The sequence below is a fragment of the Mytilus galloprovincialis genome, chromosome 12 (assembly GCF_965363235.1).
Source record: "Mytilus galloprovincialis chromosome 12, xbMytGall1.hap1.1, whole genome shotgun sequence".
Classification (NCBI taxonomy): Eukaryota; Metazoa; Mollusca; class Bivalvia; order Mytilida; family Mytilidae; genus Mytilus; species Mytilus galloprovincialis.
Window position 1 is genome coordinate 45,640,650 of NC_134849.1, and position 58,565 is coordinate 45,699,214.

Genomic DNA, 58,565 nt, shown 5'->3' on the forward strand with positions numbered 1-58,565 from the left:
CTTCCACTCTGACGAGGCATGGTAGCTGTTCGTATGCTGTTGCACATGACGCACGGAAACTTTCACATTTCCATCTTCTTTTCTGAAATATTTTTCCCAGCTCATACTTGACAGGATTGTTATCCTAGTAAAAGGTGTAACCAATGAATTGAACACAATTTAAACATTCCACAATACTATATAATTCATTTTATGTGTCAATTTGTTCGAAAAGAAGAGAGTTTTTTTAATGTCATGATTATCTGTCGCTTTCTAGATCTATGCTTAGCATTTATTTCAGATGACATGGACTCCTCACCCTGATGACCCTGCTGTCTTTCATAACTTTATCCGTATACATATATTATAGATAAACAAAAGGCTGCAACTGGTATTTTTGTATTTAAAATGATTCGTTGTAACGAGAATATTTGTGGTGAATGGAAACTGTGAGGGTCAAAATCTTAAAGTGCTTATAAATGTTGCTGGACCCAGTTTCGTTATCTGATCTGAATTTTCTGAAATGTGCAAGGATAGATAGACATTGGCCTTTTGGTTTTTTTTACTCGGTAAGTTTTGCCCTAATTGCATGAACTTTTGCAATATTAAAGCCGATTTCAATGAGTGTGTAGACAAAGGTAATATCTTTGGTTATCTTGCTTGCTGAACAGAAAAGTCATTGTTAGGTTATGTAAACTACCCTACTTTAAGAGTAGACTAGTCCGACAAATGACACATCTTTCTGTCTGTAGGACCAGGCTACTTCGAAAGGAGGGTAGTATACCTTACCTAACAATGACTTCACGGTTTAGCTAACAAGCAAGCTAACCAAAGATATTACTTTTGTCTGCATACTCAATGGAATCGGCTGTAACTTAAAACTCGAATACATTTTAACAGACAGTGGTCATGTTTGTTGATGAATATTGTTTTTCCTAGATTCACTTTTGAAAAATCATTTGGTAACATTTGGTCAAGTAATTTCAGAAAATATCTCTTTGTAATGGCGGACGCCAAGACAATACATGAACCTCACACGACCCCTCGACACAGGTGATTCGGGTTGATAACCAGTTGAAATTAAGCCAGTTTTTTGTGTGTGTAGATTTGTATTGTTTTAAACTGTTATGACCTTTTAAAGTTAAATGTAGGTGTTTAATCTAAGAATTTCTTTTTAAAACTTATATACTTGTTTTATACTCAATTGGTAGTATGAAGCTACGAGATATTTTATTTTTTTAAATTGAAGGCACAATTAACAAAGCAAACGGTAGTTTCAAATACTTTTAAATAGATCTTTAAGGATAATGTACCCTTGTGTTGATCCCATGCTAAACATAACAAAAATCTCTGTACAAAGGTTATCTCGTCTTCATTCTCTGACATATTCTAGTTTGCCCTTTCATAAAATAGTGCTTTTTTTAGTGTTCTATCGAACTTTCGAAAAAAATACCAGATAACCGTTCAGACAAAAACAATTATGTTGAAAAAATCTTACAGATACAGCAAGTGATTCTTAATAGCTATAAGATACATTTTTCTTTTAAAATACAACTTTTAAATCTTACGAGAAACTATTCCAAGCTTAAAACTTTCACTGTAACCTCGCTCTAACTTATCCATCATCCCCCCCCCCCCCAAAAAAAATCCAAACAAAAAGAAAGTCCTTTGTTCTATATTTTTGCTCTCCATTTTTATGCAAAACCTTTTACATTTTTTTTATGGGTTATTGTTGAAGGTCGTACTATGACGTATGGTTGTTAACACATACTTCCTTTGGTTTCTTATGGAAATTTGTCCATTGACAACAAAAATACCACATCATCTACTTTATATAAGTATTGTATAAATTACAACGTATTTTGGTGATCTTGCAAAATGTTCGTAATCCCGAAAATCGTAAATATATTTTCTTATCTTAAAAGTGGGCAAGAAGGGTTCCATTAACAGGCCAATAAATAAGATTACAGTTAATTTAAAAAAAAATAAAAAAGTAGGGGTATTTTTTCTCTCATAATAACAGTAAACAGATTCACAACAATGTCAATTTCAAGAAAGCAGATAACAGTTAATTAGTCAATAACAGTACAGCATCAATGATCTTGAATATATGTCACTTTTAACTAAAATATAAAGGCACAGAACCAGGACATAGGAGCACAGAACCAGGACCGTTTTTCTTATCACCAGCACAGCGTCAGGACAATTCCGTTTAACGAACTTGCACGACTTTTGCACTATAATATTGTTGTAATATCCTTTGCATGGTACTTATGACGCATCAGAGAAAAATTAAGCAACAAAACAGTCGTTTTATTGCCGTTCTGATACAATGTAAACAAACCCACCAGCACAGAATCAGGACCCACCAGCACCTGACAGGACCAAATCACCAGCACAGAACGTTCTCTCGCAGGACAACCATACCCACCGTGAAGTTTAAGAAGGAAAGATACAAGTTCTACATATTCGCAACGATTTATATTCGCGTTATTTTCTACTCGCGAAAGTCGCGAAAATTAATCGCTCGTGTAAATAAGTTGCTTTACAGTAATTACAGGAAATATAAGCCCGGGAATATCGTTTCATTTGAGAGATATATACTCATCAAGAGTCATCAAGATTAGATTGACTACAAAAGTGATAATTAGATAGTATTTGTTTTGTCTTCATTTATCAAATAATCGTCTAGCTATGAACAGTGGATATTGCACCAGTCACAAGAGTCACATTTCATGAAAAATTTAATAAAATTTTGATATTTACCACCAGGAAATTCAGATATAGTTTTGGTTGACAGTTTGAAAAAAAGAAGTTGTTTAGTTTAAACTAGTGTATTATATTGTTTCATAATTAATCCAAATTTTGTCTACTCTGGAGCAGAAGTAGTTTCTGTTATTGCCTGTTTTTGATACGATTTTATAACCGAATCTCTTTTTTTTATCAGCATTAAGTCAATCGTTATTTGTCTTTTCTGACATTAAAAATTCGGTTTGTCAACATGTAATAGATGGTGTGATACATGAGTCATATGTTTTATTGAGCTTCAAAACTTGATGTAATTTGCATGATTGAGTAAGTAAACCTGTTGCTTGTAAATAATGTCGTATTTGATTCCAAATCATGAAGGACATCAATTTATATTGTTAAACAGTTGAAAGTAGAGTACATTAAGTAAAATTTACACGGTATTTTTAATGGTTTGTGATTTATGACTATAGAACAACTGTTACTGTTGGCTTTATTGTTTTCTTGCTTGTGTATGGCTTGCTTTGAATTATGCCAGATGCAATCAATGATTTTTTATCAACGTGAGTTGTTTTTTAAGTCCTCTACTTTGCATGATTATCCGTACTGTGTTGATGACCACGACACATTTAATCCGCCATAGTTATCACCAAAACACACAAATTTTTTTTCTTCAACCGTTTAGTTATTACATGTTATTCGGAATTCAGTCCTTCAGTACCCCTTAACGATACGGGTTGTTGGATATTTACGTTATAATATTTCATTAATTTTGGTTGACCATATAATCTGGAGCATTAACAGAAGGCATTCTGTACATCTAGTGTCCATCCACGTGATCGAGATGACTCTTCCAAGCCATCGGATGTAGGTTTCAGCTACATCTAAGTTTAAACACACAAAGCATTTCATACGTAGCATTTGACATGTTTGACTGATGGCAATTCTCTATTGAATAATTGAGAATCATTAAAAAAAATGTCTTCCCTAATAATACAGTATATAAATGGAAAGCATTAAAATCAAAAGATTAAAAATAGAAATGATAGTTGGAAAAATCTGCTGTTTAACGTGATTTGTGATATAAGAAGAAGACAGGTTATTTCTTTTTTTTTAATTACAGATTAGAAAGAAATATGGGCACACCAAGCATAGACTGTTCTCTTCAGATTTACCAGTATGTATATACTATAATTGGATCAGAGGAAGTTGTGAAAACAAGGAGACAGATATTTTGGGCATTAGATAATATTTCCCAATATCCTGATAGTACAGTTATAAGTAGTGGTAGTAAAGCAGAAGGTTTAGACCTCGAGGGCAGTGATTATGACCAAATGTTCGTTTCGAAATATGTTCGTATTTACGAGAATATACATGCAGTTTCATCTTCCACAAACCAATTAACTGTAATCATGGACATGAGTGACACCACACTAGGTTTTACAAAACTTAAGTTGTACAACATATCACACAGATGCATTCCTCATATTAGCCTATGGGCGAGATTATTGAAGGAGAACAATTTATGTCGAGTAGACTTTTTCGGGAGTATTGTTTGCCAGACCATATGATAGTTCATGGACCTTGTCGATCGACCCCAGATGAAACATATGATTCTGCACATTGCTTCAGATGTACAGAATGGATACAACCTGCTTGCCATTGGATTGTCAGATCCAGATTGCCTTGGCCCGATCCCACATTAGTTACGGCTATTGTTCAGAACGGGGTTTTATTTGTTCCTATTGGATGTAAAGGGTCATTGAATGAAGATTTGGAATGGCGAATATCATTTTCCATTGCAGAAAAGCAATTAATTTTTTCCTTTTCCCATACCCAGTTATTGTGCTACGCATTAATGAAAATCATTTTGAAGGACATTATAAAGAAAAAACATGGTGATCTTATTTGCTCGTACTTTATTAAAACTATAATGTTCTGGTTATGTGAAGAATCAAAACCTTCACAATGGCATCCTCAGAATATGATTCCCTGTTTCAAGAGCTGCCTGTGGCGATTGATATACTGTGTAGAATATAAAATCTGTCTTCACTACTTTATTCCAGGAAATAACTTTTTCGAAGGTCGTTTTACTGATAGTCAACATAAATCTTTACTTGATACGTTGAATGAGATATACAATTCATTATTGACAAACGTTTTCTATACGGATACTTTTCGAAAGTTTAAGTCAGAACAAGGAGCTTCCCTTATACCTTGTCTTGCAGCCTCTGAATTGTCTTGCTTAACATACCCCAAAATTTTAATGATTCCTTTGAATTATAACAACATAAAACAAATAGTCACTAGTTTATTTAATATAAACGATGCAGAAATGTCTTCATACATGATGTCATTGATTTCCAACAACAGTCTACTATTATCAAGCCTTAACTATGAAGGAGGAAACAAATCGTTATACAAACAATACCAGACAAGTTTACATTGTTACAAAGTGGGAATGTACAACGATGTTACATCTGCTTGGTCATTATTGGCATCGTTATTTTATAAATACAAGAGATTCCAGGAATGTATAGAAATCTTAAACTATACTTTATCAAAATGTGCCCCGTACAAAATTATGTTAAGTTTTGACAATAGTTTGTTGGAACAGACATATTTCCAAAAAGTCAAAGACGCACTCGGGTTTACATTAGCTTGCAAACATTTAATCATTAATAGCGTATCGTTTTCAGAACCATATTATTTATTGCCAGAAGAATTAACCCCTTTAATTCCACATGATGTTTATGATAACACATGTTCAATTCCTCCGGTTGTTTATTTGAATATATTATCGTTTTTGTGTTTACATCATCTGGAGGATCAACGAGGCAAACTAATTGTGCTACGGGAATTAGAACTTACAATTAGAGAAAAGTATTTTATCTTCCCGATCGAGACGAATTTTCAAATCGCAAACAAATGTCTCGAAATTGCCAAAAGTATGATGTAATTCTTAAATCGATACATAGCTGTATGCATATGTTAGATTATCATTTGGTGTATACCAATTAAAAGGTCCAATTTTGTGTTCTACGCGTCAACCAAATCCCCGATTGCAAGTAAATAAGGCAGATGAATTACAATAGCAAAATTACTTGTGCCGTTTGCTCAACATACTGGGCAGTGGATGTATATATTGATGTGATATACATTTCAACAATCAATGTGTCTTCAGCATGATCAGTGATGCTCATATGTATCATAAACAGTACTTCTACTAGGTTGTACAATGACTGTAAGGTGTACTACTCAATGAAGGTTAAAATAACAGTAGTATGTATTGCATGTAAAACACTATAATACTAAGCAAAAATATAAAAACTAATTGTAATGATATATGGTTGGGTTTTTTTTTCATTAGTAGACATATGTTAAAATATAAAATAATTAAAACGAGGAAAACAAACGAGATGAATTGTGTATAAAACAACAAACCAAAACCAAAAGCATCTTCGATAAAAAAAAATATATATATATATTTATTTATGTTTATTTACGATTGTATTTTCACATTGCTGATAAATATTTCTTAATTGTATAGGACATTGAATGATTATCTGGCTTATTCAGAAAAGGCTGAGGCGAGACTTAAACCGTTAATGGTAACATTGCCGGAGATATTTACTTGTATAACCCATATAGACAAAAAAGAACAGTTCAATATTGATGCGATAAATTTTCGCTGTTGATCTATTCTGTCCAGAAGTCAGTACTGAAAAGGAAGTAACTTTAAATAAATTGTTCTTGGTCAAACTCAAACACATGTAAAACAATCCAAAATGTAAGATCACGAATGGTTAATCTTAACAAGGTACATGATGATAATCCCCTTTTTGATTATTACGTTGTTAACATTCTTAAGAGGGTCTTTATCAAATGTACAAGATATAAGGGCTGAAGCCCTACTAGCCTGTTTTCAAATTCTTTGTTACATTTAAAAGAATACATTTGATATGAAAAATAAAGATCCGAGATATACATCAATAAGATAGATACCACCAGAATGAAACAACCCATGAAAATCTAAAGGTCACCATGTAACACTTTTATAATACATGAAGTGTCGTTTACAAAATTTTCGGTCGATCTCCAATGCTCATTAACTTCGTATTTTCTTCGACCTTTTTTTCTTATTATTCATGCGTCACTGGGTGTGTTTTTTGAAAAAAGAAACGGGTTGCCGGAGTGCGAAAATTTTTAAAGAATACATTTTTAAAAAAAAACATTATGTCACCTCGCATATCAGATGTTAACAAATAACTTAAGTTTTTTTATTATTTTTTCAAAGCATCGGAGATCTTAAGAGATCATTAGCGTTCTTATTCATGACAAAAAATGCAATTCTTTTGGATAAAGCCAGTCTATTCCAACGTGTTACATACTCCAAACCCCATCATCGAATTTAGTGCGATGATTGACTTTCATTGTGGACAACCATTCATATTATACGCTAGCCTTTGATCATTAACACTTAGTCCAGTACATTGGTTTGCAGGTGTTTTAAGCTTTGAACCGTCTAGATTGCGGAGCAAAAAAAGGTTAAAAACAAAAAACATCGCTTCTCATTACGGTTCGGAGGTTTGTTTTTTTTTAATTTTTCAACACAAGAAGATATATTGATCCATAACAAAACTATTTGTTTTACGAAAAAAGAAACGTTTAACAATATTACCCTTTCAAACGCAGACCCTATTTGACTTGTTGTAACACACCATGCAGACAAAACCAAACTACACATGTGTACACTTTTAACAAAATTTAATGACAAAAGGGATGATTTCAGCTTTCCAATTGTGAATTTTCCATTTCTAAGTAGCAACATTCCAGCAGCACCTGCATACGGGATATATATCTCCCAATTGATACGATATTCCCGTGTCTGCATTTCCTATCATGATTTTCTTGATAGAGGGTTGCTACTAACAAGGAAGCTATTAAACCAAGAGTTCCAATTGGTGAAGTTGAAATCATCCCTTCGTAATAGTACGGACGCCATCACGAGTTGGTTGACCGTTATGAATTAACCGTTTCAGAAATTATATCGGATATGTTCCTTACGTCCTTACTACAATCCCCTTCCCTTTCATGAATGTGGCCTACCGAAATAGACCTTTTACCGGATTTGTTTTAACATAAGCAACACGACGGGTGCCACATGTATAGCAGGATCTGCTTACCCTTCCGGAGCACCTGAGATCACCCCTAGTTTTTAAATGGGGTTCGTGTTGCTTATTCTTTAGTTTTCTATGGTGTGTGTACTATTGTTTGTCTGTTTGTATTTTTTCATTTTTAGTCTTGGCGTTGTCGGTTTATTTTCGATTGATGAGTTTGACTGTCTCTTTGGTATCTTTCGTCCCTCTTTTATTTATATAAGATTGGCAAAATAGATACCAAAATCACAAGTGCAAGCGTAACAATAATAAATTATAACTCATCATGGATTGCTTAAATATCGGTTTCAGAAAACAAGTTCAAATTAGAATACCCGCTATAACACAATCATGTCGTTTTACACTCTTACATCAGTTAGTGTACATCAGAAGAGATTTCATACAGAAACAAAATACATGTATTTGGAAATACTGTCTTCTTCAAATTCCACAAAATCAGAATAAAAGAATGTACCAAATTTTAACGCATAAATATAAAAGAAATATTTCTATTTTCCTGTAAACCACAATTTCACAAATCAGTATTCAAAATTTTATGAGCTTTATTTTTTGCATTCATAAAACGAAAGATTAGCAATTCGCTTTTGAGAACTGATGTTCTTGTGTGTGATATACTGTCTATGTCTGATTTTTTAATTGATAATCAAATTCATTTCAATTCAATTCAAAGTTTTATTTATAGAAGATATCAATCAAAAGTCCTAAACACAAGCTATAGTGAGATTTAACAATCGAAAGAAAAGTACTGGATATAAATGCATCAAAAGACATGAAATATAAATAGGCATTGCATGGTAGTATACTGAATACTAGTAGTATATATAAATATTAGTGTTGTCAACGGTAAACCGGTTAACCGGTTAATCGGTCGAACGACCGAATACCGAATACCAAAAACGCTAACCGGTTAACCGGACTTTTTTTCAATTTTGATAGATTTTATATAAATTTGTATTGAAATTATTAAAAGGTTAGGTTTTACTTAAAAAATGTCGTCGTGGTAATTAATTTGACTGTAAATTGATTGCTATTGTTAATCCCATCAACATAAAATTAATTAAAATTTGTCTCTCAGCTCGGGAGAATTGTCTCATTGGCAATCATACCACATCTTCTTTTTTTATAATTAATCACTCAAAATGAAACACTCCATATCATTTTCGGAGACAGGAAGTGAAAAGGAAAGAATAATCATTTTCAAACATATTCAATTTCACGACATCAAGTAGTTTTTTTTATTTTATTTTTCAATCTGAAGTTGGTACAAACGCTATAGTTGATACGGTGTAGTTGCTTATTAAAAGTCAAACTTCGTAAGAATCCTCACAGACAAGCCTGAAAATGCCAGAGGTAAAACCTCAATTCTTAAAGCATTAATTTATGACTTGGTTAACAGGTTGTCAAATTGACACTCATACCACATCTTATATCCATGTGTAGGGTACTATTGATAAGGCTTGGAAGCACCAACTCAGACTACCGGTTAACCGGTTAATCGGTCGAACGATTATCCGAGTAACTGTTTAGGCAAAAGTGTACGATTTGACAACACTAATAAATATAAAAGCATAGTTTCAGTCATGTCTTTTACATATGAATGCCAAAACGTATATCTGAAATCATAATAGCCACAGGAAAGCTATAGATTAGAAAATACGTTGAACGACAAACGACAAACGACAAATTTAGTTTAATCGCGTAGTTACCATTTGTGGATTCTTAGAAATTCTAAGGAACTTCTGGACAATTTTAAATCTCAGTCTATTTCGGAAGTTAATTTTAACATACATTTGAATTTTTAACCCTGTATACCAACATTCTCCATGTGAAATTGTAAAATTGTTTTGTGTAAACATTGAACGACAAAATTTCTTCCTATGTGACGTATAAATTTTCTGACGTCAAACACGCGAAGCAATGAATGTATTTTTAATTTGATGTCCATTCGTTTTTTATGTGTTTTGTCATTTGATTTTGCGATGTAGTTGTGGACTTTCCGATTGAATTTTCCTCGAAGTTTAGTATTTTTGTGATTTTACTTTTTATACAAACAAAGTAGCCAAGCAAAATAAAATAAAAACACTAAAAGTCAATAATGTGTTATTACAATACAGAAATACCCTATTAAAATCTAGTTTTACGCTTGATAATGCCTCGTTATAACACTATAAGACATAGATTCTGGAAACACAATGATTTTCGTTAGTATATGAAGTCAAATGAACAGTTCTACAGCAATAATCTTGTAAATAGTCTGTGAGATGATCCAGTAACTGTATAAATATTGACGACTCAAAAGTAATGTTTATCTTAAATAATACAAAATCGTAAATGAAGAACACTGGGGGAAATATATACCTAAAATGAGTGCTTTATTAATATTTTTGCTAATTATTGATAGTTATCATGTGCATATATAACGGCATGTAAAAGAATGGCAACAAATGAATTTACACAACACTTTAAATTCCTTTTGTTAAAATAATTTTCCATCAAAGCAGATCGGTGAAAACATTGAGTGCATATTGAACTTCCATTAAAACTTCCTTAATCAGTCACCCCTTAATCAACACAAGTTTTTCTGTATTATTATGTTAATGTGCATTATAGATATATACAGATAAATATGAGGAAGGAAGTTTTAGAATTATATGGACTATCTATGTCATTCGAACTAATATAGTCCTGGTTCATTATTATTTCCTTGTTTTTAAGATTGATTTATATTTATTGAAAAATAATTATGATTAACCCATTCGGAATGTTTTGGATAGTTTTTCTTATGTTTCTAAATGCGACGACCATATGTAAAGGATCTAGTAACTTGACACAGCTGTATTTTCAGTGCGATGATTGGAAATACGAGTACCCAGAAGAAAATGGCGTCACAAATGTGTGTAACATGACAGTGAAGGACGGTTCGGAGTTCATGTTTCTCTTAAGAAAAAGTGAATTTAAAGGTAGATTAATTAGATTGAATGTAATATTTGAAGGAATTGAAACTTTCAAAACGAAATGTGTAGTTGAACCAAAACAATGGGTCTGGACCTTCCCAGGAGAAAAAGGAGCAACACATTTTCTAAAGTGGCCACAGGAATATCGTGTATGGTCTCTCGGGCTCTTAGATTCGCGTACATTTGGTCCAGTTGATATTCGTATAACAGTCCAAGGAAACTGTCCAGTTATTATTGGACAAAACGAGACCACACAAAGAATAGGACTTGCTTTGTTACAGATGGCAAACAAAGCATCGGATTTGCCTGAAGCTAACGTGGAATATGGATATGGCTATGTATGTTATCATGAAAGGGTGTACATTGATAGTCCATTTATGTATAGCTTATGTCTGCATATCATTTGTCCATTTGAAGCATTAGGATACAGATGCTGCAATACTATATATGAAATTGGAAATAATAAAACACGAGTAGTTTGTGACGGAGAAGTAATTCATTATGACGAAGCTTGGTGGATAGTTCCATTTATCATTGGCATTCTCATGTTTGCTAATGTGCCTCTTTTGCTCGTGAAACCGTTTCAGAAGCAGAGAAGATGCAACGGTTTTCACACAATCGATTTATTACAATCGGGAATTTACAATGAAGACTGGCTTATTGCTAATCCCTTGTCATTTTGCAGGATTATAAGATCTCCATTCATATATTTCGGTGAAAAATTCCCAAGAATGGCTGGCGTTATTTTAAGATTTTTAGTAACAATGTGCAGTGTATTGATTTTGATAATTCAAATTTTAGTACATTACAACTACGACTATAAATATACATTAGACCTCGTTAAAGCAGGTGTTCCATTGGCGTTCAGATCCATGGTCACTGGATATCATTACAGCAAGCATAATTTTATGCCTCGTCTTGGAGGACCCTACGTCGGTCTCGCATTTTATCTCATAACGACAGCTGTTCTCGTTTGTTTACCACGTGATTTAGAAACCTTCATTGACAAAGGTATACCAAATAACGTTCAATTATCCGTGTCCCCAATCACAATAGATCTCAAAACGAGAGGAAAACTCGGTGCAGTTTTTGATATAGAAAGGCAACATGGCTATCAAAAATTCTATAGTTTGATGAAAGCACACATTTTTATGCTAATAAACCCATCATTTTGGAAACTCGCGATACAAATGCAGCTTAGAAGAATTTTGGGATTACTAAACATTGCCACACAAAAGAAATCTTTGAAAGTTTCACTTTTGGTTGTGCTTTTTATACCATATTTCTTCATATTTTGCGTTGCAGAATTGCTACTTGCAGTGACCTATTATGGATTTCCTATCTTTTTATTCTTCCAGGTGACTGTTTGTGCGTACTGTAAAGAAATTAAGACGATAATCACACGTTTCGGGGTAATTGGGAATATTATCCGGTATTTATTAACACTCTCAGTAGTCGGCTTGCTCGTATTTAATATTTATATCTTAACTGTGGTTTTTGTTGACAGTTTTCATTTTATAACGAGAGTCATCATGTTTACCTTCACTGGATTAATTGCGTACCCCGGTACTACATACGGGTATTTTGTCTTTGCCATCACCATACTAATGTATGTTATGGAAGCGATACAGCATATACGAACCGGATATTCAAAACTATTCAACCTTGTCAGAAAATGTTGTATGAAGATTCACAACAATAATTCCTTTCCTAACATTTCCCTTATTAAACAGTGTAACGGCTTCAACGTGATTTCACGAGAACTATTCTTTTTTGTTGTTTCTCGTCACCGACCTATTCGAGTTGAAATATTTTTTTCATTCCTGAAACTTGTTTTTATCACATTTTTGATGTACCTTGCTATTCATACTATTGTTAAACTACAAGGACTTTGGGACATCAATCCGCTCACACAAGTAGTTACTGCACTTTTTATTTGTCTCATTCCAAAGCTATGGCATAAAATGATGACAAGAGACGAGTTTCTAGTTGATATGCGAGAAGCATTTGTAATTCAAAAACTAATTGCTGACTACTGCAGACAAAAACTGTATACCAGAGAACATAATATAAATGCTGACTTAGGTAATGGTGACCAAGAAAACCAAAATGAACACCAATCTTTACTCAGGGGCAATATTGACCGAGGTTATTACTCGATAGCCAGTAAAGACGCTGAGTCTGAAGACGATGAGATGCGGGCTGATCTTCTTTTAGACCTAGCAAATGAGCTGTGATCAAATCTTTTATTGTAAATGTCTATGGTTTTGATATTTTTCATAAATAAACCTTATTGATAGTTGGTATTTAACCTTGCTACTGCGCTGTACTTACGGTCCAAAGTAATACGTGACTGGACAACTTTTACGATAATATCATTTATAAAGCTAACAAATTATGACATTGTTATTTTACTTTTTTTTCTTTTTGAAGTTGCATCCATATTGATTATTACTGTAATTGTTCAATCGTTCCGTCATTTTGTCATTTGAATTTTATTTTTGAAGAGGGAGTTGAACGAAATACGATATGAGTCATAGCTTTATTAAAGCAAGACTATTGAATACATTCTTTGATATTCACATCATTGTGTCATTGATATTCTGTAAAAATTTCATTATCAGCATTTCCTGTTCTATATAAATAAGAAGATGGGGTATGATTGATAATGAGTCAAATCACAATGTATTAACAATTATATATAGGTCAGAGTACGGCCTTATATTTCCAATTGGTTTGTTTATACGAAATAATTAAGTTTGACATACTTGGGAAGGACTGCTACGAATGATTCAGACAACAAAGATAAAATTGAGAATGGAAATGGGGAATGTGTCAAAGAGACAACAACCCGACCATAGAACAGACAACAAAAGAAGGTCACCAACAGATCTTCAATGCAGCGAGAAATTTCCGCACCCGAAGGCGTCCTTTAGCTGGCCCCTAAACAAATATCTATACTATTTCAGTGATAATGAACACCATACTAAACACCAAATTGTACACAAGAAACTAAAAATAAAAAATAATACAAGATTAACAAAGGCCAGAGGCTCCTGACTTGGGAGAGACGCAAAAACAAAGGTATGCATGTTATACACCATTTGTATACAAAGTTTTAGTGGGGTGGACAACCGAGAAATCGAAATATAACGGACGTTCGCGACCGGATGGCATTTACAAAAATCAAAGCACTGTAAGCGCTGTACCCGGTTAACCAAAAACCAAGTCAAACATAATTATAAAAACTGTGGCAATGTTGTTTCGATATATTTTTTTTTTAATTTAAAAGAACAAACATTAAACATTCATATATTGTACATTTATGTTCATTTAATGAATTAATCATTAAGGCAAATAATTCATATTTTATCAAGGTTTTCAAAATCAACGCATATATCAAGTATATTTTTTTCATGGTCATGAGTCTGCAGTGGTACAAGTTCGCAATGATTGCAGTTCTTCTAGTTGATAGTTAACGTTGGTATTAGTTGACTGTAAGTAGTTCAAGTTGACTTTAGTACGAGCATGAAAAAGTAAAACTGAGTTTGTGTTCTACAGTACAAAAGTTATGAGACACAAATGAGACAAATGTTTACTGCTACAGGGATCAATGGTGAGGTCTGACTGACCTGCCCATAGTAAATGTAAATGAAATCACCTTCATCCCAAGTCCATGGTGTCTAAGTTTGGAATAAAATGACAGGTAATTATAAAACAGTTGGTCAAACATTCTTGGGCTTGAAAGACATGCTACTATTTTTTTCCATCAATAAAACTTTATAATGAACAAGAAAGAATTGTAACATAACGCTGTTACGAAGTCTCCCAAACAAAGCTCCCATATTTTTCATTCCCATGGTCGCCTGACATTGGGCAAAGTCTAGTACACATTGGTTAGGTCTAGCAAAGTGATATATGTATATGTGACGCCTTTGAGATTGACCTTGTATGTCATTCAATCTTTTTGAAATGACAAAGTGGAATGAATATGGTTTAGGAGTTGGTATCTCAATCTTTTACAAGTTCCCAAAACACTCACAAGAGGGGTGGGGTGACCCTAGGGACTACCCCTATATTTCATTTGATTTTTTTATATTGTCCCATACATGAATATATATGGCTTAGGGTTGGTGATCTCAACCGTTATCAAGTTTTCAAACAGGAGAGGGTGGGGTGACCCCACTGGCTTCCCCTATATTTCATTTGATTTGTTATATTGTCCAATACATGAATATATATGGTTGAGGGGTGGGAATCTCATCTGTTTCTAAGTTATCAAACAGGAGGGGTGGGGTGACCTTAAGGACTCTCCCTATATTGCATTTGTTTAGTTCTTTTGTCCCATACATGAATATATATGATTTAATTTAAAGGTGGGGAGCTTGACTGTTTCCAAGTTCTCAAACAGGAGGGGAGGGGTGACCACAGGGACTCCCCCTATATTTCATTTAATTTAGAGGTCGGGATCTCAACTGCTTCAAAGTTTTCAAACAGGAGGGATGGGGTGATGGTAGGGACACCCCTATATTTCATTTTGATTTTGTTATATAGTCTAATACATGAGTATATATGGTTAAGGAGTGAGGATCTCCACTGTTTCCAAGTTCTCAAACAGGAGGGTGTTCAGTATCCCTAGGGACTCCCCCTATAGTTCATTTGATTTTTTTATATTGTCCCATACATGAATATATATATAGGTCAAGGGTGGGGATCTCGACCGTTTTCAAATTCTCAAACAGGAAGGGGTACAGTGGACCCACGAACTCCACCTATATTTCATATGATTTGTTATATTGTCCCATACATGAATATATATGGTTTAGGGTGGGGATCTCGACCGTTTCAAAGTTCTTAAACAGGAAGGGTGGGATGACCCCCAGGGTCTCCCCTTATATTTCATTTGATTTATTATACTGTCCTATACATGAATATATATGGTTTAGGGGTGGGTATCTCGACTGTTTCAAAATTCCCAAACAGGAGGGGTGGGGTGACCCCAGGGACTCCCCTGTATTTCATTTGATTAGTTATATTGTCTCATACATGAATAAATATGGTTCAGGGGTGGGGATCTTGACTGTTTCCAATTTCTAAAACAGGAGGGGATGGGGTGACCCTAGGGACTTCCCCTTTATTTCATTTGATTAGTTATATAGTCCCATACATGAATGTATGTGGTTGAGGGGTGGGGATCTCATCCGTTTCAAAGTTTTCAAACAGGAGGGGGTAGAGTGGCCCAAAGGACTCCACCATTATATCATATGATTTGCTTACATTCAGGTATCATATAATCTAGTTGCATTATTTGTGAAAATAGAGTAAGAAACTTCCAGCTATTTTAACTGACCCATAAAAATTGAGAGAAAAAAAATACCTATTGAAATTTCAGTAATATGTTTACACTTTAAAAGCTTCTAACAAGCATTACCAACATTTATCACTGATAAAGAAAATCTTTACTGTCACCAGGAACATATATACTAGTATTGTTAGATATACTGTTCCCAGCTGTCACATTGTATTGGATTTTGACATTAAAATTTGTCAAAAAGTAATTTTGAGTTTCTGTACAAAATATTTTCTGCTTTTTCTTTCTTTTACATATGTATAGCTTTTGGTTTTCAATTCTAGTATTTATATTTATTTATCATGCATAGACGTATTTTGTCACCTGTCTGGAATTTTTTTAGTTGATCGTCAAAACCCGGAATTATCCTTACCCGCTTCCGGAATCGGATTCGATATTGTAATTGTTTTCTTACGGCATCCATTTTGTTTTTAATGTTGGTTTTGTCAAAAACGATTTTACTCGAATTTACACATTATTTGTCGGCGATTTACTGTATAAAACTAGCGGTTGAACAAAATGAACATCGCTGTCATGAATAATAATGATGAAAATATGTTTTCAGATCGTTTATTAGGAGACTTTGGTAAAAAGGTTTGCAAAGTTATTTTTTCTTTTCTTTTGGAAGGTCCGTCGGGCATTTCGGGCGTAGCTAGTAACCAAGTCGAAAGTCCGACTGCAAACGTGGAAGGTCGCAGACCTCAGACCACCGCTAATGTGAACCCCTGCCTCCAAATTGAAACGATACGAACATTATATACGATAAAACAGTATGAACAGTTGAACTTATTTTAATAGACTGCTGACGTAGTTAACTACGTATTGACGACACACAATATTCCTACGACCAGAGACATATAATACATTGTATTATATGTCTCTGCTACGACTGATGCCATTTGGCTAATCTAAACTACTTGTCTTAATAGATTTTGTTCTTTGACATCTTAGCCAAAATCTCGGGGTGTAATAAACTACATTAAGGTGCTCTACTTCCTATGTGCAACTTCAAATATTTTGGGTGATTCGACGATCGTTTAAGGTTTTTCTGGTTATTTTTTGTAATCCAGAATTAAAAGTATGAAAAAACTGTCCAATTCGTTATAAATAACATAATATCCAGCTAGATAATAACAATGGCACACATTTAAGCATTTATTGGGTAGGACACAAATCTAGGGTGCTCGCATAAGGCTGCTTAACTGCCTAAAAACGGAGTTAAGTACCCTGTGCTATACTATTGTATATAGGACAAAAAAGTGAAAAATGCCTTTGACTCGAACATATTAGGCAATGGCGTGATATAACAGTGCAACAACGTCACGTGTTCATGTCCATTCGGGCCAATTTATCAATGAAATGCACAACACTTCATTCATACAAACAAACAACTAGCCCAACGCTGTACGGTAGTTTTACACATCGTTGTCAATATAATGGAACTTTATGTGATTGGTATACAAGTGAGCGGTTTAGCTAGCTGTAAAACCAGGTTTAATCTACAATTTTCTACAAAAGAACATGACTGTACCATATCAGGAATATGATAGTTGTTATCCATTTGTTTGGTGGGTTTGAGCTTTCGAGTTTGCCATTTGATTACGGGCTTTCCGTTTTGAATTTTCCTGGGAGTTCTTTTTTTTTTTTTTTACTTTTTACTTACAAATTCTTTTTTATCTTGTATTCTCAACACAAAAAAAAACATATTGTCGATAAAAAGAATAATGGCATTTCATTTTTTTTTATACGGACTTCATCAGGTCAAATATCTGCTCGGCCTTCCGGTATCGTTTAATATCATAAGCTTGCTGATAAAGTCAGAATAAAAAACAAAATGCTATTATTCTTTATTACTCGTGTGCCTGTCCTAACAGCTGCTGTAAAAGAGGGACGAAAGATACCAGAGGGACAGTCAAACTCATAGATCGAAAATAAACTGACAACGTCATAGCTAAAATGAAAAGACAAACAGACAAATGACAGAACAGAAGACACAACATGGAAGACTAAAGACTAGAAGCAGCACGAATTTACAGAATTATGTACTACTGACTGATCTTGTGTGGTGTACTGTCAAAATTGACATGTAGTTTAAAATTCGTCCTATGATTTAATAAAGACAATATTGAAATATTTTCATTGTATTTTTTGTACCGTTTTTATACTTTTTTTAGTTCAAAATATATTAGAAAGTCAATAAGATATAAGATATATTCCGTAATGGGTCAATGAATGATAGGTCTTATAAATTCGAACAAACCAACGAAAACACAAATAAATAACAATGGTATCTGTATTGGTTTCATATTTATATACAAAAATATTTTCTTTAAAAAACGTCAGATACATTTCCCCGATCCTAATTAAATATATAAAATTAAGGATATGTTGTTTGATGTCATGAGACAACTATCTACCAAAGTTCAAATGAAGTGTCTGTGGATGTAAACAATTATAGGCAACCGTATGGTCTTTCTGAGTTCAATCGTCAAATAAAAGGTTGACTTGCAATTTCCCTAATGGCCTTTGCTTCCTTAATTCCTGTATTTCATTTTGAATGATAGCATTTTCTGTTTTCATATCTAAAACTGTTGATTCTTTCGAATGAACAGACAATTGTAATAGTCTTACTCGTTCATGCTGGTCCTGTAATTCCTTTCTAAGCTGGTATATCTTTTCTGCAAGATTTATTTCATCTAGTTCCTCGTGCAAAGATTGATTTTTCTTTTTTGGTGATTTTATTTCATTTATTTCTTCCTTTAATTGTCTTACTACTTCCTGTTGCTCTTTAATTTTTCTGTTTATTAAAACCGGAAGTGCTGTGTTCCTCGCCTCACTAGGTTTAACGTTAAGAATTCTCAAACACCTAAGTTGCAGCTGACGAATCAACTCGGAAAGTCTTGATACTGAAGAATGTGGACGCTTTGAACTAAAATCTTCTTCATTACTCTTACCTTTCCCATAAACAATAGGCAGAAGTTGCTCATTTATTATTTCGATTAAACTCTCGTTTACATCTCGTGAATTACTTGTTCGTTCTTTGAGTAGTTCCAGTTCCATTTTGTTCGCTATCATGGGATACTCCTCTTTCATTATTGTCACAATGTTTTGATAACAGTCCTGATTACCAAACGACACAGTTTGTAGTACGTTGGCCATCTTTTCTCTGTTTGATTTACATCTCTGAAATGTATAATGTTGATTGAATATAGTTATCAAAGGTACCAGGCTTATAGTTTAATACGCCAGACGCGTAAATTACCATACAATTGTTATTCATGTCAACATCTAAGTACTGACTACTGGGCTGGTGATACCCTCGGAGACGAAACGTCCACAAGCAGTGACATCGGGTCCAGTGGTGTAAATAGTTGTCAAATGTACCATGCTTATAATTTGATAGGCGAGAAAACGAGAAAACATGTGCAGACAATACGGACTACTCTGTTTTATTTGACGAACCGGCTTATTTGTCAATACATATGGAGTGAAATAAAAGGTTTTTTTTTTAATTTTTAACAAAAAAAAAGTCAAATATGTTTTGGATTATATAGTTGGTGTTGTTAACTTGCTGTCTTAATTGTGTTATTGATCTAATATTCCCACGTGTCTTTCACGCAAATGAACATAATTGTAACTATGCGCGAATTCCATATGCAGACAGAAGGAATGTTATAAATAGATAAACTCATTAGATACCAGGACTGAAATTTTATATTTACGCCAGACGAGCGTCTACAAAAGACTCATCAGTGACTCTCGAATAAAAAAAATGTTAAAAAGGCCAAATAAAGAAACAGCTTCCAGTTATTTAACATTTATGTAAGATGCATTTGAATTGATAGAAGATTTACTTGTTAGCAAATCGAATATGCAAGAGCTTGTCTTTTGTACATTCATTTGTTTATTAACATATACGGTCTACAATTTTTAATGGGTCGACAAACTTTCATAAAATATACTCCGTTCTCACATGGAGTTTAAATTGTATTCTTGGGAAAATTAAACAAGTGAAATACCACAAATGCTTGTCGAAATTGAAACCCTAATTAATCATATTAATATTGATATTTTTTTCTTTTCCATTTACCATTGACAGAGACAATACATGTCTCTGTCATTGGTAATGTCACTACTAAAGTGCATTAACCACTTTCAAGGATGTCAACATGTTTTCAATTAATCAAATTAAAAACATAAAGAATCAAAACATTTGCATGTTTATAAAGCTATTGAACGAATATTGTCTCTAGTAGAATAGTTTAGACTATCTGTTGTTGGTACTATCTTTTTAAAATGTAATTAAGAATCATACATAATTAACAATATTACCAATTAGTGGACTTGTTAATTATTTAAACAGACATTATAGAACAAAATTAGTTTGAATATTAAATCAAAATAGACACATCGTGCTAGTCTGTGTAGTTTAATATATACTGTATTTGCTTATGTAAAAGGTATGAGACACAAGTTAATCAACCGTATGCAGTCTTCTCCCAGTCTTTAGACCACCCTATTTTTGTCGTTGATAAATCAATTTAAAAAAAAGAAATTATCTTACTGAAAGAAACTTGCTTTTTAATGGAATTTGATGCGACTGTCATACAAGTGAGAGGTTATGCGCTATAAAACCAGGTTCAATCCACCATGTTCTACATTTGAAAATGCCTGTACCAAGTCAGGATTATGACAGTTGTTGTCCATTCGTTTGGTGTGTTTTATCATTTGATTTTGCCATGTGATTATGGACTTTCTGTTTTGAATTTTCCTCGGAGTTCGGTAATTTTGTGATTTTACTTTTTGTACTTACATATATTTCCTGTCTTTGACTTTCAGAAAGCACACCATGGTTATGTAGTTTTTGTACAAATTTGTCGCCATCTACATTGTCGTAAAATTCATGTCGGCAGTTGTATAGAGATTGTCGCTCAAATTCATCCATCATTCAGCCGTACCAATGAATTTTGGGACTATTTATGTACCATGTCACTGCAGCAAAAACAAGATCTCCATATGGCGGCTGAATATATTATTTGATAATTATATTACATTTATACTTCAATATAATACGTTGTTTTGATTGGCTAACAGCAATCTTGCTCCATTCTGAATCATTTACCTCCATTTCAAAATGAAATGTATAAAAGTAAAACTTTATAGAATTAAGTCATGTTTTCGTGATCCTAGCAAAAAAAATGTAATTATAAGTAATGAACGTGTCTTTCGGTAATTTTATAGGGTTTTTAAAAGGTTGACTGTGCGCTTTATACAAAATATACTTCGTTCAACGCTTTTGCACTGCAATCTACAAAAAAAAACCATCCAATTCATAATTAAACGAGAGACAATTAACCCCTAGGGATCATATAACATGTTGTCATGCTAAAACGTTTTTGAGAAGAAGAAAAAGTCATCCATGAATGAAAACCTTTTTAATGCAAACGTTTGGTGTCCTTCGTTTATTTAATTTTTAAAGTACTTTTGAAAAAGAAGATGTGGTATGAAATTTGCCAATGAGACAACTCTGACTCCACAAGAGACCAAATGACACAGAAATTAACAACTATAGGTTACCGTACGGTTTCGTTTCAAAGCACTCATACAAATCAATTTGAGTGACAAGTACCTCCCCGCCATTGAGTGATAGATTAAATGAAAATTATCAAATCAGTTATCATCATCGTCATAATTGTCATAAACATCCATGAAATATTTGTCACTGAGAGTAAAGCAGCCAACACTCAGTCCCCATTTTTTTCGTTTAAGCAATTATTCGATCAATCAAACAATCAATCATTATCATAAAAACGAATCGACTGTTGTATTTACGACTACTTTGTTGAATTCAAAAATTATGGACAGAGCATAGAAATATGCATATAAATCCAATCTAATTTCATTCATAGTTGCTGAAACGAGCTAAATCTCCTGTGGACAGCAATATAGTATATAAAAATAAGCGAGTGCGGAGTTTTGATTTTAATTAGATGGCCCTAGAGTTCTAAAAGGTGCTCTGAAGACTGTTTTTTCACTAGCACAAAAAAAATGAAATGTAAAATTAAACGAAACATATTTTTTGTAATATGAAAGATTTGATGGGCACCTCACTGCAGTGGTTATAATCGCTGTTGATTGTGACATATGATATTGTAAAACTTTTAAAAACTTTTGAAAACGTTTGTAATATTAACTGTACTTTTAGTAAAAATGATATTAAGAATATTGAAAGTAATGTTTTTGATATGTACAAGAGAAAATGGTGTAATGATTTAAACACAAATGATCGCAGTAAACTGCGTACCTATAGATTATTTAAGCAAGAATATTATAAAAAACATTATTTAAGTGTTCATATGCAAGGAAAATATAAAAGCGCCTTTGCTAAATTTCGATGTGGTGTGGCGCCGATTAGAATTGAAACAGGCAGATATGAAGGGGTTTTAAGTGAAAATAGATTTTGTTTTAATGATTCATGTATGCAACAGAAACTCATTGAAGATGAGAAACATGTTTTACTCAAATGCCCTTTATATTCACATGCAAGACAAGAGGTTTTTACTAGAGCAGTTTCTTTTAATTTTGGTTTTTTAGACTTAAATGATGATGAAAAATTTATATTTTTATTTACAAATGAAAATTTGTGCTTTTATTGTGCCAAAATCTGCCATGATATTTTAATTCAAAGGAAGAATGTTTTATATCGATAAAAATGTTTTGTATTTTTATCGAGCTGTCCTTTTTTTATGTAAAAGTCTCTCATAACTCTTTTGAGAGTGGCTCTCGAATGTTTTTAAGATTGCTTTGTACTTTTAATTAAAACATGTTGTATATATTGTATTCATGTTTGTATTGTACATGTAGAGAGGTGAGACTATAATAAAATATTTGATTTGATTTGATTTGATTTGTAATACATGGAGGTCATGGTACTTCTTAACTTATTAGAATAAAAAGTAATACTCAATAAAAAAAATGCTTTGAAAAATGTTTACGCGAATATGTTAATTGGTACCGACATAAATAATAAAACAATATTCCATCTTTCATCTTCGAAATTACCCATAACAATGTTAGTTGTTATTTGCTTTGAACTATAGCTGCCAGTAACTGAGAGTACTCTCAGTTCTGTTCTTAGTATCTTTTTGTTGTTGTGACGTCCAAGTATCCGGCCATGTCCACTCTGTGTTTTTGATAGATGTATTTCAATTTGTATCCATATGATTTGTATAGTTTGTTCTTACGTTTGTTCTGCCACACCATGCACTGTCCTAGGTTTGTGGAGGATTATACATCCGCTTTCATTTTCACCCCACCATATGATGCGTGTATGTACCTGTCCCAAGCTCGGTCCCAAGTCAGGAAGGAGCCTGTAATTCAGTCTCAAGTTGTCGTTTGTTGCTGTGATGAAATACATATATTTGTTTTTTGTTTATTATTTTGTACATACATTAGTCCGTTAGTTTCTCTTTTGAATTGTTTTACATTTGTTATTTCGGTGCCTTTTATAGCTGACTATGCGGTATGTTCTTTGCTCGTTGCTATAGACCGTGCGGTGACCTTAAATCGTTAATTTCCCTGTTCTCTTGAGAGGAGTCTCTCGATCATTGCAATCATCTTCACCGTGGGTAACCTTTTAAACGAGTTTGAATATATGTATAAACAAAAATTGTGTTCCTAGTCCCCCTAGTCCCCCCTCCGAAATAAAACGTGAATATTAATTTTAAATAGCTGGTCCGAGTACACAGTTATTTCGTAGTGCATTTCTTTTAGACAATAAATGAAAATTAAAAAAAACCCACCTGCGCTTTCTCAATAATATTTTTACAGTGTGTTGTACTACTTTTGGGACAAATTATATCAAAATTATAGAAAACTTCATCAGCTCTAACTCAAAATATGGACAATCTTATGTTAAGGGGGTCTTGAAATCTTTTGACAGCTTCCGAAGTGCTAATTTTTGACCTTTTTCAGCTGGACCTAATCACTACTTTACATTAATATTTATGACCCAACTTTTTTTACAGTGTCATTTCACCCCCCAACTTGCTATATGAGGCATAAAACATGGAGAAATAAATTTGGAAGGGGTATAACAAAAATTGGCAAGTAACACACTGTCCACACTAAGGACTATATTCGTGGACAACGAAAATCAAAGGACGATAACTGTGTACTCGGACCTAATAGGATAGAAAAAGTTGACCAATCTTAATAAAACTTGGCATGACTAAAGCTTAATATATTACAAGACTGCTTACAAAGTTTCATAGCAATAGGATATATATTATAGACAATATGATTAATTCTATATTCAACTTTGCGTGTTAAATTTAGACGTTAAAATTGAGAAATTTCAACTATCAACATTTGGGGCTTATAAAATTTAAATATTGCAAAAAAATACTTTTAAAATGCCTTAATATATAATATATCATGTATTTAAAGCAATAGAGTACTCATTTGTTATATCAGACTTAGCATAATTTTTCAAAAGTCAAATTTATATGAGCCTGTGCCTAAAAATGGAGGTTTTCCAATGAAGCGGGCCTTACATGAAGATGTAATATTTTCCAGCAATTTTAAGTTTGTGAAGCTTTTTGATTATAAATAATCCTTACATATGTACTTAATGTACTTTAAATGGAAAGAAAACTTACAAATAACATATCATATTAGTTTAAAAGGGTCTTAGGCCAAGTAAGACTAAAATTAATTTAGGGTCAATTTAGGCCGTAGCACATATTTACATTTAAAAATGCATATTGAAGTTATAGGAAATAAAAATTTGTGTCTTTTCTATCATTTCTATACTCAGGTGACATGATACAATAAATCTGAGCACAAAAAGGCTCTTACATTCAACTTTTTTAGTAGACAGTATGGTCTGATACAAAGATTTTTCACTTTTTAGTGAAAAACTTGCATGCAATTTTAGTCTCAACAGGCTTATATTTGAACCACATGCTATCCTACAGAGGTAAAGAAAGATATTATGTGAAATGAAACAGGTACAAAAGACATTGTTAAGTGCTTTTTATACAAATTTATTGAGGTATTTATTATGGACTTCAACTTTTATGTGCCATGCTCCTCACATTTAACTTGATCCAAACAGGGCGTTAGACGAGGGTCATTTATACAACACATTTTGCTCATATTTTCTGAGATAATCTTCTTTTCTGTAGATTCAGAGTTCACAAATGAGTAATAAAACTGGATTAAAGCATAGAAACACAAAAATTGACACATGAAAACATGTCAGATAGAAAGTCAGAATGCCACTTATGCATCAAAATTGAAAAAGCTATGAAATGCTTATTTTGACCATATAATGCCAAAATTGGTCATTTTTGCAGAAATTCTATCAAATAAAAGTTTAAATCCTTTAGTTTTATGCTATTTGACAAATTGGCACCATCAAATCATTCAGGGAAGTTGCCAAAGTACAGATTCTATATTTCCTGATTTCACCTCTTAGGTCCGAGTACACAGTTATTTCGTAGTGCATTTCTTTTAGACAATAAATGAAAATTAAAAAAAACCCACCTGCGCTTTCTCAATAATATTTTTACAGTGTGTTGTACTACTTTTGGGACAAATTATATCAAAATTATAGAAAACTTCATCAGCTCTAACTCAAAATATGGACAATCTTATGTTAAGGGGGTCTTGAAATCTTTTGACAGCTTCCGAAGTGCTAATTTTTGACCTTTTTCAGCTGGACCTAATCACTACTTTACATTAATATTTATGACCCAACTTTTTTTACAGTGTCATTTCACCCCCCAACTTGCTATATGAGGCATAAAACATGGAGAAATAAATTTGGAAGGGGTATAACAAAAATTGGCAAGTAACACACTGTCCACACTAAGGACTATATTCGTGGACAACGAAAATCAAAGGACGATAACTGTGTACTCGGACCTAATAGGATAGAAAAAGTTGACCAATCTTAATAAAACTTGGCATGACTAAAGCTTAATATATTACAAGACTGCTTACAAAGTTTCATAGCAATAGGATATATATTATAGACAATATGATTAATTCTATATTCAACTTTGCGTGTTAAATTTAGACGTTAAAATTGAGAAATTTCAACTATCAACATTTGGGGCTTATAAAATTTAAATATTGCAAAAAAATACTTTTAAAATGCCTTAATATATAATATATCATGTATTTAAAGCAATAGAGTACTCATTTGTTATATCAGACTTAGCATAATTTTTCAAAAGTCAAATTTATATGAGCCTGTGCCTAAAAATGGAGGTTTTCCAATGAAGCGGGCCTTACATGAAGATGTAATATTTTCCAGCAATTTTAAGTTTGTGAAGCTTTTTGATTATAAATAATCCTTACATATGTACTTAATGTACTTTAAATGGAAAGAAAACTTACAAATAACATATCATATTAGTTTAAAAGGGTCTTAGGCCAAGTAAGACTAAAATTAATTTAGGGTCAATTTAGGCCGTAGCACATATTTACATTTAAAAATGCATATTGAAGTTATAGGAAATAAAAATTTGTGTCTTTTCTATCATTTCTATACTCAGGTGACATGATACAATAAATCTGAGCACAAAAAGGCTCTTACATTCAACTTTTTTAGTAGACAGTATGGTCTGATACAAAGATTTTTCACTTTTTAGTGAAAAACTTGCATGCAATTTTAGTCTCAACAGGCTTATATTTGAACCACATGCTATCCTACAGAGGTAAAGAAAGATATTATGTGAAATGAAACAGGTACAAAAGACATTGTTAAGTGCTTTTTATACAAATTTATTGAGGTATTTATTATGGACTTCAACTTTTATGTGCCATGCTCCTCACATTTAACTTGATCCAAACAGGGCGTTAGACGAGGGTCATTTATACAACACATTTTGCTCATATTTTCTGAGATAATCTTCTTTTCTGTAGATTCAGAGTTCACAAATGAGTAATAAAACTGGATTAAAGCATAGAAACACAAAAATTGACACATGAAAACATGTCAGATAGAAAGTCAGAATGCCACTTATGCATCAAAATTGAAAAAGCTATGAAATGCTTATTTTGACCATATAATGCCAAAATTGGTCATTTTTGCAGAAATTCTATCAAATAAAAGTTTAAATCCTTTAGTTTTATGCTATTTGACAAATTGGCACCATCAAATCATTCAGGGAAGTTGCCAAAGTACAGATTCTATATTTCCTGATTTCACCTCTTAGGTCCGAGTACACAGTTATTTCGTAGTGCATTTCTTTTAGACAATAAATGAAAATTAAAAAAAACCCACCTGCGCTTTCTCAATAATATTTTTACAGTGTGTTGTACTACTTTTGGGACAAATTATATCAAAATTATAGAAAACTTCATCAGCTCTAACTCAAAATATGGACAATCTTATGTTAAGGGGGTCTTGAAATCTTTTGACAGCTTCCGAAGTGCTAATTTTTGACCTTTTTCAGCTGGACCTAATCACTACTTTACATTAATATTTATGACCCAACTTTTTTTACAGTGTCATTTCACCCCCCAACTTGCTATATGAGGCATAAAACATGGAGAAATAAATTTGGAAGGGGTATAACAAAAATTGGCAAGTAACACACTGTCCACACTAAGGACTATATTCGTGGACAACGAAAATCAAAGGACGATAACTGTGTACTCGGACCTAATAGGATAGAAAAAGTTGACCAATCTTAATAAAACTTGGCATGACTAAAGCTTAATATATTACAAGACTGCTTACAAAGTTTCATAGCAATAGGATATATATTATAGACAATATGATTAATTCTATATTCAACTTTGCGTGTTAAATTTAGACGTTAAAATTGAGAAATTTCAACTATCAACATTTGGGGCTTATAAAATTTAAATATTGCAAAAAAATACTTTTAAAATGCCTTAATATATAATATATCATGTATTTAAAGCAATAGAGTACTCATTTGTTATATCAGACTTAGCATAATTTTTCAAAAGTCAAATTTATATGAGCCTGTGCCTAAAAATGGAGGTTTTCCAATGAAGCGGGCCTTACATGAAGATGTAATATTTTCCAGCAATTTTAAGTTTGTGAAGCTTTTTGATTATAAATAATCCTTACATATGTACTTAATGTACTTTAAATGGAAAGAAAACTTACAAATAACATATCATATTAGTTTAAAAGGGTCTTAGGCCAAGTAAGACTAAAATTAATTTAGGGTCAATTTAGGCCGTAGCACATATTTACATTTAAAAATGCATATTGAAGTTATAGGAAATAAAAATTTGTGTCTTTTCTATCATTTCTATACTCAGGTGACATGATACAATAAATCTGAGCACAAAAAGGCTCTTACATTCAACTTTTTTAGTAGACAGTATGGTCTGATACAAAGATTTTTCACTTTTTAGTGAAAAACTTGCATGCAATTTTAGTCTCAACAGGCTTATATTTGAACCACATGCTATCCTACAGAGGTAAAGAAAGATATTATGTGAAATGAAACAGGTACAAAAGACATTGTTAAGTGCTTTTTATACAAATTTATTGAGGTATTTATTATGGACTTCAACTTTTATGTGCCATGCTCCTCACATTTAACTTGATCCAAACAGGGCGTTAGACGAGGGTCATTTATACAACACATTTTGCTCATATTTTCTGAGATAATCTTCTTTTCTGTAGATTCAGAGTTCACAAATGAGTAATAAAACTGGATTAAAGCATAGAAACACAAAAATTGACACATGAAAACATGTCAGATAGAAAGTCAGAATGCCACTTATGCATCAAAATTGAAAAAGCTATGAAATGCTTATTTTGACCATATAATGCCAAAATTGGTCATTTTTGCAGAAATTCTATCAAATAAAAGTTTAAATCCTTTAGTTTTATGCTATTTGACAAATTGGCACCATCAAATCATTCAGGGAAGTTGCCAAAGTACAGATTCTATATTTCCTGATTTCACCTCTTAGGTCCGAGTACACAGTTATTTCGTAGTGCATTTCTTTTAGACAATAAATGAAAATTAAAAAAAACCCACCTGCGCTTTCTCAATAATATTTTTACAGTGTGTTGTACTACTTTTGGGACAAATTATATCAAAATTATAGAAAACTTCATCAGCTCTAACTCAAAATATGGACAATCTTATGTTAAGGGGGTCTTGAAATCTTTTGACAGCTTCCGAAGTGCTAATTTTTGACCTTTTTCAGCTGGACCTAATCACTACTTTACATTAATATTTATGACCCAACTTTTTTTACAGTGTCATTTCACCCCCCAACTTGCTATATGAGGCATAAAACATGGAGAAATAAATTTGGAAGGGGTATAACAAAAATTGGCAAGTAACACACTGTCCACACTAAGGACTATATTCGTGGACAACGAAAATCAAAGGACGATAACTGTGTACTCGGACCTAATAGGATAGAAAAAGTTGACCAATCTTAATAAAACTTGGCATGACTAAAGCTTAATATATTACAAGACTGCTTACAAAGTTTCATAGCAATAGGATATATATTATAGACAATATGATTAATTCTATATTCAACTTTGCGTGTTAAATTTAGACGTTAAAATTGAGAAATTTCAACTATCAACATTTGGGGCTTATAAAATTTAAATATTGCAAAAAAATACTTTTAAAATGCCTTAATATATAATATATCATGTATTTAAAGCAATAGAGTACTCATTTGTTATATCAGACTTAGCATAATTTTTCAAAAGTCAAATTTATATGAGCCTGTGCCTAAAAATGGAGGTTTTCCAATGAAGCGGGCCTTACATGAAGATGTAATATTTTCCAGCAATTTTAAGTTTGTGAAGCTTTTTGATTATAAATAATCCTTACATATGTACTTAATGTACTTTAAATGGAAAGAAAACTTACAAATAACATATCATATTAGTTTAAAAGGGTCTTAGGCCAAGTAAGACTAAAATTAATTTAGGGTCAATTTAGGCCGTAGCACATATTTACATTTAAAAATGCATATTGAAGTTATAGGAAATAAAAATTTGTGTCTTTTCTATCATTTCTATACTCAGGTGACATGATACAATAAATCTGAGCACAAAAAGGCTCTTACATTCAACTTTTTTAGTAGACAGTATGGTCTGATACAAAGATTTTTCACTTTTTAGTGAAAAACTTGCATGCAATTTTAGTCTCAACAGGCTTATATTTGAACCACATGCTATCCTACAGAGGTAAAGAAAGATATTATGTGAAATGAAACAGGTACAAAAGACATTGTTAAGTGCTTTTTATACAAATTTATTGAGGTATTTATTATGGACTTCAACTTTTATGTGCCATGCTCCTCACATTTAACTTGATCCAAACAGGGCGTTAGACGAGGGTCATTTATACAACACATTTTGCTCATATTTTCTGAGATAATCTTCTTTTCTGTAGATTCAGAGTTCACAAATGAGTAATAAAACTGGATTAAAGCATAGAAACACAAAAATTGACACATGAAAACATGTCAGATAGAAAGTCAGAATGCCACTTATGCATCAAAATTGAAAAAGCTATGAAATGCTTATTTTGACCATATAATGCCAAAATTGGTCATTTTTGCAGAAATTCTATCAAATAAAAGTTTAAATCCTTTAGTTTTATGCTATTTGACAAATTGGCACCATCAAATCATTCAGGGAAGTTGCCAAAGTACAGATTCTATATTTCCTGATTTCACCTCTTAGGTCCGAGTACACAGTTATTTCGTAGTGCATTTCTTTTAGACAATAAATGAAAATTAAAAAAAACCCACCTGCGCTTTCTCAATAATATTTTTACAGTGTGTTGTACTACTTTTGGGACAAATTATATCAAAATTATAGAAAACTTCATCAGCTCTAACTCAAAATATGGACAATCTTATGTTAAGGGGGTCTTGAAATCTTTTGACAGCTTCCGAAGTGCTAATTTTTGACCTTTTTCAGCTGGACCTAATCACTACTTTACATTAATATTTATGACCCAACTTTTTTTACAGTGTCATTTCACCCCCCAACTTGCTATATGAGGCATAAAACATGGAGAAATAAATTTGGAAGGGGTATAACAAAAATTGGCAAGTAACACACTGTCCACACTAAGGACTATATTCGTGGACAACGAAAATCAAAGGACGATAACTGTGTACTCGGACCTAATAGGATAGAAAAAGTTGACCAATCTTAATAAAACTTGGCATGACTAAAGCTTAATATATTACAAGACTGCTTACAAAGTTTCATAGCAATAGGATATATATTATAGACAATATGATTAATTCTATATTCAACTTTGCGTGTTAAATTTAGACGTTAAAATTGAGAAATTTCAACTATCAACATTTGGGGCTTATAAAATTTAAATATTGCAAAAAAATACTTTTAAAATGCCTTAATATATAATATATCATGTATTTAAAGCAATAGAGTACTCATTTGTTATATCAGACTTAGCATAATTTTTCAAAAGTCAAATTTATATGAGCCTGTGCCTAAAAATGGAGGTTTTCCAATGAAGCGGGCCTTACATGAAGATGTAATATTTTCCAGCAATTTTAAGTTTGTGAAGCTTTTTGATTATAAATAATCCTTACATATGTACTTAATGTACTTTAAATGGAAAGAAAACTTACAAATAACATATCATATTAGTTTAAAAGGGTCTTAGGCCAAGTAAGACTAAAATTAATTTAGGGTCAATTTAGGCCGTAGCACATATTTACATTTAAAAATGCATATTGAAGTTATAGGAAATAAAAATTTGTGTCTTTTCTATCATTTCTATACTCAGGTGACATGATACAATAAATCTGAGCACAAAAAGGCTCTTACATTCAACTTTTTTAGTAGACAGTATGGTCTGATACAAAGATTTTTCACTTTTTAGTGAAAAACTTGCATGCAATTTTAGTCTCAACAGGCTTATATTTGAACCACATGCTATCCTACAGAGGTAAAGAAAGATATTATGTGAAATGAAACAGGTACAAAAGACATTGTTAAGTGCTTTTTATACAAATTTATTGAGGTATTTATTATGGACTTCAACTTTTATGTGCCATGCTCCTCACATTTAACTTGATCCAAACAGGGCGTTAGACGAGGGTCATTTATACAACACATTTTGCTCATATTTTCTGAGATAATCTTCTTTTCTGTAGATTCAGAGTTCACAAATGAGTAATAAAACTGGATTAAAGCATAGAAACACAAAAATTGACACATGAAAACATGTCAGATAGAAAGTCAGAATGCCACTTATGCATCAAAATTGAAAAAGCTATGAAATGCTTATTTTGACCATATAATGCCAAAATTGGTCATTTTTGCAGAAATTCTATCAAATAAAAGTTTAAATCCTTTAGTTTTATGCTATTTGACAAATTGGCACCATCAAATCATTCAGGGAAGTTGCCAAAGTACAGATTCTATATTTCCTGATTTCACCTCTTAGGTCCGAGTACACAGTTATTTCGTAGTGCATTTCTTTTAGACAATAAATGAAAATTAAAAAAAACCCACCTGCGCTTTCTCAATAATATTTTTACAGTGTGTTGTACTACTTTTGGGACAAATTATATCAAAATTATAGAAAACTTCATCAGCTCTAACTCAAAATATGGACAATCTTATGTTAAGGGGGTCTTGAAATCTTTTGACAGCTTCCGAAGTGCTAATTTTTGACCTTTTTCAGCTGGACCTAATCACTACTTTACATTAATATTTATGACCCAACTTTTTTTACAGTGTCATTTCACCCCCCAACTTGCTATATGAGGCATAAAACATGGAGAAATAAATTTGGAAGGGGTATAACAAAAATTGGCAAGTAACACACTGTCCACACTAAGGACTATATTCGTGGACAACGAAAATCAAAGGACGATAACTGTGTACTCGGACCTAATAGGATAGAAAAAGTTGACCAATCTTAATAAAACTTGGCATGACTAAAGCTTAATATATTACAAGACTGCTTACAAAGTTTCATAGCAATAGGATATATATTATAGACAATATGATTAATTCTATATTCAACTTTGCGTGTTAAATTTAGACGTTAAAATTGAGAAATTTCAACTATCAACATTTGGGGCTTATAAAATTTAAATATTGCAAAAAAATACTTTTAAAATGCCTTAATATATAATATATCATGTATTTAAAGCAATAGAGTACTCATTTGTTATATCAGACTTAGCATAATTTTTCAAAAGTCAAATTTATATGAGCCTGTGCCTAAAAATGGAGGTTTTCCAATGAAGCGGGCCTTACATGAAGATGTAATATTTTCCAGCAATTTTAAGTTTGTGAAGCTTTTTGATTATAAATAATCCTTACATATGTACTTAATGTACTTTAAATGGAAAGAAAACTTACAAATAACATATCATATTAGTTTAAAAGGGTCTTAGGCCAAGTAAGACTAAAATTAATTTAGGGTCAATTTAGGCCGTAGCACATATTTACATTTAAAAATGCATATTGAAGTTATAGGAAATAAAAATTTGTGTCTTTTCTATCATTTCTATACTCAGGTGACATGATACAATAAATCTGAGCACAAAAAGGCTCTTACATTCAACTTTTTTAGTAGACAGTATGGTCTGATACAAAGATTTTTCACTTTTTAGTGAAAAACTTGCATGCAATTTTAGTCTCAACAGGCTTATATTTGAACCACATGCTATCCTACAGAGGTAAAGAAAGATATTATGTGAAATGAAACAGGTACAAAAGACATTGTTAAGTGCTTTTTATACAAATTTATTGAGGTATTTATTATGGACTTCAACTTTTATGTGCCATGCTCCTCACATTTAACTTGATCCAAACAGGGCGTTAGACGAGGGTCATTTATACAACACATTTTGCTCATATTTTCTGAGATAATCTTCTTTTCTGTAGATTCAGAGTTCACAAATGAGTAATAAAACTGGATTAAAGCATAGAAACACAAAAATTGACACATGAAAACATGTCAGATAGAAAGTCAGAATGCCACTTATGCATCAAAATTGAAAAAGCTATGAAATGCTTATTTTGACCATATAATGCCAAAATTGGTCATTTTTGCAGAAATTCTATCAAATAAAAGTTTAAATCCTTTAGTTTTATGCTATTTGACAAATTGGCACCATCAAATCATTCAGGGAAGTTGCCAAAGTACAGATTCTATATTTCCTGATTTCACCTCTTAGGTCCGAGTACACAGTTATTTCGTAGTGCATTTCTTTTAGACAATAAATGAAAATTAAAAAAAACCCACCTGCGCTTTCTCAATAATATTTTTACAGTGTGTTGTACTACTTTTGGGACAAATTATATCAAAATTATAGAAAACTTCATCAGCTCTAACTCAAAATATGGACAATCTTATGTTAAGGGGGTCTTGAAATCTTTTGACAGCTTCCGAAGTGCTAATTTTTGACCTTTTTCAGCTGGACCTAATCACTACTTTACATTAATATTTATGACCCAACTTTTTTTACAGTGTCATTTCACCCCCCAACTTGCTATATGAGGCATAAAACATGGAGAAATAAATTTGGAAGGGGTATAACAAAAATTGGCAAGTAACACACTGTCCACACTAAGGACTATATTCGTGGACAACGAAAATCAAAGGACGATAACTGTGTACTCGGACCTAATAGGATAGAAAAAGTTGACCAATCTTAATAAAACTTGGCATGACTAAAGCTTAATATATTACAAGACTGCTTACAAAGTTTCATAGCAATAGGATATATATTATAGACAATATGATTAATTCTATATTCAACTTTGCGTGTTAAATTTAGACGTTAAAATTGAGAAATTTCAACTATCAACATTTGGGGCTTATAAAATTTAAATATTGCAAAAAAATACTTTTAAAATGCCTTAATATATAATATATCATGTATTTAAAGCAATAGAGTACTCATTTGTTATATCAGACTTAGCATAATTTTTCAAAAGTCAAATTTATATGAGCCTGTGCCTAAAAATGGAGGTTTTCCAATGAAGCGGGCCTTACATGAAGATGTAATATTTTCCAGCAATTTTAAGTTTGTGAAGCTTTTTGATTATAAATAATCCTTACATATGTACTTAATGTACTTTAAATGGAAAGAAAACTTACAAATAACATATCATATTAGTTTAAAAGGGTCTTAGGCCAAGTAAGACTAAAATTAATTTAGGGTCAATTTAGGCCGTAGCACATATTTACATTTAAAAATGCATATTGAAGTTATAGGAAATAAAAATTTGTGTCTTTTCTATCATTTCTATACTCAGGTGACATGATACAATAAATCTGAGCACAAAAAGGCTCTTACATTCAACTTTTTTAGTAGACAGTATGGTCTGATACAAAGATTTTTCACTTTTTAGTGAAAAACTTGCATGCAATTTTAGTCTCAACAGGCTTATATTTGAACCACATGCTATCCTACAGAGGTAAAGAAAGATATTATGTGAAATGAAACAGGTACAAAAGACATTGTTAAGTGCTTTTTATACAAATTTATTGAGGTATTTATTATGGACTTCAACTTTTATGTGCCATGCTCCTCACATTTAACTTGATCCAAACAGGGCGTTAGACGAGGGTCATTTATACAACACATTTTGCTCATATTTTCTGAGATAATCTTCTTTTCTGTAGATTCAGAGTTCACAAATGAGTAATAAAACTGGATTAAAGCATAGAAACACAAAAATTGACACATGAAAACATGTCAGATAGAAAGTCAGAATGCCACTTATGCATCAAAATTGAAAAAGCTATGAAATGCTTATTTTGACCATATAATGCCAAAATTGGTCATTTTTGCAGAAATTCTATCAAATAAAAGTTTAAATCCTTTAGTTTTATGCTATTTGACAAATTGGCACCATCAAATCATTCAGGGAAGTTGCCAAAGTACAGATTCTATATTTCCTGATTTCACCTCTTAGGTCCGAGTACACAGTTATTTCGTAGTGCATTTCTTTTAGACAATAAATGAAAATTAAAAAAAACCCACCTGCGCTTTCTCAATAATATTTTTACAGTGTGTTGTACTACTTTTGGGACAAATTATATCAAAATTATAGAAAACTTCATCAGCTCTAACTCAAAATATGGACAATCTTATGTTAAGGGGGTCTTGAAATCTTTTGACAGCTTCCGAAGTGCTAATTTTTGACCTTTTTCAGCTGGACCTAATCACTACTTTACATTAATATTTATGACCCAACTTTTTTTACAGTGTCATTTCACCCCCCAACTTGCTATATGAGGCATAAAACATGGAGAAATAAATTTGGAAGGGGTATAACAAAAATTGGCAAGTAACACACTGTCCACACTAAGGACTATATTCGTGGACAACGAAAATCAAAGGACGATAACTGTGTACTCGGACCTAATAGGATAGAAAAAGTTGACCAATCTTAATAAAACTTGGCATGACTAAAGCTTAATATATTACAAGACTGCTTACAAAGTTTCATAGCAATAGGATATATATTATAGACAATATGATTAATTCTATATTCAACTTTGCGTGTTAAATTTAGACGTTAAAATTGAGAAATTTCAACTATCAACATTTGGGGCTTATAAAATTTAAATATTGCAAAAAAATACTTTTAAAATGCCTTAATATATAATATATCATGTATTTAAAGCAATAGAGTACTCATTTGTTATATCAGACTTAGCATAATTTTTCAAAAGTCAAATTTATATGAGCCTGTGCCTAAAAATGGAGGTTTTCCAATGAAGCGGGCCTTACATGAAGATGTAATATTTTCCAGCAATTTTAAGTTTGTGAAGCTTTTTGATTATAAATAATCCTTACATATGTACTTAATGTACTTTAAATGGAAAGAAAACTTACAAATAACATATCATATTAGTTTAAAAGGGTCTTAGGCCAAGTAAGACTAAAATTAATTTAGGGTCAATTTAGGCCGTAGCACATATTTACATTTAAAAATGCATATTGAAGTTATAGGAAATAAAAATTTGTGTCTTTTCTATCATTTCTATACTCAGGTGACATGATACAATAAATCTGAGCACAAAAAGGCTCTTACATTCAACTTTTTTAGTAGACAGTATGGTCTGATACAAAGATTTTTCACTTTTTAGTGAAAAACTTGCATGCAATTTTAGTCTCAACAGGCTTATATTTGAACCACATGCTATCCTACAGAGGTAAAGAAAGATATTATGTGAAATGAAACAGGTACAAAAGACATTGTTAAGTGCTTTTTATACAAATTTATTGAGGTATTTATTATGGACTTCAACTTTTATGTGCCATGCTCCTCACATTTAACTTGATCCAAACAGGGCGTTAGACGAGGGTCATTTATACAACACATTTTGCTCATATTTTCTGAGATAATCTTCTTTTCTGTAGATTCAGAGTTCACAAATGAGTAATAAAACTGGATTAAAGCATAGAAACACAAAAATTGACACATGAAAACATGTCAGATAGAAAGTCAGAATGCCACTTATGCATCAAAATTGAAAAAGCTATGAAATGCTTATTTTGACCATATAATGCCAAAATTGGTCATTTTTGCAGAAATTCTATCAAATAAAAGTTTAAATCCTTTAGTTTTATGCTATTTGACAAATTGGCACCATCAAATCATTCAGGGAAGTTGCCAAAGTACAGATTCTATATTTCCTGATTTCACCTCTTAGGTCCGAGTACACAGTTATTTCGTAGTGCATTTCTTTTAGACAATAAATGAAAATTAAAAAAAACCCACCTGCGCTTTCTCAATAATATTTTTACAGTGTGTTGTACTACTTTTGGGACAAATTATATCAAAATTATAGAAAACTTCATCAGCTCTAACTCAAAATATGGACAATCTTATGTTAAGGGGGTCTTGAAATCTTTTGACAGCTTCCGAAGTGCTAATTTTTGACCTTTTTCAGCTGGACCTAATCACTACTTTACATTAATATTTATGACCCAACTTTTTTTACAGTGTCATTTCACCCCCCAACTTGCTATATGAGGCATAAAACATGGAGAAATAAATTTGGAAGGGGTATAACAAAAATTGGCAAGTAACACACTGTCCACACTAAGGACTATATTCGTGGACAACGAAAATCAAAGGACGATAACTGTGTACTCGGACCTAATAGGATAGAAAAAGTTGACCAATCTTAATAAAACTTGGCATGACTAAAGCTTAATATATTACAAGACTGCTTACAAAGTTTCATAGCAATAGGATATATATTATAGACAATATGATTAATTCTATATTCAACTTTGCGTGTTAAATTTAGACGTTAAAATTGAGAAATTTCAACTATCAACATTTGGGGCTTATAAAATTTAAATATTGCAAAAAAATACTTTTAAAATGCCTTAATATATAATATATCATGTATTTAAAGCAATAGAGTACTCATTTGTTATATCAGACTTAGCATAATTTTTCAAAAGTCAAATTTATATGAGCCTGTGCCTAAAAATGGAGGTTTTCCAATGAAGCGGGCCTTACATGAAGATGTAATATTTTCCAGCAATTTTAAGTTTGTGAAGCTTTTTGATTATAAATAATCCTTACATATGTACTTAATGTACTTTAAATGGAAAGAAAACTTACAAATAACATATCATATTAGTTTAAAAGGGTCTTAGGCCAAGTAAGACTAAAATTAATTTAGGGTCAATTTAGGCCGTAGCACATATTTACATTTAAAAATGCATATTGAAGTTATAGGAAATAAAAATTTGTGTCTTTTCTATCATTTCTATACTCAGGTGACATGATACAATAAATCTGAGCACAAAAAGGCTCTTACATTCAACTTTTTTAGTAGACAGTATGGTCTGATACAAAGATTTTTCACTTTTTAGTGAAAAACTTGCATGCAATTTTAGTCTCAACAGGCTTATATTTGAACCACATGCTATCCTACAGAGGTAAAGAAAGATATTATGTGAAATGAAACAGGTACAAAAGACATTGTTAAGTGCTTTTTATACAAATTTATTGAGGTATTTATTATGGACTTCAACTTTTATGTGCCATGCTCCTCACATTTAACTTGATCCAAACAGGGCGTTAGACGAGGGTCATTTATACAACACATTTTGCTCATATTTTCTGAGATAATCTTCTTTTCTGTAGATTCAGAGTTCACAAATGAGTAATAAAACTGGATTAAAGCATAGAAACACAAAAATTGACACATGAAAACATGTCAGATAGAAAGTCAGAATGCCACTTATGCATCAAAATTGAAAAAGCTATGAAATGCTTATTTTGACCATATAATGCCAAAATTGGTCATTTTTGCAGAAATTCTATCAAATAAAAGTTTAAATCCTTTAGTTTTATGCTATTTGACAAATTGGCACCATCAAATCATTCAGGGAAGTTGCCAAAGTACAGATTCTATATTTCCTGATTTCACCTCTTAGGTCCGAGTACACAGTTATTTCGTAGTGCATTTCTTTTAGACAATAAATGAAAATTAAAAAAAACCCACCTGCGCTTTCTCAATAATATTTTTACAGTGTGTTGTACTACTTTTGGGACAAATTATATCAAAATTATAGAAAACTTCATCAGCTCTAACTCAAAATATGGACAATCTTATGTTAAGGGGGTCTTGAAATCTTTTGACAGCTTCCGAAGTGCTAATTTTTTACCTTTTTCAGCTGGACCTAATCACTACTTTACATTAATATTTATGACCCAACTTTTTTTACAGTGTCATTTCACCCCCCAACTTGCTATATGAGGCATAAAACATGGAGAAATAAATTTGGAAGGGGTATAACAAAAATTGGCAAGTAACACACTGTCCACACTAAGGACTATATTCGTGGACAACGAAAATCAAAGGACGATAACTGTGTACTCGGACCTAATAGGATAGAAAAAGTTGACCAATCTTAATAAAACTTGGCATGACTAAAGCTTAATATATTACAAGACTGCTTACAAAGTTTCATAGCAATAGGATATATATTATAGACAATATGATTAATTCTATATTCAACTTTGCGTGTTAAATTTAGACGTTAAAATTGAGAAATTTCAACTATCAACATTTGGGGCTTATAAAATTTAAATATTGCAAAAAAATACTTTTAAAATGCCTTAATATATAATATATCATGTATTTAAAGCAATAGAGTACTCATTTGTTATATCAGACTTAGCATAATTTTTCAAAAGTCAAATTTATATGAGCCTGTGCCTAAAAATGGAGGTTTTCCAATGAAGCGGGCCTTACATGAAGATGTAATATTTTCCAGCAATTTTAAGTTTGTGAAGCTTTTTGATTATAAATAATCCTTACATATGTACTTAATGTACTTTAAATGGAAAGAAAACTTACAAATAACATATCATATTAGTTTAAAAGGGTCTTAGGCCAAGTAAGACTAAAATTAATTTAGGGTCAATTTAGGCCGTAGCACATATTTACATTTAAAAATGCATATTGAAGTTATAGGAAATAAAAATTTGTGTCTTTTCTATCATTTCTATACTCAGGTGACATGATACAATAAATCTGAGCACAAAAAGGCTCTTACATTCAACTTTTTTAGTAGACAGTATGGTCTGATACAAAGATTTTTCACTTTTTAGTGAAAAACTTGCATGCAATTTTAGTCTCAACAGGCTTATATTTGAACCACATGCTATCCTACAGAGGTAAAGAAAGATATTATGTGAAATGAAACAGGTACAAAAGACATTGTTAAGTGCTTTTTATACAAATTTATTGAGGTATTTATTATGGACTTCAACTTTTATGTGCCATGCTCCTCACATTTAACTTGATCCAAACAGGGCGTTAGACGAGGGTCATTTATACAACACATTTTGCTCATATTTTCTGAGATAATCTTCTTTTCTGTAGATTCAGAGTTCACAAATGAGTAATAAAACTGGATTAAAGCATAGAAACACAAAAATTGACACATGAAAACATGTCAGATAGAAAGTCAGAATGCCACTTATGCATCAAAATTGAAAAAGCTATGAAATGCTTATTTTGACCATATAATGCCAAAATTGGTCATTTTTGCAGAAATTCTATCAAATAAAAGTTTAAATCCTTTAGTTTTATGCTATTTGACAAATTGGCACCATCAAATCATTCAGGGAAGTTGCCAAAGTACAGATTCTATATTTCCTGATTTCACCTCTTAGGTCCGAGTACACAGTTATTTCGTAGTGCATTTCTTTTAGACAATAAATGAAAATTAAAAAAAACCCACCTGCGCTTTCTCAATAATATTTTTACAGTGTGTTGTACTACTTTTGGGACAAATTATATCAAAATTATAGAAAACTTCATCAGCTCTAACTCAAAATATGGACAATCTTATGTTAAGGGGGTCTTGAAATCTTTTGACAGCTTCCGAAGTGCTAATTTTTGACCTTTTTCAGCTGGACCTAATCACTACTTTACATTAATATTTATGACCCAACTTTTTTTACAGTGTCATTTCACCCCCCAACTTGCTATATGAGGCATAAAACATGGAGAAATAAATTTGGAAGGGGTATAACAAAAATTGGCAAGTAACACACTGTCCACACTAAGGACTATATTCGTGGACAACGAAAATCAAAGGACGATAACTGTGTACTCGGACCTAATAGGATAGAAAAAGTTGACCAATCTTAATAAAACTTGGCATGACTAAAGCTTAATATATTACAAGACTGCTTACAAAGTTTCATAGCAATAGGATATATATTATAGACAATATGATTAATTCTATATTCAACTTTGCGTGTTAAATTTAGACGTTAAAATTGAGAAATTTCAACTATCAACATTTGGGGCTTATAAAATTTAAATATTGCAAAAAAATACTTTTAAAATGCCTTAATATATAATATATCATGTATTTAAAGCAATAGAGTACTCATTTGTTATATCAGACTTAGCATAATTTTTCAAAAGTCAAATTTATATGAGCCTGTGCCTAAAAATGGAGGTTTTCCAATGAAGCGGGCCTTACATGAAGATGTAATATTTTCCAGCAATTTTAAGTTTGTGAAGCTTTTTGATTATAAATAATCCTTACATATGTACTTAATGTACTTTAAATGGAAAGAAAACTTACAAATAACATATCATATTAGTTTAAAAGGGTCTTAGGCCAAGTAAGACTAAAATTAATTTAGGGTCAATTTAGGCCGTAGCACATATTTACATTTAAAAATGCATATTGAAGTTATAGGAAATAAAAATTTGTGTCTTTTCTATCATTTCTATACTCAGGTGACATGATACAATAAATCTGAGCACAAAAAGGCTCTTACATTCAACTTTTTTAGTAGACAGTATGGTCTGATACAAAGATTTTTCACTTTTTAGTGAAAAACTTGCATGCAATTTTAGTCTCAACAGGCTTATATTTGAACCACATGCTATCCTACAGAGGTAAAGAAAGATATTATGTGAAATGAAACAGGTACAAAAGACATTGTTAAGTGCTTTTTATACAAATTTATTGAGGTATTTATTATGGACTTCAACTTTTATGTGCCATGCTCCTCACATTTAACTTGATCCAAACAGGGCGTTAGACGAGGGTCATTTATACAACACATTTTGCTCATATTTTCTGAGATAATCTTCTTTTCTGTAGATTCAGAGTTCACAAATGAGTAATAAAACTGGATTAAAGCATAGAAACACAAAAATTGACACATGAAAACATGTCAGATAGAAAGTCAGAATGCCACTTATGCATCAAAATTGAAAAAGCTATGAAATGCTTATTTTGACCATATAATGCCAAAATTGGTCATTTTTGCAGAAATTCTATCAAATAAAAGTTTAAATCCTTTAGTTTTATGCTATTTGACAAATTGGCACCATCAAATCATTCAGGGAAGTTGCCAAAGTACAGATTCTATATTTCCTGATTTCACCTCTTAGGTCCGAGTACACAGTTATTTCGTAGTGCATTTCTTTTAGACAATAAATGAAAATTAAAAAAAACCCACCTGCGCTTTCTCAATAATATTTTTACAGTGTGTTGTACTACTTTTGGGACAAATTATATCAAAATTATAGAAAACTTCATCAGCTCTAACTCAAAATATGGACAATCTTATGTTAAGGGGGTCTTGAAATCTTTTGACAGCTTCCGAAGTGCTAATTTTTGACCTTTTTCAGCTGGACCTAATCACTACTTTACATTAATATTTATGACCCAACTTTTTTTACAGTGTCATTTCACCCCCCAACTTGCTATATGAGGCATAAAACATGGAGAAATAAATTTGGAAGGGGTATAACAAAAATTGGCAAGTAACACACTGTCCACACTAAGGACTATATTCGTGGACAACGAAAATCAAAGGACGATAACTGTGTACTCGGACCTAATAGGATAGAAAAAGTTGACCAATCTTAATAAAACTTGGCATGACTAAAGCTTAATATATTACAAGACTGCTTACAAAGTTTCATAGCAATAGGATATATATTATAGACAATATGATTAATTCTATATTCAACTTTGCGTGTTAAATTTAGACGTTAAAATTGAGAAATTTCAACTATCAACATTTGGGGCTTATAAAATTTAAATATTGCAAAAAAATACTTTTAAAATGCCTTAATATATAATATATCATGTATTTAAAGCAATAGAGTACTCATTTGTTATATCAGACTTAGCATAATTTTTCAAAAGTCAAATTTATATGAGCCTGTGCCTAAAAATGGAGGTTTTCCAATGAAGCGGGCCTTACATGAAGATGTAATATTTTCCAGCAATTTTAAGTTTGTGAAGCTTTTTGATTATAAATAATCCTTACATATGTACTTAATGTACTTTAAATGGAAAGAAAACTTACAAATAACATATCATATTAGTTTAAAAGGGTCTTAGGCCAAGTAAGACTAAAATTAATTTAGGGTCAATTTAGGCCGTAGCACATATTTACATTTAAAAATGCATATTGAAGTTATAGGAAATAAAAATTTGTGTCTTTTCTATCATTTCTATACTCAGGTGACATGATACAATAAATCTGAGCACAAAAAGGCTCTTACATTCAACTTTTTTAGTAGACAGTATGGTCTGATACAAAGATTTTTCACTTTTTAGTGAAAAACTTGCATGCAATTTTAGTCTCAACAGGCTTATATTTGAACCACATGCTATCCTACAGAGGTAAAGAAAGATATTATGTGAAATGAAACAGGTACAAAAGACATTGTTAAGTGCTTTTTATACAAATTTATTGAGGTATTTATTATGGACTTCAACTTTTATGTGCCATGCTCCTCACATTTAACTTGATCCAAACAGGGCGTTAGACGAGGGTCATTTATACAACACATTTTGCTCATATTTTCTGAGATAATCTTCTTTTCTGTAGATTCAGAGTTCACAAATGAGTAATAAAACTGGATTAAAGCATAGAAACACAAAAATTGACACATGAAAACATGTCAGATAGAAAGTCAGAATGCCACTTATGCATCAAAATTGAAAAAGCTATGAAATGCTTATTTTGACCATATAATGCCAAAATTGGTCATTTTTGCAGAAATTCTATCAAATAAAAGTTTAAATCCTTTAGTTTTATGCTATTTGACAAATTGGCACCATCAAATCATTCAGGGAAGTTGCCAAAGTACAGATTCTATATTTCCTGATTTCACCTCTTAGGTCCGAGTACACAGTTATTTCGTAGTGCATTTCTTTTAGACAATAAATGAAAATTAAAAAAAACCCACCTGCGCTTTCTCAATAATATTTTTACAGTGTGTTGTACTACTTTTGGGACAAATTATATCAAAATTATAGAAAACTTCATCAGCTCTAACTCAAAATATGGACAATCTTATGTTAAGGGGGTCTTGAAATCTTTTGACAGCTTCCGAAGTGCTAATTTTTGACCTTTTTCAGCTGGACCTAATCACTACTTTACATTAATATTTATGACCCAACTTTTTTTACAGTGTCATTTCACCCCCCAACTTGCTATATGAGGCATAAAACATGGAGAAATAAATTTGGAAGGGGTATAACAAAAATTGGCAAGTAACACACTGTCCACACTAAGGACTATATTCGTGGACAACGAAAATCAAAGGACGATAACTGTGTACTCGGACCTAATAGGATAGAAAAAGTTGACCAATCTTAATAAAACTTGGCATGACTAAAGCTTAATATATTACAAGACTGCTTACAAAGTTTCATAGCAATAGGATATATATTATAGACAATATGATTAATTCTATATTCAACTTTGCGTGTTAAATTTAGACGTTAAAATTGAGAAATTTCAACTATCAACATTTGGGGCTTATAAAATTTAAATATTGCAAAAAAATACTTTTAAAATGCCTTAATATATAATATATCATGTATTTAAAGCAATAGAGTACTCATTTGTTATATCAGACTTAGCATAATTTTTCAAAAGTCAAATTTATATGAGCCTGTGCCTAAAAATGGAGGTTTTCCAATGAAGCGGGCCTTACATGAAGATGTAATATTTTCCAGCAATTTTAAGTTTGTGAAGCTTTTTGATTATAAATAATCCTTACATATGTACTTAATGTACTTTAAATGGAAAGAAAACTTACAAATAACATATCATATTAGTTTAAAAGGGTCTTAGGCCAAGTAAGACTAAAATTAATTTAGGGTCAATTTAGGCCGTAGCACATATTTACATTTAAAAATGCATATTGAAGTTATAGGAAATAAAAATTTGTGTCTTTTCTATCATTTCTATACTCAGGTGACATGATACAATAAATCTGAGCACAAAAAGGCTCTTACATTCAACTTTTTTAGTAGACAGTATGGTCTGATACAAAGATTTTTCACTTTTTAGTGAAAAACTTGCATGCAATTTTAGTCTCAACAGGCTTATATTTGAACCACATGCTATCCTACAGAGGTAAAGAAAGATATTATGTGAAATGAAACAGGTACAAAAGACATTGTTAAGTGCTTTTTATACAAATTTATTGAGGTATTTATTATGGACTTCAACTTTTATGTGCCATGCTCCTCACATTTAACTTGATCCAAACAGGGCGTTAGACGAGGGTCATTTATACAACACATTTTGCTCATATTTTCTGAGATAATCTTCTTTTCTGTAGATTCAGAGTTCACAAATGAGTAATAAAACTGGATTAAAGCATAGAAACACAAAAATTGACACATGAAAACATGTCAGATAGAAAGTCAGAATGCCACTTATGCATCAAAATTGAAAAAGCTATGAAATGCTTATTTTGACCATATAATGCCAAAATTGGTCATTTTTGCAGAAATTCTATCAAATAAAAGTTTAAATCCTTTAGTTTTATGCTATTTGACAAATTGGCACCATCAAATCATTCAGGGAAGTTGCCAAAGTACAGATTCTATATTTCCTGATTTCACCTCTTAGGTCCGAGTACACAGTTATTTCGTAGTGCATTTCTTTTAGACAATAAATGAAAATTAAAAAAAACCCACCTGCGCTTTCTCAATAATATTTTTACAGTGTGTTGTACTACTTTTGGGACAAATTATATCAAAATTATAGAAAACTTCATCAGCTCTAACTCAAAATATGGACAATCTTATGTTAAGGGGGTCTTGAAATCTTTTGACAGCTTCCGAAGTGCTAATTTTTGACCTTTTTCAGCTGGACCTAATCACTACTTTACATTAATATTTATGACCCAACTTTTTTTACAGTGTCATTTCACCCCCCAACTTGCTATATGAGGCATAAAACATGGAGAAATAAATTTGGAAGGGGTATAACAAAAATTGGCAAGTAACACACTGTCCACACTAAGGACTATATTCGTGGACAACGAAAATCAAAGGACGATAACTGTGTACTCGGACCTAATAGGATAGAAAAAGTTGACCAATCTTAATAAAACTTGGCATGACTAAAGCTTAATATATTACAAGACTGCTTACAAAGTTTCATAGCAATAGGATATATATTATAGACAATATGATTAATTCTATATTCAACTTTGCGTGTTAAATTTAGACGTTAAAATTGAGAAATTTCAACTATCAACATTTGGGGCTTATAAAATTTAAATATTGCAAAAAAATACTTTTAAAATGCCTTAATATATAATATATCATGTATTTAAAGCAATAGAGTACTCATTTGTTATATCAGACTTAGCATAATTTTTCAAAAGTCAAATTTATATGAGCCTGTGCCTAAAAATGGAGGTTTTCCAATGAAGCGGGCCTTACATGAAGATGTAATATTTTCCAGCAATTTTAAGTTTGTGAAGCTTTTTGATTATAAATAATCCTTACATATGTACTTAATGTACTTTAAATGGAAAGAAAACTTACAAATAACATATCATATTAGTTTAAAAGGGTCTTAGGCCAAGTAAGACTAAAATTAATTTAGGGTCAATTTAGGCCGTAGCACATATTTACATTTAAAAATGCATATTGAAGTTATAGGAAATAAAAATTTGTGTCTTTTCTATCATTTCTATACTCAGGTGACATGATACAATAAATCTGAGCACAAAAAGGCTCTTACATTCAACTTTTTTAGTAGACAGTATGGTCTGATACAAAGATTTTTCACTTTTTAGTGAAAAACTTGCATGCAATTTTAGTCTCAACAGGCTTATATTTGAACCACATGCTATCCTACAGAGGTAAAGAAAGATATTATGTGAAATGAAACAGGTACAAAAGACATTGTTAAGTGCTTTTTATACAAATTTATTGAGGTATTTATTATGGACTTCAACTTTTATGTGCCATGCTCCTCACATTTAACTTGATCCAAACAGGGCGTTAGACGAGGGTCATTTATACAACACATTTTGCTCATATTTTCTGAGATAATCTTCTTTTCTGTAGATTCAGAGTTCACAAATGAGTAATAAAACTGGATTAAAGCATAGAAACACAAAAATTGACACATGAAAACATGTCAGATAGAAAGTCAGAATGCCACTTATGCATCAAAATTGAAAAAGCTATGAAATGCTTATTTTGACCATATAATGCCAAAATTGGTCATTTTTGCAGAAATTCTATCAAATAAAAGTTTAAATCCTTTAGTTTTATGCTATTTGACAAATTGGCACCATCAAATCATTCAGGGAAGTTGCCAAAGTACAGATTCTATATTTCCTGATTTCACCTCTTAGGTCCGAGTACACAGTTATTTCGTAGTGCATTTCTTTTAGACAATAAATGAAAATTAAAAAAAACCCACCTGCGCTTTCTCAATAATATTTTTACAGTGTGTTGTACTACTTTTGGGACAAATTATATCAAAATTATAGAAAACTTCATCAGCTCTAACTCAAAATATGGACAATCTTATGTTAAGGGGGTCTTGAAATCTTTTGACAGCTTCCGAAGTGCTAATTTTTGACCTTTTTCAGCTGGACCTAATCACTACTTTACATTAATATTTATGACCCAACTTTTTTTACAGTGTCATTTCACCCCCCAACTTGCTATATGAGGCATAAAACATGGAGAAATAAATTTGGAAGGGGTATAACAAAAATTGGCAAGTAACACACTGTCCACACTAAGGACTATATTCGTGGACAACGAAAATCAAAGGACGATAACTGTGTACTCGGACCTAATAGGATAGAAAAAGTTGACCAATCTTAATAAAACTTGGCATGACTAAAGCTTAATATATTACAAGACTGCTTACAAAGTTTCATAGCAATAGGATATATATTATAGACAATATGATTAATTCTATATTCAACTTTGCGTGTTAAATTTAGACGTTAAAATTGAGAAATTTCAACTATCAACATTTGGGGCTTATAAAATTTAAATATTGCAAAAAAATACTTTTAAAATGCCTTAATATATAATATATCATGTATTTAAAGCAATAGAGTACTCATTTGTTATATCAGACTTAGCATAATTTTTCAAAAGTCAAATTTATATGAGCCTGTGCCTAAAAATGGAGGTTTTCCAATGAAGCGGGCCTTACATGAAGATGTAATATTTTCCAGCAATTTTAAGTTTGTGAAGCTTTTTGATTATAAATAATCCTTACATATGTACTTAATGTACTTTAAATGGAAAGAAAACTTACAAATAACATATCATATTAGTTTAAAAGGGTCTTAGGCCAAGTAAGACTAAAATTAATTTAGGGTCAATTTAGGCCGTAGCACATATTTACATTTAAAAATGCATATTGAAGTTATAGGAAATAAAAATTTGTGTCTTTTCTATCATTTCTATACTCAGGTGACATGATACAATAAATCTGAGCACAAAAAGGCTCTTACATTCAACTTTTTTAGTAGACAGTATGGTCTGATACAAAGATTTTTCACTTTTTAGTGAAAAACTTGCATGCAATTTTAGTCTCAACAGGCTTATATTTGAACCACATGCTATCCTACAGAGGTAAAGAAAGATATTATGTGAAATGAAACAGGTACAAAAGACATTGTTAAGTGCTTTTTATACAAATTTATTGAGGTATTTATTATGGACTTCAACTTTTATGTGCCATGCTCCTCACATTTAACTTGATCCAAACAGGGCGTTAGACGAGGGTCATTTATACAACACATTTTGCTCATATTTTCTGAGATAATCTTCTTTTCTGTAGATTCAGAGTTCACAAATGAGTAATAAAACTGGATTAAAGCATAGAAACACAAAAATTGACACATGAAAACATGTCAGATAGAAAGTCAGAATGCCACTTATGCATCAAAATTGAAAAAGCTATGAAATGCTTATTTTGACCATATAATGCCAAAATTGGTCATTTTTGCAGAAATTCTATCAAATAAAAGTTTAAATCCTTTAGTTTTATGCTATTTGACAAATTGGCACCATCAAATCATTCAGGGAAGTTGCCAAAGTACAGATTCTATATTTCCTGATTTCACCTCTTAGGTCCGAGTACACAGTTATTTCGTAGTGCATTTCTTTTAGACAATAAATGAAAATTAAAAAAAACCCACCTGCGCTTTCTCAATAATATTTTTACAGTGTGTTGTACTACTTTTGGGACAAATTATATCAAAATTATAGAAAACTTCATCAGCTCTAACTCAAAATATGGACAATCTTATGTTAAGGGGGTCTTGAAATCTTTTGACAGCTTCCGAAGTGCTAATTTTTGACCTTTTTCAGCTGGACCTAATCACTACTTTACATTAATATTTATGACCCAACTTTTTTTACAGTGTCATTTCACCCCCCAACTTGCTATATGAGGCATAAAACATGGAGAAATAAATTTGGAAGGGGTATAACAAAAATTGGCAAGTAACACACTGTCCACACTAAGGACTATATTCGTGGACAACGAAAATCAAAGGACGATAACTGTGTACTCGGACCTAATAGGATAGAAAAAGTTGACCAATCTTAATAAAACTTGGCATGACTAAAGCTTAATATATTACAAGACTGCTTACAAAGTTTCATAGCAATAGGATATATATTATAGACAATATGATTAATTCTATATTCAACTTTGCGTGTTAAATTTAGACGTTAAAATTGAGAAATTTCAACTATCAACATTTGGGGCTTATAAAATTTAAATATTGCAAAAAAATACTTTTAAAATGCCTTAATATATAATATATCATGTATTTAAAGCAATAGAGTACTCATTTGTTATATCAGACTTAGCATAATTTTTCAAAAGTCAAATTTATATGAGCCTGTGCCTAAAAATGGAGGTTTTCCAATGAAGCGGGCCTTACATGAAGATGTAATATTTTCCAGCAATTTTAAGTTTGTGAAGCTTTTTGATTATAAATAATCCTTACATATGTACTTAATGTACTTTAAATGGAAAGAAAACTTACAAATAACATATCATATTAGTTTAAAAGGGTCTTAGGCCAAGTAAGACTAAAATTAATTTAGGGTCAATTTAGGCCGTAGCACATATTTACATTTAAAAATGCATATTGAAGTTATAGGAAATAAAAATTTGTGTCTTTTCTATCATTTCTATACTCAGGTGACATGATACAATAAATCTGAGCACAAAAAGGCTCTTACATTCAACTTTTTTAGTAGACAGTATGGTCTGATACAAAGATTTTTCACTTTTTAGTGAAAAACTTGCATGCAATTTTAGTCTCAACAGGCTTATATTTGAACCACATGCTATCCTACAGAGGTAAAGAAAGATATTATGTGAAATGAAACAGGTACAAAAGACATTGTTAAGTGCTTTTTATACAAATTTATTGAGGTATTTATTATGGACTTCAACTTTTATGTGCCATGCTCCTCACATTTAACTTGATCCAAACAGGGCGTTAGACGAGGGTCATTTATACAACACATTTTGCTCATATTTTCTGAGATAATCTTCTTTTCTGTAGATTCAGAGTTCACAAATGAGTAATAAAACTGGATTAAAGCATAGAAACACAAAAATTGACACATGAAAACATGTCAGATAGAAAGTCAGAATGCCACTTATGCATCAAAATTGAAAAAGCTATGAAATGCTTATTTTGACCATATAATGCCAAAATTGGTCATTTTTGCAGAAATTCTATCAAATAAAAGTTTAAATCCTTTAGTTTTATGCTATTTGACAAATTGGCACCATCAAATCATTCAGGGAAGTTGCCAAAGTACAGATTCTATATTTCCTGATTTCACCTCTTAGGTCCGAGTACACAGTTATTTCGTAGTGCATTTCTTTTAGACAATAAATGAAAATTAAAAAAAACCCACCTGCGCTTTCTCAATAATATTTTTACAGTGTGTTGTACTACTTTTGGGACAAATTATATCAAAATTATAGAAAACTTCATCAGCTCTAACTCAAAATATGGACAATCTTATGTTAAGGGGGTCTTGAAATCTTTTGACAGCTTCCGAAGTGCTAATTTTTGACCTTTTTCAGCTGGACCTAATCACTACTTTACATTAATATTTATGACCCAACTTTTTTTACAGTGTCATTTCACCCCCCAACTTGCTATATGAGGCATAAAACATGGAGAAATAAATTTGGAAGGGGTATAACAAAAATTGGCAAGTAACACACTGTCCACACTAAGGACTATATTCGTGGACAACGAAAATCAAAGGACGATAACTGTGTACTCGGACCTAATAGGATAGAAAAAGTTGACCAATCTTAATAAAACTTGGCATGACTAAAGCTTAATATATTACAAGACTGCTTACAAAGTTTCATAGCAATAGGATATATATTATAGACAATATGATTAATTCTATATTCAACTTTGCGTGTTAAATTTAGACGTTAAAATTGAGAAATTTCAACTATCAACATTTGGGGCTTATAAAATTTAAATATTGCAAAAAAATACTTTTAAAATGCCTTAATATATAATATATCATGTATTTAAAGCAATAGAGTACTCATTTGTTATATCAGACTTAGCATAATTTTTCAAAAGTCAAATTTATATGAGCCTGTGCCTAAAAATGGAGGTTTTCCAATGAAGCGGGCCTTACATGAAGATGTAATATTTTCCAGCAATTTTAAGTTTGTGAAGCTTTTTGATTATAAATAATCCTTACATATGTACTTAATGTACTTTAAATGGAAAGAAAACTTACAAATAACATATCATATTAGTTTAAAAGGGTCTTAGGCCAAGTAAGACTAAAATTAATTTAGGGTCAATTTAGGCCGTAGCACATATTTACATTTAAAAATGCATATTGAAGTTATAGGAAATAAAAATTTGTGTCTTTTCTATCATTTCTATACTCAGGTGACATGATACAATAAATCTGAGCACAAAAAGGCTCTTACATTCAACTTTTTTAGTAGACAGTATGGTCTGATACAAAGATTTTTCACTTTTTAGTGAAAAACTTGCATGCAATTTTAGTCTCAACAGGCTTATATTTGAACCACATGCTATCCTACAGAGGTAAAGAAAGATATTATGTGAAATGAAACAGGTACAAAAGACATTGTTAAGTGCTTTTTATACAAATTTATTGAGGTATTTATTATGGACTTCAACTTTTATGTGCCATGCTCCTCACATTTAACTTGATCCAAACAGGGCGTTAGACGAGGGTCATTTATACAACACATTTTGCTCATATTTTCTGAGATAATCTTCTTTTCTGTAGATTCAGAGTTCACAAATGAGTAATAAAACTGGATTAAAGCATAGAAACACAAAAATTGACACATGAAAACATGTCAGATAGAAAGTCAGAATGCCACTTATGCATCAAAATTGAAAAAGCTATGAAATGCTTATTTTGACCATATAATGCCAAAATTGGTCATTTTTGCAGAAATTCTATCAAATAAAAGTTTAAATCCTTTAGTTTTATGCTATTTGACAAATTGGCACCATCAAATCATTCAGGGAAGTTGCCAAAGTACAGATTCTATATTTCCTGATTTCACCTCTTAGGTCCGAGTACACAGTTATTTCGTAGTGCATTTCTTTTAGACAATAAATGAAAATTAAAAAAAACCCACCTGCGCTTTCTCAATAATATTTTTACAGTGTGTTGTACTACTTTTGGGACAAATTATATCAAAATTATAGAAAACTTCATCAGCTCTAACTCAAAATATGGACAATCTTATGTTAAGGGGGTCTTGAAATCTTTTGACAGCTTCCGAAGTGCTAATTTTTGACCTTTTTCAGCTGGACCTAATCACTACTTTACATTAATATTTATGACCCAACTTTTTTTACAGTGTCATTTCACCCCCCAACTTGCTATATGAGGCATAAAACATGGAGAAATAAATTTGGAAGGGGTATAACAAAAATTGGCAAGTAACACACTGTCCACACTAAGGACTATATTCGTGGACAACGAAAATCAAAGGACGATAACTGTGTACTCGGACCAGCTAATTATTGGTTTAACCATTGTTCACCAAGGTAGATAATTTGATTTTGGAAACACTTATGAACTAATCCAATAATAGACAAACTATATCATGTATATTTTATCCCAAAATTACAAAAAAGATTAAAATGGAGAAAATTACGTTTCATTTCAAAATAAATAGATAAATCGCTGAACTTACCTTGCTGCACATATGGCTATCGGACACACTGCCAGTTTTGTGTGTGTATTGACTTTAAAGTATTGATAAAACCTGCATAAATTTAGTGTTTGTTTAGAGAAAGTTCGATATTTAAATAACATACACCTGGATTTGTTAAAAGTCAATATTTAAAAATAATCTGTACAGTTTGACATTAATAAAAGTATGAGCATTTAGAAATGTAACGTTTACTATTGATTTGAAGATAGTCAAAAAGATCCCGAGTCCAGTCTTGCTTATCGAAATTACCCATTTAACAATTATTTCTACCAGAATAGAGCCAATGAGACAACTCTCCAATTCACAATTTGTAAAAGTAAACCATTATAAGTCAAAGTGCGGTCTTCAACACGGAGCCATCTCTCACGCCGAACAGCAAGCTATAAAGGACACAAAATTGACTTATGTAAAACCATTCAAACAGGAAAACCAACAGTTAATTTATTCTAAATATAAAAAACCGAGAAACACGTATGAACCGCACCAATAAACGACATGCAACCACTGAACATCAGGTAAGAATGGATGATGAAATGAACAATTAACTTCTCGTAAAAAATCTATTTATTTTCGACACATATCTTCGACAATGTGTTACATGTTTATAGAATGTATCCAGAAAGTTTCTGCAATAAGCCATTTTCGCCAATATTGGGGAAATCATCACTATGGAGTCGGTTCATTGAGGTCATAATTGAATTGCATCCTTTTAACTCATATATGCATTTTTAATAAAGGCGTATATGAGGAAGATTAATATGGTAGTTTCCAATTTCTTTGTCCATTTACATTACAAGATAAACCCCTTAAGGTGGTACCCAACACCTAAACTAAAATTAATTTGGCTTGTTTAATTTTCTTAAAATTTTAACAAAGTATTTACTTTGGCCCTTTGACAAAAACATAAAAAATTTGAGCCAACCGTTAAATCAGTTTGGCAAACACCAATTTTGATCATTGAGAAGCTTAACATCAATCATCCAAGGGCCATTTTCTAAAAGTCTGTTCAGCGTTTTCTCAAATAAAATTGAGAATGGAAATGGGAAATGTGTCAAAGCGACAACAAACCGATCATATAGCAGACAACAGCCGAAGGCCACCAATGGGTTTTCGATGTAGCGAGAAACTCCCGTATTGTAGGCGTCCTTCAGCTGGCCCCTAAACAAATATGTATACTAGTTCAGTGCTAATGGACGTCATACTTAACTCCGAGTTATACATAAGAACATAAAATTAAAAATCCTACAAGACTAACAAAAGCCAGAGGCTCCTGACTTGGGACAGGCAAAATTGCGGCGGAGTTAAACATGTTTTTGAGATCTCAACCCTCCTCCTATACCTCTAGCCAATGTAGAAAAATACAAACGCATAACCATACGCACAGTAAAACTCAGTTTAAAAGAAGTTTGAGTCCGATGTCAGAATATGAAACAAAAGAAATAAACAAAATGACAATAATACATAAATAACAACAGACTTCTAGCAGTTACTGACATGCAAGCTCCAGACCTTAATTAAACTGATTGAAAGATTATGTCTTCATCATATGAAAATCAGGCACAATCCCCCCTGTTAGGGGTTTAGTATCCTACCATTATGAAATATATGAGAACATAACCCGTGTCATGCCAACAGCATGTTTTCTGAATAAATGTGTTTAGTTCCGGTGCAAAGACCCTATAAGTGAATCAATATCAAAGCCAAAATATGTAATCATTAATGACCTGACAACAGTATCGTAACTATATTCCTTTTTAAAGGTTGTGTTAGCTTTTGATGTGAACACTGGCATTTTTCTGCTTTGTAAGGAATATTAAATATTAAATGTAAGGAATAAAAATGCATAGCACATCATATAATCAAATGTGTTCTCAAGTTTTAACATTTTAGTGCATTTCCGAACATGTGAACAAAACTCAAAAGATAGCTGAGAACTGCACTTTTGGCTAATTTTCAGCATTTTTTTGTTTTCATTTAAGAATTGAATGCTTCTTTTTTTGTAACTTCATAGGGGTGTTAAAGCGTTGACCGAAGTAAATTTTGTATGAAGCGCGGAAAAAACGCTTTAACACCCCTATGACTTCATAGGGGTGTTAAAGCGTTGACCGAAGTAAATTTTGTATGAAGCGCGGAAAAAACGCTTTAACACCCCTATGAAGTTTCAAAAAGAAGCATTCAATACTTATAATTACATTTTTTAGCTATGACCATGAAAACACGAATTTTATAATTGTTTTATTTAATTCACCTGTGCATTTTATTGTGGGACCACGTGTTATCATGAATGATAAGTTTTATTGAGTAATGCAATTTCTGAAGGAATAACATGTGATGTGAAATTAGCCAATCAGAATAAAGTATTATAATGAAACATACATCTAATGTAATTATTTGTTTTATGAATACATCGTTTACCGCTGTTACAATTTTCTTGTTACGTAAAGCTTATGTATTCTTCTTCAAAAACAAATACATGAGTTTGGGTTAAAGATGCCCTTTAGAGTTGATTAAAATTGAAACTTGTAAAATTGTAGATTATTATACAAATAGACTCTTAGACTAGATATTCGAATATTAGATGGATTTAAAAACTTTTAGATTTTGACCAGATCAACGAAAGATTAGTCTTATGCCTCTTTCTAGCTCAACTCGATCTATCTACAACTATGTTGTGTGTATTTTTATAGGCCCGAACTTTCATAACTCTTTGGAGAAGACCTTATTAAACTACGGCAGTGATATGACATGTCTTGAACTTGCAGTGAGATGAGCGCTTTTATTCAATACTGGAGGCCTCACAGTGACTTGGAGATGTAAAACAGCAATATATTCTTCTTTCAAGGAAATACTAGCAGTCTTTACAACGCAAACAAGGTAAAGTTAATGTACGTATGGTTACTAGCCATTCTAGTTAAAGTATTGAACAAAAAGTATAGTTACTATTAACTTTTAAAATTATCTAGAAAATCTATAATTGTTACTTTTTAACGGTCTGTTGTATGATTTGCCAAGCCCGTGGAAAATGTCTCCGTGCTTGAAGAGTCTGCTCTGTTACAACTTCACATCCAAGTCACAATTGTGAAAGTAAACCGTTATAAGTCAAAGTGCGGTCTTCAACACGGAGCCTAGGCTCATACTGAACAGCAAGCTATAAAGGGCCCAAAAAATATCGCTGTTATTGTTATTACCCAGTCTATTTTTAAAAGAAAACAAGCCACAAGTTCGGATGATAGTGGCTTTTTAAGATATCTCATCAATATAGAAATGGGGAGGTATTATTGCCAATGAGACAACTATCCGGGGGCACCAAAGTTCAAATGAAGGACGTAAGCAAATATTGACAACTGCAAGGCCTTTAATTAACAATGAGAAAACGGTTAACCCATACGATATAGTCAGTTATAAAAGATGAAACAATTCAATCACTAAGAAAACTAACGACCTAATGTCTAACAAACAGTTTACGAAAAACACTATTAATTTTTGAATCTGTTTCCGTATCACCAGTTTTATACACTGATTATACCATGCATACATGTATATACAACATCTTGAATTATACATTGTCCAATTCATGTAATATTAATTTAAACTTTGCTGTTGATGACTATTTATGTCGGAGTTGACCACGGTCCAAGTATGTCAGTTTGTACATTGTGTTTCTATTACGGTCAGTTTTGCTTATATCAAATTTGATATGTTGTGTGTTCCTCCTCTTCCTCTTCCTTCCCTAGCTCTCCTCCTTCTCCTCATCATCATCATCCAATAATAGACGACCTTGTAAATATTGACCAGGCGTGACTGAAGAAATATTAACAAAAATTGGATGCCATGGTTACGTTACAATTTACTCAGTGCAACAGTTTGTTTATGCGTTGTCTCCCCTTCACCAGACAGAGATGTATGAATAATGTCCGTTTTTCATCTTATTTGCATTTAATTTTTTCCCCGTTTCTGCTGACTTAATGAGGTCACCAGAGGATCCCAAATAAGATAAGTTTAAATCCATTCTAAATGAAACTGGATATATATTTTAAAAGCATGTCAGAAGTTACCCCTTCCCCTCTCTTATGAATGAACATATAAATGTTTAATTCATGGACTTTTTATCAAGTTGCACTCCTAACGTTGCTTTTGTCCCCTCTCCCATGGCCACCGCCCAGTTGGAAATTACATGAAATAAATGTGCCTCTCCTGTAAACACTGAAAAGTTTATCTTTTCGTAGTTTGTTCCGTTTTCCCTTAATAGGAAGGACGCTTTCAATTAT

The 58,565-nt window shown here is 31.8% G+C and overlaps 1 protein-coding gene and 1 long non-coding RNA gene across 3 annotated transcripts; one reads left to right on the plus strand and one right to left on the minus strand.

Annotated features, from left to right (window-relative positions):
* The first annotated feature begins 4,294 nt into the window (after positions 1 to 4,294).
* LOC143053684 (uncharacterized) lies at positions 4,295 to 6,022 on the plus strand. Its single transcript, XM_076226472.1, has one exon. It carries the CDS (start codon positions 4,295 to 4,297, stop codon positions 5,684 to 5,686), a length of 1,392 nt encoding a protein of 463 aa, XP_076082587.1. The 3' UTR covers positions 5,687 to 6,022.
* A 12,468-nt stretch (positions 6,023 to 18,490) lies between these two features.
* Positions 18,491 to 54,383, minus strand: LOC143053937 (uncharacterized). 2 transcript variants are annotated; one of them, XR_012971511.1, is made up of 3 exons: positions 54,277 to 54,383; positions 21,025 to 21,203; positions 18,491 to 19,394 (listed from the first exon to the last, which is right to left on the minus strand). It is a non-coding gene; the product is annotated as an uncharacterized LOC143053937 (long non-coding RNA). The 2 variants fall into 2 exon arrangements; XR_012971510.1 differs by having other exon boundaries at positions 21,025 to 21,234; positions 54,277 to 54,377.
* Positions 54,384 to 58,565: the final 4,182 nt, after the last annotated feature.

Coding starts and splice junctions, on each gene's coding strand:
- LOC143053684 (XM_076226472.1), top strand. CDS start 4,295: ATGATAGTTCATGGACCTTGTCGATCGACCCCAGATGAAACATATGAT.